Source organism: Larimichthys crocea, chromosome XII, assembly GCF_000972845.2.
Source record: "Larimichthys crocea isolate SSNF chromosome XII, L_crocea_2.0, whole genome shotgun sequence".
Classification (NCBI taxonomy): Eukaryota; Metazoa; Chordata; class Actinopteri; family Sciaenidae; genus Larimichthys; species Larimichthys crocea.
The window spans coordinates 24,642,599-24,693,823 of NC_040022.1; the positions used below are offsets into that span (position 1 = coordinate 24,642,599).

The 51,225-nt window shown below is 40.9% G+C and overlaps 5 protein-coding genes and 2 non-coding genes across 13 annotated transcripts; 3 read left to right on the plus strand and 4 right to left on the minus strand.

Moving 5' to 3' along the window:
* Positions 1-10,190: 10,190 nt before the first annotated feature.
* Positions 10,191-14,004, minus strand: cenpx (centromere protein X). 3 transcript variants are annotated; one of them, XR_003463303.1, is made up of 6 exons: positions 13,902-14,004; positions 13,479-13,530; positions 13,345-13,398; positions 11,971-12,059; positions 11,369-11,445; positions 10,191-11,249 (listed from the first exon to the last, which is right to left on the minus strand). XR_003463303.1 is itself a non-coding variant. In XM_019261041.2 (5 exons), the coding sequence occupies exons 1-5, from the start codon at positions 13,935-13,937 to the stop codon at positions 11,431-11,433; spliced, it is 243 nt and encodes an 80-aa protein (XP_019116586.2). In that variant the 5' UTR covers positions 13,938-14,004; the 3' UTR covers positions 11,286-11,430. The 3 variants fall into 3 exon arrangements, 2 of the variants coding, with proteins under 2 accessions (XP_019116586.2, XP_019116585.2); XM_019261041.2 differs by lacking the exon at positions 10,191-11,249 and having other exon boundaries at positions 11,286-11,445; positions 13,345-13,395; XM_019261040.2 differs by lacking the exon at positions 10,191-11,249 and having other exon boundaries at positions 11,286-11,445.
* A 1,307-nt stretch (positions 14,005-15,311) lies between these two features.
* On the minus strand, positions 15,312-27,568 carry tmc6a (transmembrane channel-like 6a). 2 transcript variants are annotated; one of them, XM_019261037.2, is made up of 22 exons: positions 27,423-27,568; positions 27,016-27,131; positions 25,463-25,591; positions 25,211-25,372; positions 25,006-25,114; positions 24,834-24,915; positions 24,459-24,752; positions 24,236-24,366; positions 24,004-24,148; positions 23,041-23,184; positions 22,314-22,471; positions 21,779-21,860; positions 21,541-21,638; positions 21,359-21,454; positions 20,895-20,970; positions 20,658-20,791; positions 19,583-19,759; positions 19,318-19,396; positions 18,617-18,698; positions 15,613-17,279; positions 15,433-15,524; positions 15,312-15,331 (listed from the first exon to the last, which is right to left on the minus strand). In XM_019261037.2, the coding sequence occupies exons 1-19, from the start codon at positions 27,476-27,478 to the stop codon at positions 18,618-18,620; spliced, it is 2,349 nt and encodes a 782-aa protein (XP_019116582.2). In that variant the 5' UTR covers positions 27,479-27,568; the 3' UTR covers positions 15,312-15,331; positions 15,433-15,524; positions 15,613-17,279; position 18,617. The 2 variants fall into 2 exon arrangements, with proteins under 2 accessions (XP_019116582.2, XP_019116583.2); XM_019261038.2 differs by having other exon boundaries at positions 15,613-18,698.
* Positions 17,573-17,645, minus strand: trnav-aac (transfer RNA valine (anticodon AAC)). Its single transcript has one exon. It is a non-coding gene; the product is annotated as a tRNA-Val (tRNA).
* trnav-cac (transfer RNA valine (anticodon CAC)) lies at positions 17,953-18,025 on the minus strand. Its single transcript has one exon. It is a non-coding gene; the product is annotated as a tRNA-Val (tRNA).
* Positions 27,569-29,776: 2,208 nt separating the features above from the next.
* Positions 29,777-34,109, plus strand: syngr2a (synaptogyrin 2a). Its single transcript, XM_010738611.3, has 4 exons — positions 29,777-29,993; positions 32,186-32,423; positions 32,549-32,685; positions 32,830-34,109. Exons 1-4 carry the CDS (start codon positions 29,895-29,897, stop codon positions 33,031-33,033), a joined length of 678 nt encoding a protein of 225 aa, XP_010736913.2. The 5' UTR covers positions 29,777-29,894; the 3' UTR covers positions 33,034-34,109.
* Positions 34,110-35,059: 950 nt separating this feature from the next.
* cant1a (calcium activated nucleotidase 1a) lies at positions 35,060-42,415 on the plus strand. 4 transcript variants are annotated; one of them, XM_010738609.3, is made up of 4 exons: positions 35,060-35,247; positions 40,132-40,800; positions 41,176-41,379; positions 41,466-42,415. In XM_010738609.3, the coding sequence occupies exons 2-4, from the start codon at positions 40,155-40,157 to the stop codon at positions 41,834-41,836; spliced, it is 1,221 nt and encodes a 406-aa protein (XP_010736911.3). In that variant the 5' UTR covers positions 35,060-35,247; positions 40,132-40,154; the 3' UTR covers positions 41,837-42,415. The 4 variants fall into 4 exon arrangements, with proteins under 4 accessions (XP_010736911.3, XP_010736909.3, XP_019116596.2 ...); XM_010738607.3 differs by lacking the exon at positions 35,060-35,247 and adding an exon at positions 36,912-37,287; XM_019261051.2 differs by lacking the exon at positions 35,060-35,247 and adding an exon at positions 38,334-38,570.
* Positions 42,416-42,637: 222 nt separating this feature from the next.
* LOC104925069 (galectin-3-binding protein A) lies at positions 42,638-45,781 on the plus strand. The gene is made up of 6 exons (XM_010738606.3): positions 42,638-42,798; positions 43,113-43,216; positions 43,450-43,650; positions 43,805-43,939; positions 44,098-44,380; positions 44,491-45,781. The coding sequence occupies exons 2-6, from the start codon at positions 43,135-43,137 to the stop codon at positions 45,560-45,562; spliced, it is 1,773 nt and encodes a 590-aa protein (XP_010736908.3). The 5' UTR covers positions 42,638-42,798; positions 43,113-43,134; the 3' UTR covers positions 45,563-45,781.
* The last annotated feature ends 5,444 nt before the right edge of the window (positions 45,782-51,225 follow it).

The window sequence follows — 51,225 nt, forward strand, 5'->3', positions numbered from 1 at the left end:
TTTCTCTTCCCCCCCTGGTTTGTTGCTGCTTTTGTTGAGTTATTGTGCAACAGAGTTGTGAGACAAGAAGAAGACAGTGGCCTTGATCTCAATGAAGTGATTTTGATCTGGCCAATCCAGCAATTAGGCTACTGAGGGAAGAGTGAACCTCTAATCCTGGATAGGACACATGTGTTCTTTGTAGTCCTAATGTCTCTCTTCCTCCTCTGTCCACATCACTATCTGATGGGACGCAGAGTAAGTATTAAACCAATGCCTCAGATGGAAGCCTACCATTAAGATGGAGATGCTGTGCTCTTTGAGGCTGAGGACTTTTAATTATAAGCTTCGGGCCCGATGTAGTTGTGTTTCCTCCATTTTGCTGAATAGAGGGTTTGCTCGGCGCTGGCTGGAGACCTGGTGCCAGGCTCTGGAGTCAGCGTGTCACTGGTGGGTACTTTGTGGGTACGAGACAAGGCATGCCGCCACGCCAAGCGTGACTCTACAGGAGTCCCATATGGGGGCAGAGATGAAAGGTTTTTATCTCCCCTTACCCCCCTCCTCCTCCTCCTCCTCCTCCACCACCCCCACCGTCCCCGTCCCCTCCGAGCTCTAACTGGCAGGGCAGTAGGTGGAGGATAGAACTGGAATAACCAGACTGGTTGTTAACATATCAGCCATTGTTGAAGCTTCAAGGGCATCTCGTGAGATCAAAGCGAAGCATTCAGTCCAAAAGCATGACATTGTCTTGCACAACAATCCATCAAGCCTCCAATTCAGCCGTCACTGAATGAGGAAGTGGTCATGAACGACAGTGGAAGGCCTTTCACTGTCTCCTAATGGGCTTTGATGATCCAGCACAAAGAAAGTGTCATAATGGTCTCATACAAAGTCTAATGTCATTTTTTTCATTTGTTTATTGTTGTCATTAAACCGGGAATGACCCAACCCACACCTTTGTGTATTCAGTAAATGATGATTAATGTCTGACAAGTGACTGCTACTGAGCAAGTTAGGGAGTGTGTCTTTTCTTTCTTTCTTTCTTTCTTTCTTTCTTTCTTTCTTTCTTTCTTTCTTTCTTTCTTTCTTTCTTTCTTTCTTTCTTTCTTTCCTTTCTCTCCTCCTGTACATAGTGGCTCTTTTCGCCTCCCTCTCCGGGGTGCTGTTGTGAATATCTCCCGTCCCCTCTGGGGCACTTCTTTATTTTTCAGTTTTGTTTTGTTTTTCAGGCACTCTGCATTTACACCCAGCGGCCCTTTGATGTTGTTGCCTGGGTGCTGGTGGACAAAAGAGCCTCCATCAGTTGGATTTAAGGATGGGATGGTGGGGGGTTAGGGGGTGGAGGGGGTGAATAAAGAATCAAAGTAACTGGAATGGGGTTTGAAGGCGGAGGACTCCATGTGAAACTGTGAACCATGTACCCCTCTTAAATATGGGCCAGGAGTTCACAGTTGTCATTGCTTTTCTCTCTCTCTTTTTTTTTTTTGGCTCTGTTCCCCTTTGTGCCACATGTCATTGTCTCCATATGTCTATTTGTGACCATGCTTGTTCATGCCTTTGTTGGCACTGTATGTTCTCATTCTTTAAGTCGACCAATGGAGCAACAAGGCCCATATTTTACTCTTTGCAGTCAGGTGATGTGAAAGACCACCGGCTACTGTTGCAGCTTGTAAAAGTTACTTCTTTCTATGTGTCGTTCTGTGGCACCTTGCTCTGTGGCACTGCGGTTATAACCTCTTCCAACTCTGTGCTTTCTGCCCGCCTAGCCATGCACAGGAAGCACTACTGATGCCACTGCAGCCCCTCACACCCCCACAGTGGGGGAGAGACAGTCTGTGCTTCCTCAGCCCATCAAATCCCCGCAGGACCACTCTGGTCCACTGGAGGTGAATTCAGGGAGCAGCCTTTGGTGGTGCCGACACAGCAGCCCTCTTTCACCGAGGGCCTCATTAAACCTGACAACATCCCCACAGACTGGACTTTATTGTTCAGCCAGCTTAATGCTAAATGGCAATTAAAGGCATCACCAAGGTGCAGGTATTAATGCCTTTGAGGAGCACAAAGGCTTTGTAAGATAAAAATGACAGCTAAACAGTAATTGAAAGTTTTCTTCGCCACTGGAGAAAAGATACACTTTGTATAAGCTGGGCAAGCCTTTCTATTCTATTCAGAATTCGAATGTGCAAAACAGCAGTGTTAAAATGTCTATAATAGATATTTTTTTATAATTACAAGTCATTATGACAGTGTGAAAACAATGTCTCTTGTTACAACAAACCTACAGAGAATTGAGACCTCTTTGCTTAGCCGTAAGGGCTGCAACTTTATACTTTTGGTTCACTCTCACCACTCTCATAGCGTTCTTTTCAGCCACAGCAGGCAGCTGTTTTCATCAAAAAACTTAGCACCAATGAAGCCGACAGGCACAGTTAGCATCTAACTGGTGAATTAACAGCTAGAGAGACAGACATTTTCCAGAGCCAGAGCTCAAAGAGAATAAGAATATTAAACTTACATTCATCATGTGGCAAGAAAGATGACTCCTGAATGAATCACAATGCCGCTCTGTAAGTGCTGGATGTGTAAAAGACAAACAAACAAAAAAAGCCAATGCCAAAACGCCTTAAACTGCAGTTCCTTGAACTCCCACTCGAGGTTGGCTACAGAATGAGTCAGCCTCCATAGGCCTCTAACTTCACTGCAGAAATAAACATGTTTACAGCCTGGTACAAAAAATGGCTTTGGTCTTGGAGTGATGTCACTGTATGTATTTGTATTTTTTCAGTCAAAAGCAACTGCTAAGAAGTTCCCCATATCAACTTTAAAAGATGAAGTCAGTGTACAGTTTGTTTCTGTTGCCCCCAAGTGGCCAAAAAACAAAAACAAAACAGTTACTGCAGATTTAAAATATTGAGGGATGTTTTCAAGAATTATCTTCGATTTGTTTGTGACTCTGTAAACGCTGGAATTGAAAAGTCAACTAGAACAAAGAGCTTCACCTGCTCGACCACATTTATGTCTCGGGCAATTTTAGTTGTTTGCAAGGTGGAAAATTCAGGTAATGTGCTCAAACTAATCACAGCATTTTTGTTGCCAGGTTGTTTTCCACTATAATTAACAGATCAAAGCAAAACGTTGCGTCTGTGTAACTTGTTTAACTCATTCCACATATACAATCATCAGTCTGTTTAGATCCCATACCCGCCGGCCTGCTCCTCTATGGATTACTTGTGGACATACATCTTCACTTGTTATTTATTTGCTTGTGTGCAGTCACGAAAGAAGCAGAGGGTAAAGAGCATGGACTCCACATGCCAGAGGGTCTCCGCTATGTAAACCACCAGACTGGGGTTGGCAAATGGATCCAATTGGGAATGGTCATAGCACAGATGAATGAAACTGTGTAAACAGTCTGTGAACCATCAATATGTACTTCAGCATGGTGGAGGGATGCAACTGTAACATCTGTCCCACCAGCTCCACTGGAGAGTGATTAGGCCATATTTATAGGCAGCACAGGAAACAGACCCACAGCTTATCTCACTGCGGACAGGTTTAACACAGCTGGTTTGAGAGGACACTAAGAGATTTCAGGGAAAGACAAGGCACCGGCTGCCTGTACCGTATTTGGTAGCTGTACAATGTGTTGTCAAAGCGTGCTCCTCTCTGAATCGCATCCAACTGATTTTATCGCCTGCTTTTGATTCAGAGAAAGTGCAGAAATTGAAGATGAAGTTCACTAAGATTTCACTCACTCTCTCAAGACTTCAAACACACAGTGAAATAACAAAAGGAAGTCTGGCAATCGAACATGGCTATGTTTGTCTGTCTCTATCATTACCACATTTTGAGGTTTTTCCGTTTCAAAAATCATGTCTGTAGCCATATAAGATGGACTTAAGTAGTTTACTCAGCTGTGGATGAACAAGCCCTACTTCCCCTCTCAGCGTCTGAGATGCAGTGAAGAATGAAATTGCACTGATGGTTGTGTTTTTACATTGTTGCCGAGCATCTGACCTTCCTTTTCATATTGTGACAATATTTCTTCAGCTACGAAAGATGAAGGAAGGAGATAGGGCTGCCATCAGCAAATACAAGGTTTCATAACCTCAAAAGCACACTGCATGTTACGCCCTGTTCTTTCTGTGTGGGTCAGCAGCCCGACACCCTAGGATTCATAAAATAGCCTGTGTGTAAACTTTTCCCATGACCTCAGTGGAATGAAGATCATACGTGAGATTGGGTGTGAAACGCCTCTATTTGGTAATTAATTAAACTTGATTTGAATCTTTAGAAAAACTCTTCGTTTTCATACAGTCATGCAATAATATGCACTTTCAATGATTTGTTTGCTGCAAAACTAGTCCATTAAATGTGAATACTCAACAACATCTATCCTCAAATGTGAGGGCTTTCTGTTTCCTTTAGTTCATATCTTTAGTTTTTTTGATCCGCAATTAGAAAACATCACTTTTTGTTGAGTCAACATGTTGTTTCCCTTTCTGCAATGAATTAATTGTAATTAAAAAAGTAATCAATACGTAAGTCAATAATAAGTAGCAGCCCTAGTGTCTCTGACAAACCTACGTCCCACAGATGATTGAGTAAAGGCATTCTCTTGTTTTTTGCTCAGTGGATCGTTTCTTTTGTAGTTGATACATTTCATATCATCACTCTTTGAATCCTTTTTCTTCATCCAGCCCAGAAAATAGAAACCAGCAGCTCACTTCAGAGACCTTAATTGAAAGCACATTTCAGTAGCATTGTCACTCCTACCATGCATTTCAATTTTTATTTAATGTTTCATTGTCAAATGGGAGGGGACAGTGGATCGTACGGTGTAGTTATGTGGTGAGATGAAAACAGTGTTGATATAATCAGTGTTAGTAATCTGAGACACCTCACACCCAGTTGTTAACACTGAAATGCAACACTAAATTGCTTGTTTTCTTCCATCAGGCAGCAATCGTAAGCCCTCACTCCCATGCAGCTCCACAGCTGAGTGATCCCGGTTCCAGTGCCAGTGGTGGTGGCTCCCTGGTGCTATTAGTCAGCAGGATCAGTGCTGGATGGGGGGAAATTGAGGAGCACCAGGGGACACCTGGCCTTTTCTTTTTAGGCGCTCAGACATGTCACGGCTTTGCCTCTTGACAGAATCAGGATACAGGATATTGCCCTCCCATTGATGTGCGTCCTGCAGCTCCGCAGCCCGTGTAGTGCTACAATGCAACACCCAACAGCATCACCAGGATATCTGGTCGCAGTAGATGGTCCTGCTTCCACTCTGTGAGTCATCCTGATGCTCTTTATATGTGATTAGCTTTAAAACCAAATGAAGCACCTTTGTAACAAGGCTCAGATTTAGAGCATGCTGACAAACAGAAAACTCAGTTCTTTTGTTGGATAATATCACCATATTAAGACTGACTGGGAACCCCTTAGATGGAGTGAAGACTGAAGGAAAAAAGTGACAAAACGTGAAAGAGTAAAGGAGATTAACTGTTTAGCTAACAGTCCCATAGTCAGACAACATAAAAGCCTCAGCACAGTAAGTCAAATTCAAAGAGGCTCTCTCTTTTCTTTGTCTGCTCCGTCTCTGTCTCAGTGTGTTTCATCACAGGGTGAGCGATTGAGTGGTTTTAGAACATACCGGTGCTTTGTTTTATGTACAGAAAAGTAAGAGCTCCAGCGGCCCCTTTGAAGCTCTTTTCAAATTTATTGTTGTTTTTCCAGGAGAGGTTTTTTTTTTTTTTTTTTTTTTAAATTACAGCTCATTGCGAGTGAATCTGCTCCTTTGCTGTTCTTGGAGAAGGGTTTACTTTTTATGTCTGGAAACAAGTGTTCCCCCTTTTCGACTATGTCAGATGAAGGTAGAACATTTATAGTAGAGAGTTGTGCAATGTACCTGTCTTTAAAGGTCAGAGCACTCCTTGTGTTGGAATCCCTGTTTATATATTCTTAGCTGATCATTATTTCTCACTCAAGACCAAAAATCAAATCATGTGATCTGCAGACACATTTCAGACCCAACTGTCGGCTGCAGCAGTAATCATTCATCATCCGGGCTCCATTCGTGTGATGTAAAACTGTGCATTAAGTCCATCCCCGTCTTGCTCCTCCAGGTCAGCGTGTTTCCAGCAGCTCTGGTTTATTTCCAGTCTGATGTTAAGACAGGCTGGTAAATCACCTCTTCTGGTCACCCTGCTCTTTTTGATGCCAGAGAAACAAAAAGAGCCTCAGTTGCCTCTTCCATTTGTCTTGCTCTCAAAGAGAAAAAGAGACACCTTGCAGCGAAGCACCCCTGCTGTGTTTCCTATTGACCCCGGAGTTTCACCTTCCCTGCAGCACTACAGACATACACATGTGCAGAAACAGGTGCACCTTCAAAGTCTGAGGGTGAGCAGGAGCATCGGCGCAACTTGTTATATGTTTTGAAATGAAACATTCATGTCAAAGATCAAATAAATTATGAAGGGCCCACTTTGGGAACTCAAAAGTTGTGCTTTAGGATTTGTTTGAAGTAAATACCTGTCAAATAAATTGTGAACTTAGCTGCTGTAAATCCTACATATTTCAAGATGATTTCTTTTGGCTTAGAGGTCTAGAAAAACTACTTGATCTGATCAATCATGTTTACTATTCTCCTGTATTGCGTTGGACCACGTTCAGCGTTAATAGCCTACAGCGATGCTAGCAAGAGGTTAAGCTGTGTGCTAGAGTAAAAGTCAAGTCAGTAGGATTCATCCTCTGGGGAACAAAAATGCCTGTATAAAACTTCCTGCCAGTCCATCTCTCTCAAGTAACCTACTCAGAAATAGACCAACATGCTAAAAATAAACCAAAATCTAAAGGTTTTTCCTAATTGTGGGTAAGGCCACAGAGAGCCTTGATGCAGCACTAGTATTAGTAGATCAATGGTGCAGTGATGAGTCGCATACCTGTTCCAGGGAGTGAGGCAATCTCTTTGCTTTGAACCTGTATCACAAGGGATTACCGTTCAGGTTTGCACAACACAGCAGGCAGGAAGCTGTTAAAGACAAAGACCAACACTGCATCCTGACCTCTGACCCGTACATCCTGACCTCTCCTGCAATCTGACATGAGTCCTTGTTGACATGAAAGCTGTCCTGTTGACTTGCAAGGGCTAATTTAGAGTTCCGGTGCCCCCGACCACTGTGAGGACAGTTAACATGCTGGCATCTGGACTTGTGGAGGGAACTTTAGACAGACTTGTTTGACCCAATACAATACGTGGAAAAGTACCCGTTACTCTTGTTTACACTGGCTTCCTGCTAAAGCTAAAAAACTCTAATATCAGCCTGATCTCCATAATAGTTCAAATCTGACATCAAAGTCGGGCAGCTTGTTTGTTTTTATTCAGTTTTATTCACCACATTTTCCCACACAATATGTATGGTGTTATTGTAGTAAATATTATCCCGTCGCCAAGGGCTTCACATATCTGCTGATGAAGTCCTTTAACAAGTCTAACAAAGGGCAAGCTCACACTGTGCCACCTGCCACCAGCTAAAGAGATTTTGGTCATTACTTGCTCCTTTTTAAATATCATCAAACATCAGGCCTTTCATCATTGTGAGTGTGTGACCTTCAAGCTCACAGCTTCTCTAAGCGTGACTGACGGATCTTGTGAGGGTCAGTGCTGGACTATTTTTATATCATCTCTTACGATACAACCTAAAAATAGAGCGCTCTGCTGACCTCTACTACAGTCAGCTCAATTGGGGTACGAGTCCACCTCCACCCCACCCCCCCATACACACCCCCTTTTGACGTCACCTTGACCGAAATGACGCTCCAAAACTTAATTGAACGGTCTTGTTTCGTTGAGTTTGTGCAGTGTTATGTAAGGGGATTACTCTGTTGTTATTGCCTGTGCCCTGACCATGTAGGCCACCACACAAAGGAGGGAGGTGGAAACAGAGAGTAGAGGGGACTTGGGGTGGAAGAGGAGGGTAATACAGTTAAGGTAGTAGTACAGGGCTCCAGAAATAACCCAGCTGCGGGCCTAATTGTACATCTCTCTTGCTCCCTTTTCCCTCTTCAGCTGCATGCCAAGGTCTTTGACCTTATCATCCACCTCACTGGTTCCGGAAGAATCCTTTCCGCCCCCTGTGGCTACCAAAGCCCTGGCCGATACACAGAGCACAGCAGCAGACCATCTTCAGCCTCGGACTAACAGCCAAGCGCCACAACCAGTTAGGAGTGATCCCAGCAGAGCGCCCAAGTGGCTCAAACTGCCAGGTATGTTCTAATCATCCCCGGCATGGGCCCCGTGGCTCCTTAACAAAGCTTAGCCTGAGGACACCAGGCCCCTCAGAGAGGCCCGGGGCCTCCAGGAAACCCGCATATCACAGCAGTATATACAGTCATGTATTTGCATTCTCCCCACACACACACGCAAGTTTTTCGGTACTAACGCATGCGCACAGAAATGCCTGAGACCGCGTTTTGTTTTTTGACAGTGCTGTGAATGCTCGTAACTTTTCGTGTGCGTGTGGTGCATCTAAGAGGAATGCACTCACTCTGTGTCCCCTGCAGCATTCCTCTATGGTTAGACAGCTCTATGCCCATGAGGGGGCCACAAGGGCCTCTTGTCTCCCCAGCACTAATGCATCACAGCCCCAGATCAAGCACAACATACATGCAAGCACATACATGCACACAAACATCTGAGAACAGATGTATGCCATCACATATTTATTATGTAAGTACTCACAAACATTTGTAATGGGGTTAAATATGGCACTGATATGGCAGATGACACCTGTAGCTTGGATTAAGATTTCTTGGTACCAGGTGCTTTCATGACAACTTATTTGTCTGTTCCAGACTTCATGCCATCAACCAAATGTTTCACCCGCAGTTCAAAAAAGTACAAAGTCTGTCAGTTATAAAGAGCAAAGACTTGCAGCATTACTAATGAAAATGATGTATATGGTACAGTAAATGTTTTTATGCACACATTCACGATAAAAGTGAACGTTTTATGTGCCATATAAGCCTATAAACTTTCATGTAGCTCATACTCTCCAGATTTCGCCTGCTTGGACGTTGTTACAGTCATCTCAGGAAGGGCCAGCAGTCAGGGAAATGGGTGTATTATGATCACTTGTCATAGACGGGACCCTAGTTTTGGGCCCGAGAAGAAAGGAGCTTTGAGATGACAGAAAGCTGGAGAATTGGGAGAATCTGTGTCATTCTGACAGAAAAAAAACAACCATAGACAAGTGAGTGGGCAATTAAGGAGAAAAATCTGACATAATCCTAACATACCGTCAGAGACTCCACCCCAGACAAACGTCACCCCAAACCTCATTTACTGTTACTGTTACTATACAGCCGTATCATACATTTTCCATAAAAATGTATGATAGTAAAAAAGCCCACAGAGGAGAGGTATTTCAAGAACTTAGACTTTATCACGATGGTATGATTTATTATAAATAAGCTGTTATGCAAACTGTCCAAGGAAGGTCGAGCTTTGCCCAAACACAGCTCACTCACACTGATGGTTTGTGAGTGACTTTCAGTGTATAAGTCAAAGCTGAAGAATCGTTCTGGCTCGTCCGTAAAATCACTATTGATATCGATGGCTACAATCAGCCAGATATCTTCAGGCAATGATGAGAGCCTTATCCCATGTGCAGCACTGTCCAAAGACCAGCCAGAAGACTGGAGACAGATCCGTCTCTGTCTCCTGGGAAAAGCTTCTCACTCCGGAGCTTCTCCAAAGCGTCTGGACTGGCTGTCGACACTCCCTGCCTTTAATGTATGATCAAGAAAAGCTTTAACTCATTACTCTCTTCAACGCCCCTCCCCATTCTTGTCCTAACTGCTTTCGTATGTTTAATAATACTGCCTTCAGATGTAATTTGTTCCACTAAGATGCATAAGGAGAAAAGTTGTACAGTAGTGCACTACTTTGCCAGTACCGAGACCTTCCAACAGCTCATATTGTGGAAAAGAAAAAAAACACAACCTGTGAGAGATCCAACAGAATAATTGTTTTTATTTCATCTGCGAAGGTTGACAGTTGGAGAAGATCCATTTCATCTCTAGTAAACCTCCAGAAAGGCTTTATAATACTGCTACTATATCCAAAACTTCACCTTTTATGATTTCATTTCTTGCCATGGTAAGACATAAGGACATATTGTACTTTGTTTTAGCAAAAAAATGTGGTTTAAGGACATATTGTACTTTGTTTTAGCAAAAAAATGTGGTTTTATATCAGAAAACTGCAACGTTTCACCTGACTGAGCAGGTTGTCAAAGCGGTGGCTCTCTACTCAAAACCCCAGGTCACGACTTGACTGTTATTAACCCAACAAATTAATTTACTTCACAAAAAGTATTTTTGTGCTAATGGTCCTCACGGCATCATTAAACTTAACATTCGACCAAAGACGCCTTCTCCTGAGGGCCTGCTGTGGAAGTTACTCCTGGGAAACACAAATCCAGCCTGGGCCACACTAAAAAGGTGCTGGGTCAAACTCCAGGTGCTGTGTCCTTGAGCACCTATCTGAGCCTGGACTTAAGACCAAGTTGCTTCCAGCTGTATGTGAGCAGCATTTGTAAGTGTAGTGAGTCACCCGAGAGCCACACAAATAAATAGTGTGAGGTGTAGAACAGCTATGCTGACTCATAGTAAAGACACGTCGGTCAAATACACCACTGGTGGAAAACCATCAGAGGCACTCGGGTTAGAAAACCCCACATTACCCTCTCCCTCGCAGGCCCAACTTCCCCCTCTGCTGTGATGAAAGGAGAGAAAGCACCTCTACTACTCGCCTCTTTTGTTTATTTACCTTCAGAATTACACCCTGCTCTTCTTGGACCATGTTCCAATGTGTTTTGTTATGTTTCCTTTCAAACAGAATATCTACGCGTGTGGTCTCTGGTCGTGTTTGGCTAACACATGCACACATTCGTGCACGCACACTCCCATTCAGCTTTCCCCCTGTGCCAGAGGTCCCCTTTGCCCTTCCCCCCACCTCTAACTAAACATCGCAGGACAGCAAAAGGGAACTTCAAAGTGGCCGGAGGGGGTACTCCTTTTTTCCTGGCACTTGTCATCATCTAAGGGACTGGCTGCTCCCCTTATTACTCTAATTGCTTCCAACTGCTCCAGGAGGCTTTGATGAAGGGCGCCATGGAGCATGCTGGAAGCACCTGTTGTTGCACAGAGGAGCACAGGTGGGCCTTATTGGTGGTGGCAAGGAGGCGGGCGGACAGCGCTGCTGCTTTCCACTTAAAAAAAAAAAAAAATCAAACAACTCCAATAAATACAGAACGAGATATCTTGTAATCTCAGAATTAAGTGAAATTGCAGTTAACGCAGAAAATATAAACATGTAGTGAAGCCAAACATGTAGATGTGGAAACTCAGACGGAAGGCAGCACTCTGGCTCCATCTTGTGGCATCAGCGAGCTAGAAGTCCAACAGCTGCATCGGAAAAAGAGATAAAACAGCATTAGAGGTTAATACTGAAAATGAAAACCTTGTGTACAAGTGAGATTTGTCTTATGTCCAATTTTTTGATTGCTCTTATTGTCCAACCAGCATTTGATATTTCAGCTTTTTTTAAATCTAAAACATCACCTGTATACACAAACACACACTGAATCATTGTCGATGTTTGGCTGTAGTTGAAATGTGAACAGCAATTTAGTGAAAATACTAAAATCGACAAAACTTTACCAACAATATATTAAGGATACAAACACAAGAACTTTGACAATGGTAACATGGAAGAAGGCTCCATACTGCAGGTGAAACAATGTATTTGCATATTAGCTGCACAGGTAACAATCTCAAGAATTCACAAGTACCATTTCCTGAAATGTCTCGCTGGTCTATAAGCAACTGATACAAATTACACAGAACAGTGGAGACGCCTTTGCAGAGCATGATTAATATTTATGGCTCCTGAATAACACATTAAAAACCTGATTTTGTTGAACTGCTCACCAGCTGAGGTAGGATCTTTTCAAAGTGCTCGATGTCTACTTGGTCACAGTCTTCAGACTCAGCTTGTTTCTGCGATCTCACCGCAGCTTCTGGAAAAATGAGATTACAGTTTACAGATTCATCATCGAGCAGTCTTAAGCTTTCTGATATCTGAATGTTTTTTTATTTTATTACTGTTTTTTTAAATCATATTTTATAATACACCAAGTCTATGTTGGGTCCGTTTCTATGCACACCTTTTATTTTTGGTTTATGCGCAACATGCAGAAGAGCCGGGTGAAGGTGAATGTAGATCGGCAGGTGTTCGATGAATAAAAACTCTTAGTCAGTCACATCATAGGCTTGAAACCGCTGATTACAGGTGAGTGTGATATTGACAGCTCAGCAAATGGAAAGTTCATTTATAGTCATTTATATTAGTGTGTGTACTGCACTGTGTTTCGAGGATAAAACATGAGACGACACTTTTGCTTTGAAATGAGGCTTTGATGAGTCTCAGGTGGTGGATCAGATGATCGGCTCCTCTATAACTGAACTCCAAATTGCTCCTGAAGGCTGCACCGTCGTCGTGTGCATGTGTGGGGACACCTTAGTGTGTGTGAATGAGATATGTAGTGTAAAAGCTGAAGACTAGAAAAGTCCATTTACCGTTTAAAGGTCCATATGGTCGAAGTGTAGCAGCCTGCTCACAGTAATACAGTCGGGCACATTAAACCTTGTGCTGCTTCCTATGCATTTTGTGATTAAAATACAGCCAATAGCATGTTTGTCCTTTCATCATCTTATGTTATCTGAAATTCATCTGCATTGGGGATATAGTCTTTTTATTAGATCTTGGGTGAAGCTGTTACGCTGCTCCAGCCTTTGAGGTCGCTTTTGACTTTTTTCTCTTTTGTTCGTTTTTGTTTTCTTCGCTGTGGCTCTGTGGAGTCCTGCCCTCTCTGGCAGGGTTATTTTTGCAGAGTTTTTGTGCTTTTTGTCGTGTTTTTTCTTCGTGTTGTTTTTTAAAATGCCGCTTCCACCTGGACATAACTTAACTTTGTTTCCTCCGAGGAACAGCTGATCGCGCTAATGCAGGCCAGCATAGCAGCAAGACCAGCCGATATACCAGGAAAACACACTGAGGATGCAGAGGAGGGTCGGGATGGGACAGGCTTGTAGGATTATTAAAGTATTTCTGATTATAATTTTAGCTCTATCAAGCAGCGATGTAGAAGTGAGTGTCATTTTTTAATATCAGCACAAACTTCCTAATAATTATAGGTATTTACCCTGATATAAAGTGGGAAATTACAGAGCTGAAAATCTGATTTAGTGAAGTCTGGCATATGTATTCAAAGTCAAACTAATCCTGTGCCCAATGAAACTCCTTACCTTGGACAAACACCCTGAGCATCTCTGCCATGAGCAGCGCAGCATCACCACCTACTGTAACAGAGTCACGTTTAATGAAAATATACAACAGCTGTGTGATGAGTCAATACAGGGACAATATTTATACAACTCACGCCTGGTTTTGTCCTCTTTGAAGAAACCTGTCAGGAGTTTGCTGACCGTGTCCTGTGAATGAGATAACACCAAACTCCCTTTGGTACAATGTGAATTTAACGAGCTGTAGTGTGTCGGCGACAGTAGCTGATGTTATCCCAGACTACATGTGACTTTTTCTGAATCATTACGAACCGCTCTTTCATTCGGCGTACATTGTTTTAATACAATTAATCGTGTTTTAGCGAGGGGTGAAGTTTAATCGCCGCTCAGACGGATCAGAAACGTTTTTTTTTTACGCTCTGTCGGCGTGAATGCTCGATTTGACTGAATGAATGAGACTCAGCGGAAAACAAAAGCAACCTTTGTTTGTATTTAACCACAGAAGAAACCCGAGTACGTGTAGATAATTATAATAAAAGCAGTAATAGTCTTGCTCTTACCTTTTTGAACCCAATCTCTGCGTCTTTCTCCGCCATGTTTGTTTACACCGTGAGAGACGTTTGGCGCTCTGCGCAGTGATTGGCTACTGATCCGTGACGTCAGTCAGTCGCACCGCCTTCCACAGACGGCGATCGATATTTTATTTTGAAAATTAAAAAATAAATTAAATTAAATAAATATATATTAGCTTTGTGTGAGTCACATCCTTTCAAGCAACTCTAAATGATTTCCAATTAATTCATTTAAATTACATTTACAATTCACTACATTTGTACCTTATTTTGTAGTTTACATTCACACTTTATATCAATATTTGTTTGTTTAATGCGATTGTCCCATGTTTTAAAGAAACATAACATAACAACAAAAATCCTGAAAGCAAAAAAAAAAACAGTGAAGCTGTCAAAACCATGTATATCAAATCAGATTTTATTCGTATAGCCCAAAGTCACAAAGTACATTTGCCTCAGAGGGCTTTACACTCTGTACAGGAAGTGACACCCTCTGTCCTTAGACCCTCGGTTTGAGTGAGAAAAAACTTGCCCACAAAAAACCCTTTTAGCAGGGAAAAAGGTGGAAGAAACCTCAGGAAGAGCCACAGAGGAGGGATCCTTCTGTGCCCTATGATACTTGTTGATGATGATATGATGTTTTGTGTCTATATGTATTATATTTCCTTGTGTTTTCAGAATATTTTCACCCTGCAGCCTATTGTGGCCCATGATGGAGCCACATTAGATTATAATCTAAATTAATGTACACATGAATTTATGGTTTGAAACTTTAGCAAAATTGCACAGCATTTGTTTATTCTTCGTCTTGGTCATCTAACCACTGAGCGTCTTCCAGTATGTAGCCCAAACCCATTGAACGGCGTGGTCGAGGTTTAGTACTGGCCGCTTTGGTCTCCTCCTCTGCTTCATCTCCTGTCTGAAAGACAGTTTTTTACAGTCAGCTGATGAGGACACAAACAGCAAATGCACACTTTTAAAAGCATACTGCTAATCAACATTTCTTTCTATGAAATTAAAGTTTTTCAAGCATAAAACCAGCTCATTACTTTTGGACTAATGACTCGTTTGACTTCCACATCGCCTCCAATATAGTGCGGACCAGCCCATTCTGCTCTGTCTGCTTCATCCTCTGTAGAAAACCTCACATAGGCCACTGCTTTATTCTGCCCCGGGTTGGGACTCTTCTTAATCTGGGATCCAATTCAGCAGATCAAGAGAAATTGTTTAATTGGGTTACAAAATCTCCTAGCTCTTCATAACTTATACAAAAACACATTAACATCAACAAATTAATTAATAAAGCTGCATTTCAGTCTTACCTGACACGCTGTGACAGTGCCCCAGTCTCTAAAGTAAGCTCGAATATATCCTTCATTTATGTAGGGATTTAGCTCTTTTATGACCAGTCCATGATCCTGTTAAATGGTAGAAAATCATGAGCTTCGCTTAGCTTAGGTCAAAAAGATGAAAATAGGTGATGCTCCCTGTAAATATGAAAATGAGAGATTTGATTTACCAGTTCATAATGTTCAGCAAAACGGCTCATGTATTTTTTTGGAAGACTGATGTACACTCTCTTTTTAGATGTTGTGTTCACTTCCATGTTACCTGGAGGGAAGATGAAATGTCAAAAGTTTAAAAAAAAAGAGAGAAAAATGTATCAAAATTAGCAACATTTAAACTTGCTGTTACTTACCAGAGGCCATTGCTGCGATGTTTCTCAAGCTGTTGTTCCAAGTAGACTGACTCAAAGTATAGACGGACCTGCTGAGGAGTGGGTTCATATAGTGTCACAACAATTGAATCTCCTCCCACAAATTTTTCTTGCCAAATTATAGGAAGAAATTTCAAAAGAAGCTTGAGTGTCTCATCAAAATGTTACCCATCTTGTTTTGCATCCAGGTGGAATATATGTTATTAGGGAATTGCTGACATTATTGAGCTGCTGAGAAGATGACACGCTGTAACATTTAACGTGTGACGTGTATGTATGTGCCAATCATGTTTTCAGGTTTATCTGGTTATTTTTTACTAGAAACTATTTGAATTTAGTTTTTCTTTTAGCCAGTGAAATAGTCACACACCTTCATTTTAGACCCTTGTTTTCATCTTATTTAGATCTTATATGAACTGCGTGAATCAAATGTACTGCACCTGTTTGCATGGTTATAATTTTTATGATAAAACATACATACTGTACATAAAGAAATCTGTTTATATGATTAACACAAGTCAATACTACCTCCTCTATTTTGATTTTTAGGTATCTTTTCAAGACATCAGCTGAATAGTCATTTGTCATCAAAGAATTCACACCTGATGTTGATGTATTGCTGCACAGTATTCTCAGCACACATGTAACGTCATGAACTTGTTCTCAGTAATCCTGATTGTCATGCTCTTTGGGGTCACGCAAAAAGCTCATTCTCAGACTGTTAACTTGCATTCCTGTGCATTCTGCTTTAAATAGGATTTTTTTTTAGAAATGTTTGTCTGAAGAGAGTGCTTGGGGGAAACTTGCAGGAAGCAGCATTTAGGCCGAGTTGATTTATGTGTTATTTTTCATTCTGGTGGATGAACTTGTGAATGTGTAACATATATGCCACACATTTATATTCCATTTATGACATAAAACACTACAAAAAACAACATAAATCTTGGTCAGATGTTTAATTTTGATGTTTGTTAAAACATAAAAGTGGTAGTTGCATCTTAAAGGATCATTGTCAGGATTTTGTGGCGTCTAGCGCTGTAGTTGCAGATTACAACCTTCTTGCCTCACTCACTCCTCTCTAGCATGAAGGAGAAACTATACTGGCTGCAAAATGTGTAGAGTCAGCATTTCACCTGCTTTAGTCTGTTCAGAAACATGGTGGTTCAGGTGGATAGTCTAAGCTTCAGAGACATTTCAGGCTGTCTGTGGAGGTTTGGCCGATCTGAGTGTTTGATTGGTGGCCTACTGTCTACTGTAAAGGAGTAAGTTCATCTCAGACCTTGCTCAACTGTTTTTGGAGCACAAAGTAAAATGATGCAGGAGAGGTTAAATGTTTTCAGATGAATAACATGAAGGAATAGTTGCTGTGTTGGGGACAAATAAAGTAAATAATGTTTTCACATAAGGGGACAGCTACATTTGTCAAATGCACATCAAAATTTTGTTCAAATAGATTTATTGTCTTTTTGTACAACACATTAAAAAACAATTATTCATAAATTCAAACATAACTTCACATATAAAAAAATATTTACATCCTGATATACAACAGAAGCTCTATGGTGACATTCCTGACGATGTTGCAACCATCTCAGCATGGATGGGATCATATCTTGTCATTGTTATGTATGTATGTTGTTCAGCCAAAACTGGGGAGGAAAATAGGTGGAGACTTTAATATGGAAGCCACTCAAAAAATAAAATTAAAAAAAACAACAGCAGCCACAGCAAAAAAAAAAAAAAGACGTCAGTGGCTGAGCAGAAGAACAAGAAATAAGTGCAAAGCAGAAATAGGTAATGTACTGCAAGTTAAAGAGAATTAAAAGTAGGAACAGCCATTGAAATCATGCCTGACCTCCTGGCGACCTTGGCAGCGTTTCCCAAGGTCGGGTCAACTGACCATTTGACCTCGTGACTCAGTGTAACAACAAATAACAAGCTGTGTTTCCGCCCGGTTTCGAACCGGGGACCTTTCGCGTGTTAGGCGAACGTGATAACCACTACACTACGGAAACCTGTACGTGCAGCTGAGCGTGCACAGGTGCAGCCAGAAGCAGCCACATGCTGGACAGAACTGGTCCGTGAACCCCTCCAAACGCAAACAGATTGCAAAATGCCCGACCAAAGAGGAGAACACTCTGGATGGCTGTTACACTACAAGATGCAGTGCCGATCCAGAAATGGTAGGTCTCCCTGTATAGTCCCTGGAACCGATGTAACAGCGACACCAGTTCGGTTCCGTGCCAAAAACAGCACCATGGCGTTTCTCGTTAGTATAGTGGACAGTATCTCCACTGAAATACTCACATGAGACAAGATGTGTGTTTCCGCCCGGTTTCGAACCGGGGACCTTTCGCGTGTGAGGCGAACGTGATAACCACTACACTACGGAAACCTGCACAAAGGAGCTCCCTAGACCTCATGCTGTGTGAGATGTATATTTTTGTTTCCGAGAGATGGGATGGGAGGTTTTAAACTGGATTCAGTCATAGTTGCTGGGTCGTGGACTTTGACAGCAAATGCTGCAGGCACACTAGGTCCTTTCTGCTGGAAACAGTCCTCCCACTATCCCAAGTTGACTATTTAATCAAGTCAGTGCCAAACCATTGCTTTTCATCTTAGTTATAACTAAATCTTGACTAAGAGACCAGATAATATATATTTAAATGCATCTATAAGGAGAACCATCACACCCATATATTGTATACTGGACTGGTCGAGTTTCACATCATTCATGTAATCTTTTCCAGGCTGCAGTTTATTAACATCATTGCCCGTTGGCATTTATCAGACATAATAAATAGTTGCATTTCTCTCTCAATTTTTTCAGTTATAAGGTTACAAAATACAGCCCAAGCAGACAAACCATGAGCTAGACAAGAGCAAGACAGACTAGAGAGAGATGTTACTGGCATCTAACTGGCAGAGAAACTCACTTTGACCACTGGTTACAACCACAAACAGTATATATAGAACTGATACCCACCTTATCTCTGAGGGGAAACAAGACTACTCTGTTCACAAATAGCTTGCAGTTTGGTGATGAGAAACTTTTTGTCTTTACCTTCCTGTATACAAGAGAAACAATACATTTTATATTAATATATAAGAGCTACATGGCTCTTTGGATGGCAATGATGGTTAGTCAGGGTGGCTGTGGCTCGGTAGCGCCACCAGCAGTTCGAAATTTTGACTTATTCAGTGAAATATGTCAACTACTTAATGGGGTTCAGATGCTGAGTCCTATTGATTTTTTGCTGTTTTGGAGTGCCATGAAGTTTGGTACAAGTATCAGTTTTGCTGCAAGAATAATTTCTTTTTTAATTTGGTGATCCCCTTATATTTTCTCTATTGTCACCAGAAGTTTCAAGTTTTTCATTTATCCACTGAAATGTCTGAATCTACGATGTGGATTACCTATGAATAAGAGATATCGTAATGACTTCATCAATTTTTAAATGACCACATACTTGCAAAACTAATCACATTCCCTCAGCTGTAAAGTGTGTTCAGTGCTAATGAGCAAGCTAAAATGGTGAACATTTTAAACATAACACCTACTAAGCCTCAGCCTGTTAAAATAGTTGGTGTAAGCATGTTATCATGCTGATGTTAGCTCAGCACTGTACCATGGCTCTGTAGACTCTAAGTTTTGTTTTGTTTTTAAAAAAGTTTGATCATACGTACATTTTCAATTTGCTTTTCTAACCGACTGATGAGTCTCCTTTGGCCATCAACAACTTGAGCGCGAAAGTATATCACCATTCTGAAAAAAAAATCAGTTTCAATTTAAAGAGCATAAACTGTATTCAGGTACAGTAGCTCAGATATGTTTCAAGGAGCCAGACACTTGGCTAACAACATTACCACCACAATACAAAAAATTAACTACATAACATTATGACAACAAGAAACTTGAATAGTCCTTGTTTGTGATCATGTCACCACTCACAGAAAGACTCCAGAGATGAGGAATAACACCGTTGGGTTCTTCACCAGATACTTGTAAGCCTGGCTGAGCCAATACAAGCCTGAGTGGGTGTTCTCTAGATCCTGTGCCCACAGCTGCCCTGATTGAAACATTGTGGTGCGATTTCTGAAAGGGCCGCACCCCGATGAGGGTTTACTCCTGTGGATGTGGATTTGAATATTAGCACTTCAAATATTCGGACTCCAAACTCAAGGACATTAGATTTAAAGATGATAAAGATGAAGAATGAAGATTGCTACTGCTCTCGTGTTTGTACCTCAAATAAGACCCCCTGAGCATGTGCTTAGCTTAGCTTAGTACGAAGCCTGGAAAGTTGTCAAAATCTGCCTACCAGCACCTCTAGTAGATGAGTGGGTTTTAAAGGTGCTGGTAGGTAGGTTGTGTTACCTTTGTACACGTTTTCCCCTGTTTATAGCCTTTGTGCTAAGCTAACTTAACTGGCTGGTTGTGGTAGCTTCATATTTACCATACAGGCATGAGAGTTGGATCAAGCTTCCCATCTAACTCTCCTTAGAAATATACCCTATTCTATTAGGAATAAATTCTGCATTTGCTGGGTACCCAGTGGAACTGATGTATACAGTGGAGATCTATCACACAAGGGAATAAGCTATATCAGACTTTGGATACACAGATAATACTTAGTTTTGGACTTGGAGTTCATGGGATTTGTGACAAAAAAAAACAAACAGAATATAGACTCAGCCCTATACTTTAAGGGTAACAGTGTTATTGCATGACAAGTGTAGAACGTAAACATCAGAGGGGAAATGACAGGAATACCTACACTCATTCATTCATCTAACATGCTGTTAGCTGTACGTATGTTAAATATGCTTTAAATGCAATGACTGACAGCCATTGTGTTCAGAAGTTATTTTTAGAAAACTATGTAGTGTCTGAAATTTGCCGAAATCTTGCTTAGGGCCTCTAATAGTCAAGGTCTGCCCCTGTCTGAAGTTGTGGAATTCACGCAATCCTTTCTTGGTTTCGTCAAAACTTTGCATCACAAGAGAGGGGGCATTGTTGCACTCACTTCACAATTATGTACCCGACACACGCAGCAGCACCAAGAAATGACGGAAAACACAAAATAGAGATGAATATCGTTGTCATGTGACTGGCCCTCCAGGGCTTTCCAGAGGCCTGACAGTTGAGAAGTAGACTGCTCTGTGGGACAAACCAGACGAAGAATGTTAAGTCTGACAGTTCATTTCAGAGAAGACGCACTGTATGATGACTATATCTTTGAAACAACACCTGCTGTACTAACCTTCTTCATATAAAACAGCACAAACAGTTTTATGATCTGAACTACGGGAAGCAGTGGAGCGAACAGCACCCCGAGCCTGGGAAGAACCGAAATGTGTTAGATAACAAATAAGGGAAACCCAACTGAGAGCAGAGCTCTATACAGTATGTATGTATAAAAAAGCATTTGCTATCTAAGGTGATGGCTTCTTGTGAACAAGTACATTATCACATATTTCTAAGTGTTGAGGGTATCAGCTGCATGCATGTAAATTACACCTGCATAGTACAGGACTGATAAAAATGCCAATCTGCAACCTATTGCCAAAAGAGAAACACTGCTTTTTTTAAAAAAAAAAAGAGAAGAAAACCTATTTAAACTTAAAGTTTCTTAGTCGGTTATGCAGCATGAGTTTTAAATTATAAGCTTTCATCCAGCTAGATACCAGAGGGTTTCAAGTATGTGGTGTAATGTTGTGCAATTACCACGTAAGAGTCTGTCCATATATGAGCTCCAACACATTACGAGCAATGTCAAACACTGGCTTCCTTTTCCTCTTCAGCATTTGTTTGGAAAAGAGCCTAGAGGGAAGATGTTGTATGGTTTTATAAACAGTATAAAGAAGAGAATAAAAGTTACATGATTAGTGGATAAAGCGCCAACTTGCCTCCACAGGAACTCTCCCAAAAAAGTGTAAAGCACTGTGAAGACAAAGTCCATCACGAGCAAACAATACAGTTCTTGCCCCACAACAGTCTCCCAACACTGTGGACAACAGAAACATAAATGTAAAGAATGTCTTGTAAGGTTAGGTCATAACAATAATTAAGGTCACAAGCTAATGATGCATAATTTAGTGTCGCGTCACACTTATAATTATGTAGAATGAGAATATTTGTAACCACCAGTCTTTCTGGTTCCTTAGCAATCCTAACGAGCCAGCGGAAACACAACACTCCAATAATACTGATCTTCAACAGCAGGTTCCTGAGGGAAAAAAAAGATGAGATCTTCTATTTGACAGACATGGTAATAATAGTTGTAAAGTAATATGTCAAAGAAATGCAGTTACTATCTATCTAGAAATGCCTATAGATGTAATTGAAAGTATTTTCAGTGGAGGTAATTTAACTTTTTTGTTTTTGTGTCATCTAACAAGATGAGATAATATGGACATTAATGATCCAGATTTAAAAGACTGAGTAAAGTAAGTCTGGTTGATCTCATTTAACAGTTGTATGCGATGTGCTTTCTTTTTAATCTATACTTACTCAGCTCACTGAATGTCACGACTATTATACATAAGTGATATTTATTAAATGATAAATGATGATGTTTTAGCCTAAATTATTTCCCCATCTGCTGTCACAAATCGAGGTGGTTATACATGAGTCTTTTAAAAGGTGAATGTCCAGCGTGATGTGGCTTCACAGTTCTCACCTGATGATGGAGACATAGACTTCAACACTGGGTGAGTCATGAGCCTCAAACCAAGCACACAGGTTAAAAAGGCCAGGGACCAACAGACTGATACTTGACACCACTGCAGACATGAAGAGCAACTCATGTGCTTGTGGATTACTAGGCTTAATGGTATTCTGTGAAAGAATTGACGAAAGAATCGCGGTGAGAGGAAAGGGGGAACAAACACGCAGAGTTGAGTATACATTTTCTACAGCAGTCAGACATCACAAATGCTTTTGCTTATCCTGCTATGCCTCCTGCAGTAAAGCTCTGTCTTGCACACAACATTATTATTGTGACTCCAATTTTGTGCCTCTAGAATTTAACTTGCATATTTAGTTTGCACAACAGGAAATTACAGGGTGTGAAGATATAGGCGAAATTCATGTTTTTCATAATATACCAATGAAATACTAGTTTCCCCAGTATGGTTAGTAGATAATATTTGCACATCATGTCGTGTGGCAGTTATGCCAGCAAACATTTGGAACCATTGCAATAAACATATTCTTCTTACACATTTTTATGTTTTAAAAAAAAACAAACAGGAAAATGTGGGTGAGAATTTACCAAGAAAGAAAAAGGAGAAGTACTTAAACAGTGGTGGTTATTTTTGTGGCTGTCGATTTCTACACAGTTTTCTATAGCTGGTCATCTGTGCATGAAGTATTTCATGTCTGGCTGCACAGCAGTTTTTTCTAACCTCTGACAAGTAGTGAACTACCATGGCACCGAAGGAGATGCTGGCCAGGCATGCAACCCACATAAACAGATGCACTACGAGCCTGTAGAGTCGCTTCATGCAGTTCTTTTCGTCTTCTCCGTTGATCAATTCAGACAGCAGTTCCTGTTGGAGAAGCAACATTTGTAATGTGTAAGTCATCCACATTTAAATGAACTGTGACACTGTGACTTCCTTCCTTCATATGTGCAAGTAAGCTCATCAGTCTTCTTGGACCACCTACTGACTCACTAAGTGAGTAAGTCTAATCGACATTTGGGCATCACAGTTTAGTTATTTTCCATTCTACTTACTAGTGTAAAGGTTATAAGAAGTTCAATGAATGGTTGTATGTTATTCATGGTACTTTTGTAAATAATTAGTCAGATTGTCAGAAGACCAAAAGACCCTAACTTTCTTTTGGAGTGAAAGTTACTAAATCTTCTGTAATTTCACGTAAATTCTTTAACTCATCTCTGTTATTTATTAGTTACGTGGCTGTCCTGTGCTCATATTTGCTTTCAGTTTCACCAAAAACCTCACAGGTTACACTGTATAGCCATTATTTACAGCTTCAAAATCTGGTAAAATGCAGTTTGTGACTTTTTTCAAGAGGATCCTAAATTCTGCATGTATCTACAGTATGCTGTATAATCTATAAATCTGAAGTCCTGGTTTCTGTCAAAGAGAAAATGCACAATGCATTCATATTTGAAACTAATGAAAGACTTTCAGATGTTGATAAATGTAAGTGGCATAGAAACAAAAACCGTCCAGTGGAGTGTGAAAACACATTACAATGCTTCCTGTGTCTAAACCAACTATGCAAAAACTGAAGCATGATTAACACTGATGCTTCATTTTGAGAAGTAGAACCATCATGTCGTCTGTACATACAAAAATGGCTTTATACTTCAGTGACTGAATATTCAAATGATTGCATACTTTGAGCTGAATGCTGATTTTCACAGACTGAAGTCTCACAGATGTCTTCTTGCTGACTTTAAAGTCCCAGGAGCAGAAAACTTTTGTCGCCAGATTCCCGTTAGACTTGAGGACACATAAGCTTCTCCCATAAGACGTGGACATTCTGCAAGGCAACAATATACCCATAAAATACACACCACAGAGGGACTAAAAGAAAATGAATGCAGAAGTAATTCACTTATTGCCCAACCTGTACACGATGATCATGCAGATAATGAAGAAGGTGATGCAGATGGTTAAGAAGTAGGCTGCAGGTATGTTGTATGGCATTTCGATTTCGGTGTAGTACCCGTAAAACATCAAACTGTGAGAGAGGTAACCCTGCCCGGAGATAAAAGATGGAGCAGAGATCAGATGCAAGAGAGAAATAAGCATGTGTATACTGCTCTTGATTTAATATACAGCCATATTACCGTGCCTGTGAGAAGGCTGATGAAAATGTCGAGAACAGATGTGGTCAGAGGAACAGATGTGGTCGGAGGAACAGATGTGTTCGAAGGAGAAGGAGGGTTGACAGCTTGGGGAAAGACCAGGAACAGACCATTGATGACAAAGAGGAGGAGGTTAAAGAGCAGGAGAGTCCGGAGAAACAGGAAATAGGAGAGCACTCCAGTTCCAAAACGTCCGCTCACCCTCTTCATGGGTGAATGCCACAACTGCAGGGAACTGAGGATAGGGAGGCAGCTGAACAAACAGTGACGCCAAGTCTGAGGGGAGAAGAACATGAGCGTGTGACTGATATGCACAAACAAAAATGGTTTATCATGAAGCACGTCATTTGGACTCACCCTAGAAATGCTCAGATGACATTTGCATGGGATATTTCTGCGGATGAGTGAACGTCCAGCTACATCAGTGAAAGCAAGTCGCCTAAAAAAAGATGGGTGAATAAATTGTTAGTACAGTACTAGTAGCTTTATTTTGCAGGCATGAATTGAACATTTCCAGTGCCACATGTACCTGATTTCCATTTTGTTTTCCAGGTTAAGCGGCATAGCTCGCAGCTTGCGCATACGCTCACTTACTGAGAGGCCTTTGAGGGTCGACACCAACTGCTCCTTGTTGTTTTCTGTAAACCAAAAGTTAGAAATGATCTGCTGCACCTGATCTGCTGACTAAGTGACCACAGTTATGTACATTTTGGAGAAACGTATTTTCAAACTACCTTCAGTATTGATTTCCTCCATGTCTGCCTCGACAAAGTCATTCTGGATATGTCTGGAGGGTTGAGAGGACGCATGTGAGGAGGTCTGCTGATGGGGTTGCCGATGGCGTGGCTGAGGTGATTGTCTGGCACCCTGGGAAATTACGATACCACTCTGTGGCCCTGTGCAGACAAGGAATATGTTTTAATAGTAAACGGAATAGTTGACATATATAAATGAACAAACGATTAGACAGAAAGGTTTTGTCTCACTAGCTCTCCGACTGGGCATTGAGGAGAGGACCTTCTGGGTTGCAGTCGACCAGTGGCACCTTCGCAGAGTGTTCATCTCCTCCCGGCCAATTGACTCGTCTCTCATGTGAACAGTTGCACTGTCGGCGTCTAATCAGCAGCAATGTTACTTGTAGAAACATTTGCATTGCTGTTTTTCAATCTACAGATATTACAATTGAAACATAAGTTGCTGCAGTGGCGTGCACAGACTTTTTGAAGGGCAGGGGCGGAAAGAAAAAAAAGTAGCACATATAGCGCGTCCTCACGTTTTTATATGTTATACAAATGGCACATTATATAGCCTTAAAACAGACTAGACAGACTACTCAGGTTGCTGTTAGGATCAGCATTCACAAGAACTGTGTGGACTGTTAAGCAACATGGATGTAACAAGGAAAAAGGGTTTGCGGGTCTTCCCCCAGAACATTTTCAATTAAGTAGATGTCATTTCCTGTATTCTAGTGCATTTTAAAACCATATTAGCACCACATAATCCAAACTGGTTCTGTGAAATATAGTTCTGGCTCAATAAAGATCAACAAAGGGTCCAACATAAACGTCATTGCAACAGTAATGTGTCATAGTATTTATCTGTCCTAATAGTCTTCTGGAGTTGAATGTATTTTATTCACCCAAGAGGGCTCTGTGATAAAATCACACAGGGAACAATACACATTTAAAGAATTTATTCGACAACTCAAAAGAAACAAACTATGACGAAGCATGAGGCTACGTGCTGCTCCATTGCTACACGTGGCAGGGGTGAATCAAGGAACTGAGAATTAAACCAATATTTAGCCAAATTCCAAAAGCTGACTGGAGAATTTAAAATATGGCCACGTAATACATTGTTATAAATGTCATTTACTCAACACACATTTTTCTTAAATCAACAATTCAAGAAGAGTCTTATAGAGAATCAGATAATGTGCCTTCTTGAATGCTGTGTTTAACAGCAACAAAAGAAATTGAATTAAAATTAAACAATATTAAAGCTTAAGCCATAGCTGTTGAAAAGGTCTGAGACACATTTATTGCTCTGTGGAAAAAATTGCGGCTCATTCATATCTCTAAAATTAGCTAAATGTATCTAGCCTTCACAAAATTCAGGAAATCTGCTTTGCACAGATGACTGCATTATCTATTTTTATTGTAAAGTGTATCATTTACTTGCAAGCTGAAGTTTAAATGGCATTTTCAAGAAAGCATTTTTTTTTATGCTTAGCCCGGCGGGGAGTCAACTTAAACCTGGCGGAAACCCTGATATGCAATGCTAACCCAACTTTTTACTTGACTTGCTGGCTTTGAAAAGCTATTCGCACAAGACGTGGTTAGGTAGCTCTTCCTTAAACATGCAATAGGCATCTCTGCCTAATAACAGAACTTAGAAGAGGGCAGTTGAGTTTTTTTTCCACCCAAGAGGGCAATTTAGTGCATTTTGCCTCCCGATAGGACACAGGTTTTTTTCAACAATTGCCCCCTCTGTGCACACCACTGAGTTGCAGTACACGGCAGATATTCTGTGTATGTACCTGTGCATTCTCTAACAATGTCCATCTCTAGGGTTTCAGGACACCTCTGGGCACTGGCTGCTGGTTCTTCAACAGGCTGGAAAGGGTACTGATCTAGTACACCTTCAAACTGGTTCCTGAACAGAGTAGTAAGCAGAGAAAACAAAGACCCTGAGCACCCTCAGCACAGTATGTATCGTTCTCCAATGGTGAATTACCATGCAGGGACTTTTTGCAACTCAGTAGCTGTGAAAGCACTGAAATGTTATCTTCCAACACTCTAGCTGCTATTTTATAGTGATTAAATATTGAGATATATAGAGATTAAAACAAAGTATGTTGGCTTGTAGGAAGATGCAGAGCAAATGCCAAATACAACTAAACAGCAAGTAAAGCCACTTTCAAATTCAAGTATTTAATTAACTTACTCATAGTCAGAATCCATTTCAAGAGTGTCGACACTGAAGCTCACACTGTGTGCCATTGTTCCTAATGATCTCTACTGCAAACAATACATCACATTGTGGGCTTCTCACTGTCACTGTCACTGTCACTGTCTATTCTTAACTAATTGTCACAACACTTAAAGTGACACTTCCTTTCCTTCTCTCTCTCTCTCTCTCTCTCTCTTAGCACATATGTGCCTTATTTGTAACTGTCACAAAGTTATCTGTCTGCATCTGCATAAAGTCCAATCTAATCAGTTATATCTGGCATGCCTTGTATAGGGGGCCCAAAGGGACAAACTTAATACATAAATACAAATAAAACGATATAATACTAGTCTTGAAGTTGGTTTGAAGTAGTTTGTTGCCCTGCGTGCACTCAGAAACACAAGTGTGCACCGCCCCCTACAAGCCACAGTAAGGAACTGCAACACAGCGTTTAACCAGTCTTGGGGTAGTAGTGGAACAAGACTACACAAGACACAATCACACACATATAGATAAGATAAAACATAGCGTACATAAGTTAAAGTTATTCCACTAAGCATACGAGCATATTAAGAGTTTGAGTTACAAAAAGAAGCAAGCAGAGAAGCGTTCATATCTTTCTGTTGTGCTTGTTTTAGTTTGTACGGAGCCCCTAAAGTCCCCAAAGGTAAATTCAAATTTATCTTTTGAGGACATCACAAATGCTGGGATGGCTTGGGGGCTCTGTAAATTTGTCCTGTTAGAGTTGTGTAATGGTAATAAAGTTAACTTAAAGTATCTCAACCAATGACAGTATAAAGAAGAGCCTGAGTGACCAAAGCACTGTTTTGAAGCTGGAAGTATGCATGTAGCACTGGATGCTGCCATGCTGGATGTGCTGCTTATTCCACCTCTTAGTTAATCTAAATATCGGTAAATATCGTGGATCATCAGCTGACCTGAAACGGTCTGAATGACCCCTGGGTGCTCGAATAATCCAACTGTAGCGGCGCCTACCTGTCAGTCGATTCTGTGTAACTTTAAGTCTTAATATCATCTGAATGGGTGTGTAAAAACTCTCACAGTTTTCATGCACGTGGAAATTAGCTGTAGAGACCAAAATCACCAACCACCGACCCGCTCCATCTCCTGAACCACAGCCGCCCATTATAACTGAACTGAACTCAGTATAATTGCATGAAACAATGTGAACCTTTGCACCTTGTAAAATAAACCGCAATAAACACTATGAGTCCCCATGGTCCTCAAGTGACTCAAAATCTAAAGTCCTCCTAGATTAAAACAAAATAGCTAATGCCATTTAAATGTTTCTTTTTGAATGTAATTCACTTTATATGCTCTGTTTAAAGCACGCCATGATTATCACAGCAGTATTTAGTTGTGGAGGTAGCAGAGCAGAGCAGGTGACCATGAGCAGACTAAGAATAGGGCACAGTAAACTGAATAGCACGCTCAATATATTAGGTAAACATGTCGATGTGGGGAGAGAGAGAGACAGTGGAGCATGTGGTTGTTGCCTGTCAGGGCTATGAAAGGGAAGAGATGATAGCAGGGCTGTGGAAGACAGGAACAGTGGAGGATAGGGTCAAAAATCTAGAGAAGGGAGGAAAATCATAATGGGATATCTTGTTTTAACTGGGTTAATTAAAAGAATTAAGAAGAGGAAAAAAAGGAAGTAGGAAAAGTAAAGTCCAGAAGAGGGCAGCAATATGCAACAATAAGGATGCTGACTGCCGTTAAACATCAAGGAAGAAGAAGAAAGACGAGAGCAGGACACCGTTTTTATACATCATGCCACTTTTATCCTCAGCACTTTTTCGTGTTTAGATTAGATTAGATTAGATTAGATTAGATTAGATTAGATTAGATATATACTTTATTCATCCCACCATGGGGAAATTTCACTTCAACAAAAGTAGAAGAGGCCAGAACACAAAAAACACAATAAACAGACAGAAATTAAACAGACAGAAGTATCTATAACTACACAATAACCATGAAAAAAAAAAAAAACAATCAACCTAGTGTAAGTACTGAGGATAAAAAGTGGCATGATATATAAAGAGTATTGTAGTGTAAAGTGACCATAGTGTAGTAATTTTGCAAAGAAAGTGACCATAATATAAATAATAGTTTTATTTCTATTGTTATTGTGTATTGTCTGTTTTTTGCCTTTTCTACTTTTTTATGCTACACTTTCCTCTGCTGCTGTAACAAGTATATTTCTCCGTGGTGGGATGAATAAAGTATAATCTAATCTAATCTAATCTGATCTAAGGATTTAAGGGTCGCCTCTGTTGTTGCAGTTTCCGAGCAGCGCTTGAACGCATCAGAGCAGGGGGGGGCGGTGTTTGAAAAGTTTTCAGGAAGCTGGTGACAAAAACGAAACTGTCCCAACTTGAAGAAGACTTATCCAGCTCGTCTTTTTTAAAAAAAAGTGTGACAGGCGTCTTTAGGGGCTTCAAAATGCAGAGCAGTGCTTACGGGGCCTCGTTGGCCGGAGGTGCTTTCGATCCGGTCTCTTTCTTGAAGCAGCCTCAGACCATCGTGCGCTGCCTGAGCTGGGTGAGTGCACAGCACACGGAAACATTAGCGTCAAAGTTAGCACAGCTGTCAACATTTCACTGACAGATGTGCGCCGACAGCTTCCGCACAAATGTGTCATTCATACACAAAGTTGTGTTTCTAAGCTGTGGATAGTGGACATGAACCGGGCCTGAGGTTGAATCCTGAAATAAATGTGACATTAAGTGATAGTTTGCTGTGTTTTTTCCCCTCAGCTGACGTGAGCTAACATGGCTGATGATGACCTGAACTTCTGGCTTTTTTTAAAAAAATTTTACTTGGAAAAAAAAAACTTATTTAAAAGAGTTTAAAACTGACAGGAAATGTCGGTGACTTTTCAGCCACCTTTAGCGATCAAACGGATCAGGAAATGAAACTTTACAGGTCTGCACAGCTGTTCATTTCATCAAATCATGTTGTATTGATAATAATGAACTTTTGTTAGGGTGCCTGCTGTGTGCCACACTATTAAACTTCTTACTTAGTGTAGTTTTTTCAGCACAAACACGGTGCCATGACCTTTTTTTTTGTAGCGATTCATCAAACCGTTTTTGTTTGTTTTTGTTTAAATTGGCACAAAAAGAAAAAAAAACTTGTGAGAAAATTTAACATGGGAGGGAGTGAGAGTGGGTGTCATTACCACGAGTTAAAAACACGTGGGGGGAAACCAGGAAGGTGTGGAAATTTTGCCTGGTCATGAGTCGTTTCATCAGTGAGACTGTTCCTGACTGTGTCATCAGTGGTTTCAGCCTCTTGCAAACATGGACAACTGACTTTGAGATAAAAAAAAATATATATATTGTATTACTGTTGAATATGAAAAAATAATATCTTTTAGCTTCCGCACCTGGTGACCAAGGACGAGGTCTCCACGGTTTCTCACCGATGCTAGTTGAGTTATAGGAGCCCACCGACTGCTGGGTTCACACGCCGACGTTGTCCGTCTTTTTTGCCTCGTTCTACTGCTCACATTTTTAATTTCATCCGCGCCGTTTACACATGTAGACATTCAGCGAAGTCTCAGGACGCTTATCGTGCAGTCCTTTCAGTTATCTGGCCGACAGTTTTCCCGTGGCGGCCTGTTGTTCCAGGGGTACTTTCAGGTGACAGTTACCCCTAAATTCTACCGGGCACGGCTCTTTTTGACGCAAGGTTTATTTTACCCACCAGACTTTGTTAACTTACTCATCTTAGGTCATTTTTGCTTAGTTTGCGTGCTTTTACCATGAGTAGGAAGGCTACGTAGTTCAAATGTTCTCCATTCGTATGTTTTTACGACCGGGAGTCTGCACAGGGTGTATCATATTAAAAATCGATTGCACTGTGCCACTTGATGCAGTGTCCACATATTCTCTTTGGATCAGAGCAGAAAGACGCTTCTTAAACACGCTGCAACGCTTCCAGTGGGATCATAAGCATCGTCTACAACGGCTGCAATCAGCTCTGGCAGCCACTGTGTAGCCAGAACGTGGCCCAGCCATGCCCGGTTGAATTTAGGAATAAGACACAGGTGCTGTTTGTTGCTTTGCACTGATTGGTTGACTGCCGTAGAGCTATGACCAGCTGGTTGCTGGGCAGAAATTCAGAGAACTGATTGTGATCAACTTAACTCGAGTCTCTGTCTCAAATCCATGACTGTCATTGCTCCATTTTGAATGATGATCCTCTCTCTTATACATAACACACACACACACTAACCTATCTTACAAAACCAGCTAGCATCATCCAGTTCTGGCACAGATGACAAACGACAGATGAGCAAGAAGATTTTGTAATTGGTTTGAAAACAGGAAGCCGGTATCAGTGAAATCTAAATGTTGAGCTGCCAGTAACATTTATTTTCAGTCTTTTTAATTGTCAAACAGCTACAAATTGGTTCTTTTAAAAACACAACCAGATAATATGTATGCTTGATGCATCATTTATCTCATGTTCTGTCATCAGGAACAAGGATCGCCACATTTACAGTATTCAAATAGATCAGGAATTGAAACTTCTCCGTGTCACCTGCTCAGCTGTGCTTGTCTGAACTTGCCTGACAGCTGTCTTTAACATTAATCTATAGATGCTTTCTTTTAAACGCTGAAAACTCTCTTGTAATGTGAATCATGTGATTATAAATCACACGGCTCCAGCATGCGTTTTCCCTCACTTCCCTTGTGGCGTTAACTCTGTGTATCCTTTCTTTGCAGTTATGCTCCATCGTGGTCTTTGCAACCATCACAGCAGAAGGCTACACAAACCCACAAACCAAGGGAGTGGCCGAGTGCATATTCAATAAAAACGACAGCGCCTGCAGCTATGGGGTTGGGGTCGGAGTCCTGGCCTTCTTGGCTTGTGTCGTCTTCCTCGTGTTGGACGCCTACTTCCCACAGATCAGCAATGCCAAGGAGAGAAAACTCATTGTTATGGGAGATTTGATCTTCTCAGGTGAGCGTCAGGTTTCACTAAATGCTTTAATGCTAGAAAAAAGGAACCGTACCAAAAAAGAGGAAGCACAGTTTAATCTTGATCCTGATTTATTTCTCTGCATTGTCATTTTCATTGTGGGACAGCTCTGTGGACGCTCCTGTGGTTCATCTGCTTCTGTGTCCTGGCCAATCAGTGGTCCAAAACCGAAGACAATGCTGCTATCCCCAGTGATGCCGCCCGGGCTATTGTGGCCTTCTCTTTCTTCTCTGTCTTCACCTGGGTGAGCCTCACATCACATCAGCACGCATGACCAGCATTTGACTACCAAAATCACATGATAACACAGAAGCCAGCTGGTTGAACATTCACCAGAGAGAGTCGTATAACAAGGATCCACTTACTGATTCAAACTTTCTCTTAACAGGGCATACTGTGCTACTTTGCATATGCAAGGTATCGCCAAGGCGTCAGCGAGTTTGACCAGGAGTACAGAGACCCAGTCCACGACCATGGCACGTACCCGCCTGCTCAGTACGCGGGCAGCAGCGGCCCCACGGGCTACCAGCAGTCTCCTTTCCCACACAGCACCCAGGAGCAACCAGGAGAGTACCAGCCTCCAACTTACTGAAAGACTGAGATTTAAACACATGAATGCAACAGTGCAGCAGTGTGCCAATGGTTTCATTTACAGCTCGGCCTGTTCTCTGCACTCCTGCTTTCTTCCTGCAGAACATGTTTTACATGTTTGTTTTTGTCGAGCGCACTGATGTGTTTTTAAGTTCGTTTTATGGTTATGAGTAGTCTGGTGGATGTTTTGCTGTGTGCCACACAGAGCAGGTGAAATATGATTAGTTTTATTGGGAGAATGTGTTGGTAAGAGAGCGAGGGTGAGTGTAGAAAACCAACTGTAGCCATTTCAGTGTCACTCTTTGTCACGTGTTTGAGTGCTGTTTGATTTGCTTTAAGATGAAGCATTGTTTTTGTTTTTTTGAATGAATATGTCACTGTTTAGTACATATAGATATATTTTCATTACTCTCAGATCCACATAGAGCAGTTCAACAACCGTAATGTAGTGACAGTTCAGTATACATTGTTATTCTACCACAAAACAAACCCATGTTATTGAATCAGTGGGTGCATCAAAAATGCATCTGTAATGTTTCTGTCTTTTTTTTTTTTTAAATAATTAACCACTGAAAATGGCCTCTATGCACTGAGAAACACAATTAATTGACAATATCTGATCTAAGATAGTTCATTTTAATGTTTAAATCAACTTCTGCTGCAGTTTTGTTTCATATTTAAGGGTGTGTGGGTTTTTTATTTTTATTTAATTTTTTTGCGGTAGCCAAAGCATTCATTTCTAGCAGCTACCTCCTGTAGAAATTCAACGTGCCTTTCTAGAGTTCAGATTTTAGAAATATCGAGTTCAGCCATAATTAGATGTCAGTTATTCAGTGATATTAGGGGTAAATTGATATATTTATTATCTTACTCAATCCTTTAAATCCAGGTGAATGACAATCAAACTGTAGTTCTTTTCTGCATGTCTTGTTCCTCTTGCTTTCCTCACGCTGTAGTTGTACCTTTTTTTACTGTTGCACTCAATGGCTTTATAATAAGTCCCCCATTAAAGTGCCTTGTACAGTATTCTGTATCTCACAGGGTGTGCCAAATAAAATAAAAAACACTTGTTTTGAACATCTGGGTGAGCCCACAATTTGTATCCTCCTCTTAAAGAACAAGCCGGACTCTTTGCAGGGTTGTGCTCCTTTGGCAAATATTTGAGAAGTGATTGTGTCTGTGAGGGTGGAGGGACTTATGAACAGTGGGGATAACACCATCATTGTGTAAAGGTCATAAGATGTATGCAGACACGTCACAGAAGAACTAAATAAAGGATTTATTGTATAAGCGCATTATATTAATATTATAACCAGCAGTGTATAAATGAATTGCATTTGAGTTACTGAGACTTCATACAGTCAATGTGACGTCATGAGTCTGGAACAGATCATTCCAGTAATGTGCTTAATGTTAAATAAATCGTTCTTTGTTTACTTCAGTAATATTATTCATTTATTACAAAACTAGAGAATCCATTTCATTTGCGTGGGGAAAAAAACAAACTAACAACTAAATTCTGCAGAATTCATGCACATTAATCACAGTGAGTATCCTGCCGTTTACTGTTATCCAGAAAAAGATCAGACACTGTGTTCAGACATATAGACATGGTTAATGTTGCTAAAAAAAATAAATACATTAAAAAAAAAAGTGCATAAATGTTCCTTATTTTGCTTTTTCATCCAGGGCAGTTTGGGGTAAGTCAGAAAAATCTAAAATCTGTAGAATAAAATTAAATTTAATGTCAGAAAAATCTAAAATCTGTAGAATAAAATTAAATTTAATGAATTCTACTAAATCTCTTAGTTGTGTTGCTCTAAATTAAGTATTTTTAAACTATTCTTTAAAAAAAGAAGACACATTTCACTGTTTTCTTGAGTCTTACGTTATTTATTATTTATTTTATTTGTGGGAACTCACTATATTCACTTATGAACAGAGATAACTCAACAGTTTAATCAGTGATGCGCACTGTGAACTGTGAGTTACTGTTTCAGCTCGTAGTTTCCGACAGCACGTGAACGCACCGTCAGACAAACCCTGCACCGCTGCGCGCACGCTGTGCACGACGTTGTCGTCATCAGTAGATACAGGAAGTAATGATCGGCTGTCTGGTCAACGGGGATCGGAGGAGAAGGATCCGAAGAAGGAAGCTGCACGACAATGACATCTGAGCTCCAACCAGCGGCCGACTGAACACCGAACATCTGCGGTGAGTACGAGCCGAGAGAGGCGAGGGGCGCTGCGGGCTCAGCAGCGAGTCAGGTCGCCTCAAAGATCTGTGATGGCATCCGTGTTAACCTCTGCGCTGCTGGCAGGACATGGACCTGAGCTAACACACACACACACACACACACGCAGATTGCATGTCTCCTTAACTAACACACACACAAACCATTTATAACAATGCAAAATGGTTAAAGAAGCTGCTGGAGCTCCAGCAGCAGGGACCACTTCAGGGCCTCTGAGGTGGTCTGCAGCAAACACCTGAAGATCAGCATCTTCTCATCAGATCAGATCAGGTCTGTGGTGTAAGTTCACATCTGTTCAAGCGACCTCTTTATGTGCAGAAGTTTGGGAATCTGCCTTACAGCAATGAGTGAACTATTTATGACACACACACACACACACACACACACACACACACACATACACTGTCTCCTTGATCTGTCTCCTTTGAAGCTCACATCTCCTTTATGGCAGCACAGAGTAAACTCGGCAAGGTCAGAGCAGAAATTAGTTGTTAGGTGTTTATCTCGAGCAGCTCTATCTTGAAAATCATCCCGGGCCGAACAGGATGTCACTGTGTTTACACAGCAGTAACTGTAACTGATCCCGCTTCACTGTTATCTCATCTTATAGTGCAGATTCACTAAAAACTACGCAGAGATCTCAGAGTCTTTCAGTTCATTGACAGCACTTTCATTCAATCCCACATTTGAAGGCCCTGTTTGTCAGATTTAGGGGCTCTATTTAGGCAATATAATGTCCATAATTTGTGTTTAATCACCAGACAATAAGAAGTTTTTGTTAGCCCAGAACGGACAAACTATCCTCTGAGGACTTTTTTTTTTGCATATTTCACACATAGTTTCTCCTTCACACTTGGAACAGCAGGAGCGAGTGGAGGGCGTTACACCGCTCGATGCTGCTAAATCCTGAAACCTGATTCCTTGAGTCAGTTTTTTTTTTTAAGCATAAACAAACATCTTTAGTTCCAGGAGCTCAGATGTGAAGATTTTCCACTTTTCTGACTGATTCATGTCAGCGTAAATTGAACAACTTTTTTTTTTTCCAGTTTTGGGCTGGTGATTATTGGACAAAAATGAATATTTTGATGATGTTAGCCTGGAAATTGGGAGATTTTATTGACCAGATGATTAGAAGAGGTTGAGTGATCTGGAACAAATCTTCTAAAAAAATCAAAGCACATATGATTTGATGAAATAATGCGTCTGATCTTGCTAATCCAGTGAATTAAATACTAAACATTTATTAAAATAAAAAGCAAGAATCCAGCCAATCAAGTTTCGGGTTTATTTATCCTGTGCAGGTTAACCCAGGGTCAACAATACAATGAAATATTTCTGTATTTTTCTTGCTGTTATATAATATGCAACATGTTATGTAACTTTCTGAGCTACACGAAAGGAGAAACCCGGGAGTTGCTTTACTGATTAATTATTTGACTTCTTGGACTCTTCTGCACTAAAGTCCAGAAGGAGTTTAATCACTTATTAACAGAACTGAAAAAAAACTAAACTAAACTAAAGTCTGTGTGTTTCTATAGCTTCCCTGTTGATGGTGCAAGTGCTCTGCCGCTGTAATCAGGCTCATCTGTACAGTCAAAGTACTCATTGCGTCACAGAAACAACTCCATTATGTAGGATTTAAATTCCTGCACTTGACAGCAGGTGTGTTCTCAACTTCTATTGAGCCTGCAGGATATCTGCAGCTTTTCTCCTTTCATGTAGGTAGAGTTATTGTGCGGGTAACAAATTCCTAAGGTGTGTGCCTGGCTGTACAAAGGCCACCATGATGACTGATAACTCAATGAATCGGCCTCCTGCAAGCTTTTTCTTCGGACTGGATCTGTAGTAAAGTTCACTAGCATTGTAACTAGTCATGGTTGCGCTGCAAATGATCAGTGAGCGGTAAGAGAGCACAGAGCGATTGTGGAAGTCTGCTTTAGAGAATAGTTAGGTAAATTTCATGATGCCGGCTAAGCGTTCAGGAACAAGGAGACGGAGGGGTAAGCTCATTCAGTTATTTGGACAAAGTCAGAATCGGTTGCATTTCTAAAAATCTTGCTAGTGTATTTCAGAGAGGGTAGTTTTCATCATTATGGCCCTGATGTTGTTGCCATAATGGACTGCTGTTTGGCTCGGGGCCCTCTTATGAAAGAGGCTTTCAGCCCCTGCGCTCCTTTCAGAGAAATGTTTAGCCCACAGAGTAAGACTCCTGAGGTCGAGTTTAGAGGTCCCTGGAATTTGGTTGGGAGTAGATCGCACACAGTTTCTACTCTGTAGAGCCTGGCGGTGATCCTGTAGTATAGAGTGCCACAGACGGATAAGGTGGCATTAGTTTGTAGATGTGTTAAAGCAAACAGTTTTCTCTTTCTGCAAGCGACATCACATAATTCTGTATTTTGAGCTTGTCAAAAATCTTTCTAAATTTACCTGCAGTACTTCTTGCGGACACTGCTCAAGATCCACCCACCTGTTTAGACTTGCTGTTGTGTCATTTTCTGTTTATTCTTCATTCTAACATGTCTGCATTTGCCGTATTTCTTTTTTGTGAAACACTTGTGTTCTTGAAAGCTGCTTTTTAAATAAAGTTACTAACTTTGTTTGACTGAACTAAGGCTGCAACTAATTCATATGTTCCTATTCGATGAATCCTCCCATTGTCTTCTCGATTAATCACCGAATTATTTGGTCGATTAAATGTCAGAAAACAGAGAAAAATGTACCTCCCAGAGTCTTTTAAATATAGGTATACAGAGGTATTCTTTATACTGTAATGTAAGGCAAAGAAATAAAGCGAATTTGCACATTTAAGAAGGTTAGGTTGGGCTGTAACGGTTGTTTGAACAATGGTCCAAAACTCAAAGATTTTCAAATGTCAGAGATACAAAGCAGAGAGGAAAAAAAACAACATGGGAGAAACTGGAATTTCAAAATTATCGCTCGATAAATCACCTTTAATTGATCATCCAAACGATTAGTGATTCATTTTCTGTCAGTGGACTAATCCTTTCGGCATTAATGTTTAACAAAAAACAGAACTGGGATTGTAACAGGGCGAGGCGTGGGGGTGTGTTCTATATCAGCTACTACTGTATTTCCTGATTTGCCTGTTGACACTGACTGAGCTTCCACAGTAACACCTGGTATTTCATTGATTGCTTAACCCAGCATACACTCACTTGTGTGCATTTAAAATAGTTCAAATATAGGCTGAATCGAATGTTCTGCCTGTCACTGGGACTACATTTTATTTGATTTAAAGGCGGACTGTGTCTACATATGGAGAGTATGTGAGTAAGATTAACAAGTATAGTCATTTATATCTAAATGTCATTGGCTGGTTAAGAGTAGTGTTGTTCATGTTTGTCTTCAGATAACTTGTGTTGTTCAAAGACTTATTTATTTGACCCCACTTTTCTTTTTCTTTTCGCATACCTTTTACTCATTTACGTATATTACAAGGTTGAGGTACATTTATTAGTTCATTATTATTATAATTATTATTATTAATAATATTATTTAGTTTGGTTAACAAACAAAGCTGGTGTAATAAATGTTTATTGCTAACTGAAACCATAAAACAGCTTGTTCCTTCATGAAGCTGTATAACCTGAATGGTGACTTCCTTATTTAAGGAAAATTACCATATTAAAGCACAACTGTGTTACTTTTGAGAAAAGGCATATCACATTCTTCTTTTTATAGCCTCTTGACCTTTTTCACCAGTAGTTTTGGTTGTTTAATGTTAGAAAACGCTAGCTAGATATTCCTCTAGCACATAGACTGACTCAGAGTTGTATTGTTTTAGGTTGCATTCAATACAAACTATAATCAAAACCATTCTTAAATAACTGTGAGTTCAATACCGATGAGTGCATCAACTTTGGGAACGCAACAGATATTCTATATATGTAGCAAAAGCCAGCCCACATTTTGCTTATCTTGTCCCTATTGTCTTCGATCTTATGTCTATTGTCTTCTATCTTATGTCTTAAGCTGCAAGACCAGTTGAACTAGTTTCACCGGGCTCAGTTGACTGTAATGTCAACAATGTGCCCGGGTGGGGAAGAAATTGATTCCTGTGAACCCTCAAAGATAAACTTATTCAATCAAAAGTGGTGCAACTTGCTCTCCTATTCAAACATCTCCATCATGTTTGTTTGTTTGTTTTTTTGTAAAATAGTCAGCCTATAACAAAATGGTTTAATTATTCTAGACGAACAACTGTGAACTATAAATGACGTACAGTATAACATTCTTGATTTTGTCATACACGGACATGCAACAATGATTGCTATTGTCCAGTGCCAAGTCTCTATTTGATCTAATGATAATGTGATGCACTATACTGTAGTTAGGGACCATCATAATAGCTTGCACTGGGACACTGCTCTTAAATATCCAGTCTCTTTTCAACCATCTATCTGAAATTCCACCCGGCGACTGTGTTTAGCATTGCTTGAAGTAACGTTATCGATATTCTTCTTGAGTACTACTCTTAACAGATTCTTTGAGACTGAGATCAGCCTGCCAGAAGAATAATGGTAACAAATAGAAGACCTGAAGTAAGGAAAGAGGATTGTTGGCCTCTTCCAGCTGAAAACACAAACCTCCTACAGAAATACTGCCCTGTTTGATACCCCGTAGCTAAGGTTTTATGTGACATGTGGGGTTAGCTCACCACCCCAAATCAGGTTTTAATATAAAGCAACAAATCAATGTACGTTCATTGTGTCTTTAAAAGTGTAAATTCTTTGTAAATAACCATGTGTGACCTCTGCCCTTTGGTGTTTATATGCTTTTTTGCTTTGTACAAGTGGACTCACAGCCTCTTTATTTTTCTTCAGGTCACTCCAGTCCTCCGTCCCCCATGCCTGCTTCCCCAGGCTTCACCCGACTGGAGCAGAATGAGCCTATGAACAATCTGCGTATCTCTGTAGGAGGTCTCCCTATGTTGGCTTCCATGGCCAACAACACTGACCCTCGTTTCCGCCTCAAGTGGAAGCCCATCGTGGTCGTGGCCATCTCCCTGGCTTTGCTCCTGCTGCTCTTCATGCATTTGAGCTCAGACATGCGCTCACACTCCTACGGCTCGCACAGCTGGAGAGCCGGTCCCAGTGACACCCAGCAATCTGATTTCCGTTACAACAGCACCTACCCTCTCAGCCCGCCGGAGCGTACGGCGCAGGGCACCCGCTACCGCATTGGGGTCATCGCTGACCTGGACACAAACTCTCGTAGCGACAAGAAGCTGACATGGTTCAGCTACATGCGGCGGGGGTACTTGATGGTGTCCCAAAGTGGTGACAAGGTGGCGGTTGAATGGGATGCGGAGAGGGTTTTGCTGGAGAGCCACCTGTCTGAGAAAGGCAGGGGTATGGAGCTTTCTGAGCTGGTAGTGTTCAATGGGAAACTCTACAGCGTTGATGACAGAACAGGCATCGTCTACCATATTGACGGGGACAAGGCTGTGCCCTGGGTCATCTTAACTGACGGAGACGGCAACGTTGCCAAAGGTAGGCATTAACCTAGTCTCATACGTGCTGTAATTCAATATTTTATTTCAGTGCTTACATTTTCTACCACTTTCTACTTGTACTCTTCTACATTTCAGAGAGAAATATTGTACTTTTTTTTTTTTACAAGGTTTGCTTTAAAGAACTGTTTGAGGCTAAATAAGTCCAAAAAAATGGCCTGCCTCATTGATCATCTCACCCCTCTTGTGATCCCTTCGATAGGGCCAGGCCCCTACTTTGGGAACCACTTTACTAAACAGTTTAACAGTATATAAGGTGGTTGAAAGTAGGGTTTAAAGCCAGGGCTCTTTCTTGTATTGGAGTATTTTTCTATGTTTATTTGGTAATTTGCACTAAAGTACTTTCTCTTAACAGGGTTCAAAGCTGAGTGGCTTGCAGTAAAGGACAAGCATCTGTACGTTGGTGGTCTGGGGAAAGAGTGGACCACCACTGAGGGCGTGTTCGTCAACAATAACCCAGAGTGGGTGAAAGTAGTGGGCTTCAGAGGGGATGTACAACATGAAAACTGGGTTCCCAAGTATACATCTATGAAGTCTGCTGCTGGCATTGAGCCTCCAGGTGAGGATTTAAATCTCTTCTCTCTTATGATCCCCTCCGTTGCTTTCTTTCTTTGCTCTTTACTGAATTGCCCTGAATCTCTGCAGGGTATCTCATCCATGAATCAGCAGTGTGGAGTGACACCCTGCAGCGCTGGTTTTTCCTCCCTCGCCGTGCAAGCAAGGACCGCTATGAAGAGACGGCGGATGAACGTCGCGGCACCAACCTCGTCCTTAGCTGCTCGCCAGATTTCAAAGACATTATTGTAAGCCGAGTGGGTCCTCTTAATCCCACTCACGGTTTCTCCTCTTTCAAATTCATCCCCAACACAGACGACCAGATCATTCTGGCTCTCAAGTCGGAGGAAGACGCCGGAAAGATTGCTACTTACATCATGGCCTTCACGCTTGACGGACGCATCCTTTTACCTGAAACCAAGATTGGGGATGTGAAATACGAGGGCTTGGAGTTCATATAGACTGAGAGACTCGCTCTTGAGGCCACTGCACTGTTGTTCTATTTTGTTTACAATCTTGTCACTGTTTAAAATAAGTGTACTCGTTGTTTCCTCATTGAGTTTGTCAAAGACACAACTCCAACCCTTAAAGGAACATATTCAGTATAAATAGAACAACTATGGCCTGAGACTGTAAAATATGGTCCTGTTTTGGGTTTTGAGAAAGTGCCAGTCAGAATAGATAATGCCAGCATGTCTTGTGGTGCATCATCTCCTTCCAAGGCTAAATGTGGCCCTCAACAGCACTGTAGCCTTTCTTATAATGAATGTACAAATTTCATTTACCAAACTGTGATATATTTTTTTCCTAAGACATACATTTTCATGCACATACTGTACACTCTCAAAAGGTCAAAAGGTTTATTCCCCTTTTGCTCCATGTTGAACAGCATCATTCTGTTCACACCAAGCATTTTCATTTCAGTGGCAAAACTGTATTCTTCATAACTCAACATTATTTGAAGGACATTTCGTTGAAAAATGAAATACATTGTATGTAATGTTTTTTGGTGGGACAACCGAGTAAAACCTTGATTCTTATTTTCTGAGTCTTTCCATTTAATTCACATGTGGGTCTATTTGCAAAACTATTTGCTAGCTCAACAAAAATCTATGAGGGGCCATTCAAGACATTATTCATTCTGGCCCTCTCACATACATACATTCTCCTTTCACATACATATATTCTCTTTAGACATAAATACATGTACGTGGGAGGGTCAGAATAAATCATGTCTTCACCACCCCATGGTCTGCCTTTAGTGTGAAACGAAACTTAAGCTGCGAGACTGGAGAAGTGAAGCTGCACGTCAAATCACGCAGTTTTTAGCAGGATTTTAAAAGGAGTCAGGATCACAGATCAGGGTCACAGACTCCAAAAGAGAGAAGCACATTGGAGGACGACATCACTTTATAAACAGCAGGTAATGTCATTTCATCATATTTGGATTTAGTAGTTTTGTCTTTTAAGTTTAAGGCACAAATTTTTAAATTGATTCAGAATAGATATTTAAGTAATTTGCATTACAGCTTCATTAATACCTGTTTAAAATGCAGACGAATGCTAAAGTGGTTCTTAACTTACCCTTAAAAAGAAAGAAAGAAATTTATTATTTATATGCAAAAACAATATTTACAATTCTACCCTAGTTGCTAATCTTTAGTTGTAAACTAGAATGAGCTTATTTCCTTCCAGCATATTCACTTCCTTTTTTTTGTCATTGTCTGTCTGTGTCAGAGTCCTACACTGGTGATTGAAAATGCTCATGCATCGAAACGTATGCACGTTGTGGCTTCTTCTGTTACTTCCCCATGTCAGTGCCTTCAACTTGAACCTGTTCAGTGAGTCATCTACTTAGTCATCTAATTTGTGTGAAAACTTTAAAAAATGCTGCTTAAAACTGCACTATATTTGGTCTAAAACTGTAAAGTATGCTATGTCTATATCATGTGCTTTGTAATGTACTCTGACCTCGCCCCTTCAAAACAGACTGTAGGTTATCTGGATTATTTGTATAACCTCTCTGCTGCCATGGCTTTGGTTAATATCCTACGCCCGTGTTTGCATACAAAAGGAAGGCCTGAGCTGCGTGAAGGTGACGTGAGGCTTTTTGGATCCAAGAATGTTTCAGAGGGCCGTGTAGAAATCTACCATGAAGGGAAATGGGGAACTGTGTGTGACGACGGCTGGGACATGGCTGAGGCCCAGGTGGTGTGTCGTCAGCTCCACTTCCCCGGAGCCAAATCTGTTGTCACTGGGAAGGACTACGGAAAAGGTGCAGCTCTATTTGCATTCATCCACCACCAGAGGGCAGAGAAATGATTGTAATGAGTTAGGAGCTGTGATTTGAGCAACATACTCGCAACACAAATCCAGCCATCACAAGGGTCACAAGTAACACATTTATTCCCTTTCGTTTTACCTCATAGCATCTGGACCTATTTGGCTGGATGATATGAATTGTAAAGGCACAGAGAGCCATCTGTCTTCTTGTGATTTCAAAAACTGGGGAGTAACTGACTGCTCCCACAAAGAGGATGTTGGAGTTATCTGTGAAACAGATGGTACGTATCAAAACTCTTACAAGGCAAAGGCTACCTTATAAAGAACACATGATGACACCTGATCCAGTAAAAATAAAGTAGATCCTGTGTTACTGCTGCTTGTTATTCTATGTGCTTATTTCCAATCAAATGTTCATCCCAATGATTTGTGATTCCAGATACGAACTTCAATGATCCTACACACTTTCTGGATCAAAGCATCAGCCTCTCCGATGACCTTGGCAAAATCTTTGACAGTGGAATTGGCTGTGACTTCCCGATCTTAGTCCAAAGTGAGACTGGAAACAGACAGGAGGATGGGACCCTGGAGGTGGCTGAAACAGCAATTTGTGCTCACAAAGTCATCCTCTCACAATTCCCACTTTTCAACACTTCAACGGTCAGTAACATCACGGTCAGCCTCAGTCAGTCCTGCCAGCCGCACTTCACCACCTTCATCAGGTATACTGAAACTACTGTTTTGATATAAGATACCAGATGCATATTAGTGTCATCTGGGTGTTGTATGATCACTGAAAATCAAAATAATATTCTACAATCTGTTTCTCAAGGTACATTTACACCCGCAAGATGGACGTGACCTTCTCCTCTGTGCAGTGCCTCCACTGGATGGCTTCAAAGTTTGGGGTGAAGCAGCTGATGGAGGATGCAGGCCGGCTGTTCTCCAAAGTCATCCCAGAGGACAATTCATTTCACACCCAAGTGTCCCTTTACAAATATGCAGAGGAGACTGGCGACTTGGTCCTCCAGGAGAACTGTTGTCAGTATCTGGCCTGGAACTTCAAAACTCTAACTACATCCCCTGCTTGGACCAGCATCTCCGTTGAGCTCCTTGCAGCCCTTCTAACCCGCTCAGACGTGATTGTGCCAGATGAATATTTTCTGCTTCAGGTGGTGGAGAGCTGGATCACAGAGAAGGGAAAGTCTATCAGTTTGGAAACCCAGGTCGACTTGTTAAATCGCATTCGTTTTCCGATGATCCCCGCTGAGAAACTGTATGAACTAGAGTCCAAATCTTCTCTCTACAGCACTCATAAAAATATGTATCGTGAAAACATGTTGAAAGCGTATCAGTTTAATGTTCTGCTCTTCAGCAATCTGTCAAACCCAAACTTCAACAAAAACGATGATGATTACCAGCCCAGGATCTACACCATGAAGCCATGGAGCACTACTATTGACCATTCAAAGAAAACCTCATCATTTCCGGTCCGGAACCGCTATCATAATTCAGGCTTCTCTGACTACAACAGAGGGGTATATTATGCTCCCGCAGTTGTGACGTTCAGCACCCCTGTCCACAGCAGCCTGATCTTTAAGAACAACAACATTAACTGGGAGGCAAATGTCTTCATGACCAATAATGAATGCTCAGCCCGAGGTCTGCGTTGTGAGTCGTTCCCTATGGCAAGGCTGGTTCCCCAATCCCGCGTCACCCGTGAGAGCAACATCCTCTTTCGTAACCGTCTTCTGCTGATGTGCCAAGACAAGTACGTCTGTCAGGTTCAGGACTTCAAGGTCAACCTGGCTTACATCGCTGTGAATGGAACCCAGGGTGCTGCGTATCCCTGCCCTAATGACCAGTACACCTACCAATTTGTAGTGAGACCAGGGTATGTCTGATCCAGTAGCAAGGTTGGGCTGAATTTCTTACATCTGATTAATCTGCTTATTATTCAATACAATACAATGAAATTTCAGTATTATCCAAGTGATTTTTATTAATCTCTGTTGATTAGCCACAGATCCGTCATCTGGCTGTGCTTTAATTAATATCAAGTATTCTTTTTCTTCTTTTTTTTTTTTAAATGACAAATAAATAAAACGATTTCTAGATCATCACTTACTGTGTGTGTGTCTTCACTTTATCTTTCAAAAGACTTTTCACTCACAAAAGCAACAAAGATATATAAATCTTAAACTGCAGTTCGATATGAGACACATAAAGTGACAAACAGGTGCGAGTTAAAGTAATCATCGGGCTGATTTATAGCCCATTCACCTGGACATACGCAGAATGTTTCAGTTCTAGGGGGGCCAAGTGAAAGCTGTCCCTTGAGGGTAATCTAGATCTGCTCTCACTGTGGCGTCAGCCATTTTGCTGCTGTCCAGTCTACTGAAGGAGATCATTACTATCAGCAGTGAAATGAATGGTCTGTCAGGGAGCAATATTTCATTGTATTTGCGCAGGAGAAAAAATAAAATAAAATGCCTGACAGCTGAGTGTCAGAACATGAACATGTCACAGAAAATGGAACATTGAATGGATAGTTTGACATTTTGGGAGATACACTTATATTTCTGGAATTGAATTAGCTACTCTATATCACTCTCTATAAGGCTACATTCAGCAGCCAATTAACTAGATAAGTACAAAGACTGGAAACGAGGGAAGCAGCCCTTAAAAGGCTCATTATTTAGCACGCTATATTTAATTTAATCCGTACAACAAACAAACAAAAAAAAGGGTTATGCTGAGGATTATTTTTTGGCTGCTACCAGTAGCTTACTAAAATCTCCACTGGTTTCCTGGCAACTGGTTCCAGACAGGAAATAATTACACAGATGATTAAATAAACAAAATATAATAAGTGTTAGTCACCTTTAGATGTGCCGATAAGCAGGTTTTGTTACCTTCAGACAGTGCCATGCAGACTAGCTGTTTCTTTTTCATGTCTTTGTGTAGTTCTATACTTAACAGGCAAATATGAGTATGAGTGGTATTAATCTTTTTATTTAACTGTCCACCAGAAAGTGGACAAGCGTAATTCACAAAATGTTGAACTGTTCCTTTAATTAACATGGTATCTACCCCTGACCCCTCACCTCTAGAGCCTCTATCTGTATGTTCTTGTTGCAGAGTTGAGATATCCTCACCAGAATGAAAACTTCAAACATGGCTTTAATCAACATCATCAGATAAGATACTGGTTTGTATTTACAGAGGTTTGAAAAACAATAACACTTTCCTCCTCATGAATCATGGATTTTTCCCAAGCTATTGCGTTTTCACCCCACTCCAGACTGTCTGCAAGTCTTCCCGCATTTCTGTCTCACACAACTGACGCGCTTTGACAACATGCAGGCCTACATGCCTGGACAAGTAGGATAAACAGCGACACACAGTGACTCATGTTTTTCTGAGAAGCATGATTACCTGTAGTTGCAAAAATCTATGACATGATAAAAGATAATTGATTAGTTGCAATGATTACATGATCACTGTATATTTAAAGATGACTCCTCCATGCACTCATAGTTCAACATTGTACAAACTCTTAGCAATGGTTCAGTAAGACACAGGAGAGAGTGATTTATAGTAAATGTGATTCATTCAAAGGTAATCATATGCCAGGCTATGTACCAAAATATAATATATAGGAAAAATTCAGAAAATCATCATCATATGGTTGACTTGTTGAGTAATATCTAACTTCATTGTGTCATTTTACCCATGAAATAACTGACCCCACAGGTCATGGCACGCAGTGTTTTGAAATTCTATTTAGTGGTTTTTATGAACAGTGATTTAGGTAATACCATTTAACCCCTTGAACTGTAGTTCCTTTTCCAAAATTTCCCAATGTTGTGACAACAAAGACACACAACAAAACACATTTCAATTGTCAGGCATTACAAGACATCTGCATGGCCTATAGCGTCATACGAGTTAGTTAGTGTTCATGAGTGGAGGAAGTTGGATTTACGTCTTACATAGCGAAAAAAATCAAAAGCAAAGACGTCACGTTTTACAGCTGCAGAGTAAAATGGAAAATGTTATAATGTAATTTCAGTGGTAAGCAGGATCTAAAAGCTGCACTGAAATATTTCCATATCAACAATTGATCAAATCGCTACATGCAATGAGAAAGGAGTGCAGTTCACCTCTAATTTACGAAGCATTTTAGCATCTCTCAGCTTATTGTTTTAATTTCCAGTCCTAAAACTTTGTTGTTTTAATTCACTTTCACCAGTCTCATTAGCCTTCATGGCCTTTCAGCCAGAGTGGGCACCTCTGGTTAAACCCACATTACGCTGCCTTCTTCAAAGTTAGCAACTAGCTGGTGAACTTAGTGGAGCCTTTAGCAGCTAAAGAGTCAGATATTTCTTTCGGGGGTTGGTGGAGAGCAAAAACAGAGACCACTATGTAGGATTTAGTGATCACAACACAATCAACACAACCATCGCCTTGCCCTGTCTTTTCTAGCCTGGAGGAAAAACTGCTGTGGCCATAAAACTTGAAAGTCGCTATCTAGATTTAGTTTATCTGTTTCGGGCTGCTGTAGAAACCTGGCATATTTCATGGAACAGGATTGCATCTGTAGATATAAATATATATAATAGATATAAAATTCTGAGGTAACATTAACATAATGATGATGATTTCTAGGTGATTATACTTTAATGAAAATATAGTGCACCTAAATCTTACACACTGGACCTTTAACGGAGAGTGAATACAGGACTTGAAATATGCTAATATACTCAGTATATCAAACTTTTTGAGTTGAGTCGAGGTACTAATGTGTAATTGTTGTCTCCCAACCACGCTCCAAAACAACAACAACAAAAATCAATCAATACTGCATTAATTACAATTAAAAATAAAGTTATTCTGGCTTCACAACAATCTTTATAGTGAGCATATAGTAGATGCACCACAGGGGCTGAAGAGGTTAAACACCTCATCACGCATTGCTCATTCCAAGGGCTGCCCCCGACATCCTCGTAATGGACAATTAGAATTGTAGTGGTGTAGGGGAAATGAATGCACAATAATTGACTTGTTTACCCGTCTGTTGCGTAAGAGTGAAAGTTCCTGTATGTTAGTTACTCAGGGTGGAAACAATTCTCCTGAAACCCAGTCATGACAACACTATTAAAGTGGTGACTGTTATACCATAGACTATGTTCAGATCACTTGACCCTAGGGTGGTGATGTGCTTGTAATGTCTTTTTAAAATCTTCCAGACAGATGTTTTCCTCCTGTCCTTGAGGTAAATTCGCTGATTCATTGTGTCTTATTGTCACCAGAAATATGTGAATAGCTTTTCCGATGAATGTAAAACGATGGGAATTACCCCTGGGCCGTGGCTGGATCGTATCAAAACAAAGATGGTAGAGGAGGAGGGGGTGGAAGTGCAACAGGGGATGGATGGACGAAAAGCTCCGTGGTGGTCAGGTCATGTGGGATGTGTGAGGCATTGGAGCAGAGGGGGTGGGAGTGAGAGGATGTGGGTCACTGCCACAGCACCCACCAGTTCCCGCAATGAGACCCTCTTTTTCTGACTTCCTTTCGAGAGTATTCCTGGCCTTGCAAGTCTGTAATTTAGGGGATGGAGGTTCAGGCCATTCCTAAGCCCCTTTTGGCGTTTGTAGTAGGTAATGTACACAGGGGGCTGCTTACATTGCACTTCTTTGACAAATCCACCCTCTTTCAACAAATTAAAACCAAATGTTGATACAATAATCCAGATCGTAACTGCCGAGTAAAACCCCATTCTAAAGGGAAAGTTGCAGTGTGGGAAATAGCTCAGAATGGTCATGCTGTGAGGTCATTTGAAATATGCTCAGGAGTCGGGGACACGGCTGCGATCTGAGCATAGCCCACCACATCAGTCAGCATCTCAGTGCAAAGGATGTTTGGACAGAGGGCGGCAGGCTTTGCCCAGAAGAAGGCGTCTGCTGTTCTTCTCATGTTAAACTGTGGAAAGAGAGAAGCCTATTTCTGCTCATCTGGTCTTGGATGTGTCACTTCCTTTCATCCACGCCCAATATTTGTGTTATTTTTTGCGTTACGTCTTTTGTGTCTGGTAACTTCCACCCAGATTATGAGTCATACTGACTTGCAAAATTTCTTTTTTTCCAATCAATTTGGGAATTTTCTTTATCAAACTCCACAACTAAAGGCAAAGATTAGGTTCAATGAAATTTCCCTTCGGAAAAAAGACGCATTACAAAAAATGACATTAAATTGGTTGTCCCATTTTCCTCTCTGCTCTTACTCTCTCTCCCTGCCTGTTTTTACACAGACATCAAGTAGCAGAGACCTGTGGAAAAGCAACCAGGCAAAAATGCTAAACTATGGAAAAGAGTGGAAATATTTGCCAGAGTAGCCAGAAGGCCGACAGTCGGTGGCCAAATATGATGTCAGGGAGCGAGGCAGCCACAGAAGATACAGTCCCCTCTCTCTCTCTCTTTTCAGTCCTCTTCATTATTCATCGTCAACTCTAATCATAAAACACACCATGCCCTCAGTGTGATCTCCCGTTTCTAAGCCAGAATCAACACGGGAGGCCACAAACCCAAAACTCTTGAGATCCTCAGTTTCCCAGTGGTGAACGTTCCAACAAAAGAGCCATCTATTTTTTCTGCATGCGTAAGGGATGAGCAACAACAAAAAATTGACTAAAACATAGTGTTTCTTTTACAGTAGGGTGGAGGGGTTTGGGTAGCTTATTGTACACTGGAGAAATCGCTCGCCAGATTGAAAGTTTAAGAGGATGATGTCACTTTTTTGACTCTGCCACTCCTACTTGTCCTGATTCAAAACCACAGATCTCTGCACCGTGGGCTGACGCTTACTCAAGACCCATTTAAGTCTTTTCCCATGTCTGAATTATCATTAGCATATATGTTTAAATTAGCTATGTTTGATATGTATATAAAAACTGAATAAAATGATAATGTGAAAGATTTCAGTGAATAAGCTCTGAAAACCCACGCTACCAAACACCAACAAGATATTTCCCACAGGAGTTGGTAGAGACCGAAAAACAGAGCTTAAAGAGAGTGAACATAGGACTTACATTCATCAGCTGACAAGAAACTTCAAATGTTGCTCCATAACGTTCATAGGCATCTGTTTTCTAACAAGTTTGCCATATCGTCTTAAAAGTTGATAATATGTTAATATTGTGTTCACAGCTTGGGATTTGCTTCCATCTAGTGGCCAAAAAATCTGTTATTTAAGGCGTTACGCTCCAAAACAGCAACACTGCAAAACTGTGTGAAAACTGTACAACCTGTTGTGATATACAGGTATTATAAGATGCTGTAAGACTACTGTTGATGTTACTGCTGATTCAGGATGGATATCGGAGTCAGTCCAGAGCAGTACACCCTCACAGCAACTAATCAAACTTCCATTAAATATATATTTAGACATTTTCTGAAATGTTTACTTGCTCTCTGACGGAGCATTAGATGAGAAGATTGATATCTTTCTGTCATACTTGTATGCTAATACAGTTATCTATTTCTTGCCTTTGAATAGTTGCCAGGCC

Bases quoted from the DNA above. Each gene is read 5' to 3' on its own strand.
- tmc6a (XM_019261037.2), bottom strand. From the start codon at position 27,478: ATGGCACACAGTGTGAGCTTCAGTGTCGACACTCTTGAAATGGATTCT. The intron at 27,132-27,422 runs GTAAGTTAATTA...TACTCTGTTCAG, and splicing joins GAAATGGATTCTGACTATGA to GAACCAGTTTGAAGGTGTAC. The intron at 19,397-19,582 runs GTGAGTGGTGAC...TTTTTTTTTCAG, and splicing joins CTCATCTCTGGAGTCTTTCT to AATGGTGATATACTTTCGCG.
- syngr2a (XM_010738611.3), top strand. From the start codon at position 29,895: ATGCAGAGCAGTGCTTACGGGGCCTCGTTGGCCGGAGGTGCTTTCGAT. The intron at 29,994-32,185 runs GTGAGTGCACAG...CTTTCTTTGCAG, and splicing joins TCGTGCGCTGCCTGAGCTGG to TTATGCTCCATCGTGGTCTT. The intron at 32,686-32,829 runs GTGAGCCTCACA...TTCTCTTAACAG, and splicing joins TCTTCTCTGTCTTCACCTGG to GGCATACTGTGCTACTTTGC.
- cant1a (XM_010738607.3), top strand. From the start codon at position 37,248: ATGATGCCGGCTAAGCGTTCAGGAACAAGGAGACGGAGGG. The intron at 40,801-41,175 runs GTAGGCATTAAC...TTCTCTTAACAG, and splicing joins AGACGGCAACGTTGCCAAAG to GGTTCAAAGCTGAGTGGCTT. The intron at 41,380-41,465 runs GTGAGGATTTAA...GAATCTCTGCAG, and splicing joins TGCTGGCATTGAGCCTCCAG to GGTATCTCATCCATGAATCA.
- LOC104925069 (XM_010738606.3), top strand. From the start codon at position 43,135: ATGCTCATGCATCGAAACGTATGCACGTTGTGGCTTCTTCTGTTACTT. The intron at 43,651-43,804 runs GTGCAGCTCTAT...TTTACCTCATAG, and splicing joins TGGGAAGGACTACGGAAAAG to CATCTGGACCTATTTGGCTG. The intron at 43,940-44,097 runs GTACGTATCAAA...TTGTGATTCCAG, and splicing joins AGTTATCTGTGAAACAGATG to ATACGAACTTCAATGATCCT.
- cenpx (XM_019261040.2), bottom strand. From the start codon at position 13,937: ATGGCGGAGAAAGACGCAGAGATTGGGTTCAAAAAG. The intron at 13,531-13,901 runs GTAAGAGCAAGA...TCTCATTCACAG, and splicing joins CAGAGATTGGGTTCAAAAAG to GACACGGTCAGCAAACTCCT. The intron at 13,399-13,478 runs GTGAGTTGTATA...ACTCTGTTACAG, and splicing joins CAAAGAGGACAAAACCAGGC to TAGGTGGTGATGCTGCGCTG.